Raw genomic sequence first — 72,089 nt, 5'->3', positions numbered from 1 at the left:
ATGTGCCTTTTTCTTATTCTCCTTTTCCTTTAGTCCTATCTCCTTTTTCTTTATAATATGAATCAAACTGTTCATCAATTTATTAATGGATTCCTAAGGAGACAACTAGATATTATGGTCAAGTGAATCATCATAATCTACCAATCTCATGGTCTTCTCCTCTTCATCTACTAGTTCCTCCTAAATGATAATTTTTTGAGCTTTTCGGTTCACTACAAGCATAACAACATCATTTTGCATATAACATAGTGAATGGAGAGAAAGAGTAATAATAATATTTTCACAAACTCATAAGAATTTTCTCTTTCCTCAACCTCCCCCATTTCCATACTCTATTTCCTTTATTCACTTGAAATATCCTTTTTCTCTTCATACTCACTCTCTCCTTCTAACTTCATAAGAATCTCTATGTAATTAATATGACCTTTTTTCCTCTTAGAAGACTCATGGGTGGAAGCATCAAGATCAGTGATAAAAAAAATTATATTCCTTTGTTTCTTTCTGAAATCTCAATTGTATCCTTTGGCATTAAAAAACACAAAGAAATAAGGTTTAGGATATTGTTCATCATGTAGATACAAACCATCCTTATTAGCCCCTCATGGATGATTGGCTAATTGGGTTTATCTCTAAATTTTTTAATTCTATGAGTGAGAGAATAGATAAGGAAGAAAGGGAAAAAAATCCCTCTTTTTATATCTAAAATGGTTAAGAAAAGAAAATTAATAATTATGATCCCTATAATACCTCCCATCAATGGTCACATATTCCATCACAACAATCAAGACCTTGTTTCAAATAATCTTAATGGATGATAAAACATACACCCCACCCTTCTCCTTAACCAATTCTCCATCCTCCTTTTTAGGGAAAACACTAACAACAAAATCAAATACTTTTTTATGATGGGAAAAATGCTTAACTTTTGAGCTTAGACCTATAATTTTGGCCATGATATCAACATTATGCTCCAAATTTTTTCCACCCAAATCACCTATAACTTTGAAACTCGCCCCAATAGATTGGATAAGAAGGAGACGCCATCACTCACTTCTACCTATAATTTTATGGGCATCCATATCCCCCAACATAATCCCCCACTTAACCATCCACCATCAACCATCTTGCATTTAAGGGCCATGGCAACATTCTTGCAGTTGTGTTTTGAGCTTTTTGGGGAATTCTATTACATAGTGTCAATTTCTCTTCTTGATTCAATTTCCTATCTGATTTTACTCTTCTTATCACTACATCTTATTATAAGGTTCTTCTTCATCCCTCAAAAAAAGCAATAGGTAGGTCAAGTTACTATTGCCAATTTAGTAACATTTTGGGTACATATGAAGATGTTGATCTAAAAATTCAAAGATATATGTGGCTTTTGGTATAATGACAACTATACGTGTGATATCGGATCCTAAGGGAGTAATTTATTTTTGTCACTTTTCTTTGAGAGTTCTTTAACTGAGATGTTTTACAACTAAAACAATATGTACAAAAATACTTTGGTGGCATTTGGCAGTATTTAAGAGATAAGCTTTTAATATATACAAGAGTTGCATTGTAACTTCAATCTCTACATTCTTGTCCATTCACTCATTTTAACAAAGGTTAATATTATAACCTTCACTAATAATCATATCTTAATTATATAGCCTTCACTAATAATATAGTGTTATTGAAATTGGGATATTCAAGTGTCAAACATTACAATAAGAACATAAATAAATCCATGGCAATAGCCTAAAGACTTTGATGGTCTCAACTCGATTACCCAATTTGAGGTACAATCATGAAGAAGTAAAACAAAGGATCATTCCTATCTTATTTTTACATTGTACTAAATGTACCTCAATGGTTGAGATTTTTTTTTGTGCTAAATTAATGTATTTGTGAAATATGCTCTACACTCATCCTAGTATCCCAAGAGCCATAGAAACCTCTCATCCCACACAACATCTTCCATAAGCCTTCAATGTAACATACTATTTTTTTCCTTGAATATTACACTAATATCATTATGGAATCTTTGATAATAATAATAAAATATTAGTAGGTTTAGCTTATATAAATTATCATGGCTTGCTAGTCATAACACTCTTCAACTAGTTTAAGTCTTCTCAAGCCCCACATCTTATGTTGTAGTTGATCGTTTGTTTGGCTATACACTTGTCCTGTTGCTTCTCAATCTTGACCATGATATTGTGCAAAGTTTTCTTTCTTCTTACAATTTAGTAGGACATTCATCTCCATGTTCCCAACCCTTACTATGCTTGTGCTCTTAGTTTCAAGAGGAATCCTTACTTAGCCATGAAACCTTATAAGGGTTAGGATGAGGCAACTTCTTCAATCCAAGCTTCTCTACCATTTCTACTGAGGCTATATTATCAGTTGAACTAGAATCTACAATAACTTTGTAAACCTTACCTCTTACCTTGCAGAGAGTTTTGAATATTGTCTTTCTTTGGGGAGGTTCTTGCTCTATGATAGTCTTTAGTAGGGTTCTATTGAATATTAGAGACTCTCGTCTCTTTGGATCAGCATTTCCTCTTGCCCCTTGGTCACTTTGTCCATCCTCCTCTTGAGCCAAATGGACTCTCCTATTCCCTTCTTGGCTGCTGCTGCATATTTTCTCAAGAAGTTCTTGTATGTAGCAAGTGCAATATGTAGAGGTAGAGTTATGGAAGGTCAACTAAGTATTTTTTTCTTTTCATTTATTATATTTCTTTATCTCTTTATCAATCTATCTCTCTATCTATACATCTTTCTATCTGTATCCCTTTAGTATTCATTTTTATATGTGTCTTCCTCTTACTACTCCATTTGCAGGTTGCAAACAAATCATCCTTCTTCCACCAACGAGTCATTCCATTCAAGAAAGATGATGCTTGACGATATCAACACACAAAAAATAGGGAGAAAATTGCTAGAATATGGTCTAACTTAAAAATAAAAGGTGATGGAAAATGTTATTATCCTTGCAAAATTTGTAAGGGCTTAAAGACTCAAAGATATCTAATCAAAACAACTAAGGAACATTGTAGGTGAAATGGTTACATTGAAGGGGGAAATGAATATTGTCAATTGGTATGTATTTTAATAATTTATAAATTACATAAGACATGATTTGGTGATGACATTATGGTCATGGCTATGTAAGGTCATCATTTTCATATAGGTCAATGTCCCTGAGTTTCATGTTATGGACAATGACAAATCAGATAATGTAGATTTCCAAATGAGCAAACACGGAGGTGTGAATATTGAAGTAGAAGGTAATGATACCATGGAAGAAGACCATGATGATGAAGATCATGATGATCAAGATGATGATGATGATGATGATGTTCACACAGAGCTTGATGTACCTATACTTGAGAAGACACACGAATCCCTACATGAAATCTCTGAAAGAACTCTTCTTGCTACTATATTATTGTTGGTGAACTTGAAGGTTATGAATGGTTTATCCAATGTAGCAATGACACATATGTTAAGGTATGTCATCTTCTTTCATTATTTTAGTCGTAGTTCCCTTACAATTAACATTGGGTTCATGTAGCAATTAATATTCTTGAAATTAACAAATTATATTTTTGGTCGTAGGTTGATAGGTGAGTGTTTGTTACCACCATCAAACATTCTACCTCGCTCATATTGAGAATTATCTACCATCATGAAAGATATTGGAATGGAGTATCAAATAATACATGCATGTCTGAATGATCATATTATATATCATAAATAGCATGAATTTTCAACACAATGCCCTATTTGTCATATTAGTAGATATCAATCAGATTGATTAACAAAAAAAGGTGCCTCGCAAGGTTCTTCGGCATATTCTCATTATTCCACATTTGCAACGATTATTTAGGTGCAACAGGTTGGCACAATTTATGAATTACCATGCACCCAATAGAAGTCAAGATGATATTATGTGAATGCCTATAGATGGTTCAACATTTAAGAAAATAGAGGAAAAATGGCCACACTTTTAAAAAGAACCTCATAATCTTAAGCTTTCATTGGTAGCAGATGGTGTCAATCCTTTTGGAGACATGAGATCTACTTACTCAGTGTGGCATGTTTTTGTTATCAACAATAACATACCTCCTTGGTTGTCCATAAAGAGAGAGCACATAATGTTGACACTGATTGCTCCAAGTATTTTTTGATTTAATGGTCATCTAAATTAATTTATTATTACTAATCCATCAAAATGGTCATAATAATTATGAAATGTTTTTGTTCATTCAACTAGGTAAGTACCAAGTTAAAGATATCAATGTATATATTGAACCCCTTATCGATGAGTTGATGGTGTTATGGAATGGGGTTACTATGTATGACATCTATAGACCAATAAGCCAAAGACAAATTCATGCAATGAAATGCTTGTATGGACAATACATGATGCCCCTAGGCTAACACATTTCTGTGGTATGTTCTCTTCTTAACACATCTTTTTTGGTATGTTATAGTGACAACACAAAGTTAACACATTTAATCCAATTATACACGATCTTGTACATCTTTAGACAAAGGGAAAATTTGCATGTCAAGTTTGTGATCCAAAGACAAAATCTCATCATTCAAAAAGTTTAAGAAAGTAGGTGTTTGATGAGAATAGACACTTTCTACACAAAAATCATAAGTACCAAATTACCGAAAAAACATCGTTTCAATGGGAAAGAAGAGAATATGTCAAAGCCATAGAGAATGACACCTTGCCTATGGAAGTTGGCATACAATAAAATAAATCATCGAGGTAATGTCATTCCATCTAATGGTTTTTGTTTTAAATTTATATTTTGATATTGTGTTTTGTTTACTGATGATGTAATTGATGCTTTTGAAGATTGTCAAGGCATCAATGACCAACTTTCAAAAGGACTAAAAATTTATCCTACAAAATTTACTAGGCTGTCATACTATGAGCAACTCCCAATTGTGCATTTTTTTGATCCTATGCATATTGGAAAGAATGTAACAGAGACATTATGGAAAATCTTGGATGGAAGGCGTGCAAAGACCAAATTGTCAAAACTTTAGTGACATTGAAGAATCCAACCATGCAATGAAAAATGGCATTCAATCAAATAATAATGGAGACTAGATTGATCCAAGTGCCCTTAGTTGGTTATTGTCAGAGCAGCAAAGCAATGCTATAAAAGAAGTCATAAAAAAATACGATTTCCCACAGGATTTGCTACAAACATAAACAATCTCATATCAAAGAAAAGTGAATGTGGGCCAGGGTTGAAAACACACAATTGGCATACATTTATTAAGGTAAATCATGTTATTTTTTATTCATTATATATTTGTATACTGCATGTAGTTTTAATTGCATTCTTTTATAAAATATTGACAAGATCATTTTACAAATATTACAATATGTTCTGCCTCTATCTCTCCCACACCACTTCACCAAAAATGTCAAATAGGTTATATATGATCTTGGAAAATACATGAGGTGGTTGTCATCTAAAGAAATAAATAAAGAAGATATAAAATATTGGAAGAGAAAAATTCCTCTTCTTATGTGTGCAATGCAAAAGTGTCTACCTCCAAGTTTTTTCAATGCATAAGAACACTACCTCATACATCAAGTTGAGAAGATTGAACTGTGTGGACTTGTACCAACCTAGTCAATGTGGATGGTTGAGAGGCACTTGAAATTTTTGAAAGGCTTGGTTTGATAGAGAGCACATCCTGAGTGTTCTATGGTGGAGGGATATATGGTATACTAGACCATGGTGTACATTAGTGAATGTCTTCCTAAGTTTGTAGCAAAGATCTATATAGATTGTATTTGGGATCCCAACTCAATTAAGAAATTTGAAGGGAAGTACTTGATGGGCAAAGGTAGATCAAGGAAAATGAGAGGTAAATCTAAGGTGTTATTGTAGTTAATTAATTCTTATAAATCTTCAATATAAGTTATTTATAATTGGTGTTTTTTTTTGATATAGGTGGTCGAGAGTGGGATGCAATACATTTGTATATTGCAAATAATCTTGATTGGATGATGATATGGATTGAACGATGTCAACAAAATGATTTCTCATTAACATGGGAAGGTGATGCTTCATTGGTTATAGAAGCTCATCGTAATGGAGATTCCAATGTTACGTCGATGGTAGTTGATCTAGTAAAGGGTTTTATGTAGACATTTATTAATGATCATAACTTGACATATGTTTCATATCAACTCACGATGCAAATAATTTACACACGCTTCAAAAATTGTAGGTTAAGTGCCACAAAGCTATGTACTATCATGGCCACAAATTTTGCATAAAAAAGTTGGATGACACAAGGAAAAATTGTGATTCTGGGATTACTATAGTTTTTGAGGTCACCAATATATCATCTAGAAATGACATACATCCTCAACAATCTCAAAATCAATACTATGGCATCTTGGATGATATAACTAAGCGTGACTTTAACTCCTTCAAATTAGTTCTATTCATTTTCAAATGGTACAGGTTATGACTAAATTAAAATGATCCAGATAGAATGGTTATTCAACATGATAATGGATTTACAATGATTAATACAAGGTCATTTGAGCCAGTTGAAGATGAGCCCTATGTTCTTCCAAGCCAATGTGAGCAAGTGTTTTACTTAGAGGTTCCACATAAATAGGGTTGGTCATTTTTTGTTAGACATGATCCAAGAGGAAGGCCGATAAAGTATAATGTTATGGAAGAAGAAGATATTCAAGATGATGAAGAAGTGGATGATGAAGATCAAGATGATGGTGATGATTATGATGGTGGTGGTGATGATGATGGTGGTGGTGGTGATGATGGTGATGATGATGGTGATGATGGCGATGATTATGGTGATGATGGTGATGATGATGGTGGTGATGGCAATGATGATGATGATGAGGAGGAGGAGGAGGAGGAGGAGGATGATGAAGAAGAAGATAATCAATGACATAATTGAAATGATCAATGAAATGATTGACATTATTTATTGCTTTCAATTGTAATGATTACATATTTATTGTGTTCAATTCTAATGATTATAACATATGTTATTTATAATTACCATGAATGTTTATATTGTGTCTAATTATCACCCTTTTTGCAAACAAGCAATTGACTACAGACATCATCACCCCTTCTGTTGATGATCTTGCATTCCATATATAAGGTAAATGTGTTCATGTTTATGATGTTGCATATTCTTCATGTTGTGTTCTAAGTTATTTGTAGCACACACGTATCATGTAAATTTTAGCTAACTTAAGATAAATGATTAACATATGCAAGAAATTTGATTACATATTTATTGTGTTCAATTCTAATTATTACAACATACATTATTTATAATTACCAATGTTTATATTGTGTCTAATTATCACCCTTTTTGCAAATAGGCAATTGACTACAGACATCGTCACTCCTTCTATTGACAATCTTGCATTCCATATACAAGGTAAATTTGTTCATGTTTACAATGTTGCATATTGTTCATGTTGTCTTCTAAGTTATTTGTAGCATGCGCATATCATGTAATTTTTAGCTAACTTAAGATAAATGATTAACATATGTAGGAAATTTGACCCCTTTGGCGTGGATCATGCATAGTGACATGGATCAACAGGTATAAGTCAATAAATAGATATAAAAAAATTATATCCTTCTTGTTTATCATTGAGCAAGTATGTTATAAATAGACATATTATATAATCATATAATGTATATATAGACAAAGAAGAACTGCATGTATGAGTCACGACTCGATTATTCTATATATATATATTATTTAAATATTATCAAATTTCTATTTGATGGATTGCAGGACCCACCAAATAGGTACTTGTCAGATCTATCTACATCAAATGAGGGAAATGAGGAAATGGTAGATGAAAGCTCTACATGTAGTATGGCTAAAATAGGGAGATCAACTAGAGGTCAAAAGATTAGAAAAAAAATTTGATAAATGCATGCAATTTTTCTTTGCTAATTGGGGGTCATGTTTGTATGATGATGAGACCAAAGGCAACATCAAGGTGCCCTTTTAGTACACACACATTGAGAAAGAATGGGTACCCAATGAGCTACCTCCAATTAACACTAATTTTTGTGTTAATGAGAGGATATATCGCATTGCTCCATCCTCATTACATGGTTTGGGCCTATTTTCCATGGATAGGAAAAAGGCATGTTACATCAAAGTTGTCAAATTATTCAAGTATGTCAGTCCATGTTACAATTACAATGATTGGATGTGGATTGTTCGATATAAGAAAAGTATGCATAGGTATGCACTATCAGCTAATTATATACAATGGAAAGAAAATGATCAAAGTAAAATATTTTCTATGTACATTGATGGGAGGCCAAAAGCAATAGGTAATATTGTAGGTTTTATAAATAGTATGCGACCTTCCTCAACTAGTAAGCAACCCAACTGCATATTTGAGGCACATAAGGGGAATGAAATTTTTGTTTGTGCAATAAAGTCAATAAGTGCAGGGGAAGAACTGCTAATAGATTACCATTTAAATCACATAGATACAAACAAAGTTACCATTTTGTTAATATTTTTTTTTTGTTGTCTATTGCTTTTAGTTAGCTGAAGTTTTTATGTTTAATCTTTGTGATAGGATGGTATGGATCCCACACATGATAGAGGCCACGAGGATGCTACTCCCACCCATTCTTCAACAAGGTTAAACCTTATTGAAATTGTACAAATTAGATAGTTGAAAAATGTTATATTGTTACATTATTTTATTTACGGTTTTGGAGTTTTTATGATAGTTTTACTAATATTCCTCTCACAATTTGATGTTCAAGATAAGGGAAAAGCACCTGCAATAAGTACAAAGCCAATAGCTACCCCTTCTAATGATGATATTGCAAAAATACCTAATGTAACAATTATGTTGAAGAAAAAAATAAAATAAAATTAATTTAGAAATAATGAGAATTTTGGATAAAGCAAATATTTCATCTGAGGAGATGATGAAGAGGCTATCTGATTTGAGAGCGCAATCTCATCATTATGAAGTAAGCAATAATGAATCTTTAGTTATAAAAAAACTTCAATAAAGATTTATATTTTATAGTCTTTTATGTTGTGAAGTAAAATATGTAATATGTGTTCTTGTTACAGGATTTTTTGGTAACTGATGAAGAACCTAGTCAAGGACAACACGGTGAAGTCGGTACTAGCAGAGCTCCAACTGCCACTGGTAAAATAATCTTTTAGTTGAAAAGTTACAAGGAATTTTTTATTTTGAACATTCAAAAACTTCTTAAGTTAACTCTTAATTTTATTATTTTAGAATGTCTTTGCTAACAATGTATTGTTCAGGTCATCAAGTGCAAGAGACTCCTAAAAGGTTGACAAACATCCATACGAGATTGTCAACTGCAATGTCAGCAACAAGGGGGCATCCAACTGGTAAATCCTTGTTTTTCTATATTTGGTTTTGTGTTAATTATGAGTTGATAATTTTTACTTTTATCTTGGGTGCATCACATAGTGGATTATTTTTTAGTGGTAGGAGATGCACCATCTGCTATGCCAAATATAGATCATAGTGCATGTATTGGTGATAATTCACCATCATTTCCTAGAGCTACCCATGTTTCTAGCATGGGAGCCTTGGATTGATTATCCCATGACATTTTTTGTAGGAAATGATACATTTTATAAGAAGCTTTATGACCTCACACTGCAAACATTTGGGCCCACCATATGTACAAGGTGGAACATCATAAGTGAACTAATTTTATCCCACTTTTTTTTTCATATCATTAATTGGTGCAACATTTTTCCTTTCATTCGGGTCTTTTCTTTTACTAGCTATATCTAACAATTTTGTGTCTTTTCTTAAAAGGTAGAACTTACAAGATAAAAAATTTAAAGATCAACTCATCAAAGATTTAGAGCATGAGTTTAGTATTAATATTTTTGATCATAAGAAAATGTTAAAAAAGGCTTGCAAACATCTTAAGGTTGTGAGGGACTCATATAGAAAGAGTCTCATCCTAAACCCAAAGTATGAGCATCCTCCCTTTGTTAAAGTGAGGGAATGGAATGAGTTCATTTTGGATGCAAAGGAGAAAGGGTGTGGCCAAAAAGAAATTACACCAGCAAATGCGAGAAGGTATGCAATAGTATTAACTAATAGTACATTAATGTAATAATGCACTAATTAGTATTGATCTTTATATCTATATCATATAACATATTTCAAACTTTTCACAAGTTGCAGGAAACATCAAAGGCAACAAAGGCTAGGCTGGAAAAGATTGGGCAGCACAAACTTGGCTCTGGGAGATATTCTAAAATCAAAGCACAAGTTGTAAGTAGTGGTAAATGAATTGCAGAGAAAAATTATTTATAAAATGAAAATGATTTTGTTAATTAATAAAAAAATGTAGGGTGATGATTTTAATCTGGAGGCCACGGAAGAACACAAAAGAATTGCCTTCAAGCAAGGCTATGCAGCCGTGGCTAAATGCCTATGGAAAGTTTCCATTGCCCCAACCGAACAGTCTCCTACATCATGTACACAGGTAAATATGCAAAAAAATATATTAGAAATTGAATACTTGAGCAACAATCTATTTGATAATAATGTGCATGAAATTGCAATGCAGCCTATTAATTGTGACATAGATCATACACTGCATCATGAACCCCCTAATGTGCATTTTACTATCCATGGAGGTGCTCATTTTCTATTTAAAAATAATTATGTAATTATTAATGCAATTTAACATCTTTAATTGAACTTGGTGTAACCTTTTTTTTTGTATATTTTAGAGGATGTAGAATCATGTTGTGTTGAACGGGTGTCGGAGGATGTTCAGACTGATCAACAGCTAGATCATGTCACACATTTAGGTAAAGAAAATCTATGTTTTGTTCTTTTAAATTAATTTTTTGATTTATAGTTCTTTTAATTAAATAAAAACTCATAATTTATTAATGTAAAATGGTGTGAATTTAACTCATGAAGTACTTGTTATTGTAGTGGACCCCCCTTTGGTGCAGCAGCCTCATGTTCCTAAAGAGATTAGGAGACATGCATTGCAATTAGAACTAGTAGAGGAGGGGGATGACAAGGACATTGATATTCCTCTTAGAAATTTCATGAAAAAAAATATATCAAGAAAGCCAAAAAGAAATGATTGTTGTGTGTTTATGAATTTTATGTGTTAATGACTTATTCATGAATGTTGTGTGTTAATGAATTTTGTGTTAATGAATTATTCATGAATGTTGTGTGTTAATGAATGTTAGCATGTGATTATAATGATTGAATGTTATATTTCAAAAATGGATGAATGAATGAATGTTATTATATGTTAATGGGGAATTTAGAGTGATGCTTGGGGGGAGGGGCCAAATGAGCTTCCACCTTCGTGTGTTTGGCCTTGTTTAGTAGAGAATATTAAACTATTCTTGAAACCAAGTGAAGCTCAAACTTTAAAGATAAGCTTATAGTTAATAGTGACAACCAATTAGCAAGTCCAAATGACATTCTTCGTTATAGGTACCTTTTTAATTTTTAAAGCACAATGTCATGTTTTAATATTGTGTAGTTTTTTTCTTAAGTCAAAGTATTCTTTTACTCTAAGAACATAATTTATGACCATTTTAGTAACTATTCTAACATTGCTTTATGACAAATTCTGTTTTGGCAAAGATGGTGATAAGTGGTGTTGTCTATTCCTTAGGAGATTAGATTGCACAAGTATGTATCTCAAAATCATTTGCATGTGGTAGAAATGCATACTTACAACCATTTAATTCTACATTTAAAAACATTTATGACACTCTAGATACAAAATAATGCTCATGCTATTGACTTGATAGTGCTATGACAGAAAACCAATTTTTGAATTTTAATGAACCCAGATGTTCAGATCTGGTCTCCTTGGATTTAGTCTTCATGGTTCTTTGTCTTATTATTACTATCATCCTGGTGAGGTAACACCTTTGCCTTCTTTCTTAGTATCTTATAGTTTATACTTGTTTAATTTGAATAATTTTTGAGTTCCTTGCAAAAAGGGTATGACAAACAAATATGGTTATACAGGCTCTATTTCCTTTACTTGCACTTCATGTTATGATTTATCATTTGATATTTTATTATTTTGATGTTGAACTTGAAGCATATGATGATATGATGGTATGATCATGATGTTATGATTACAAGTTTGTGGTGTTTTTTTGGTTTATATGATATTATGTGACATTCTAATTTGGATTCATGCTTATAGCCTATATCCATTCATAATGTTTTTCCAAATCATCCCTTCGTTGCTGCATCTTTGCTATCAATTTGTCTGCCATCTTCTATTAAGAGTATGGAGATAAGTAAGATCAAGGTTCATGAACTTCTAGAGCTTACTTTCTCCATGTGGACCTTGTGTGAGTAGACATGCAAAATTTGAAGAAGGATTTAGATGAGCTATACTCTAAAACAATGCCAATCTGAAGTAGATATTTGGATATGATATCATGACAACCAAAACTCCTTGGTGCAGGCACTGCTATCACTATACCACTCTGGAATAGGTAGAAATACTACTGACACACCTTTTGGACCATACTTGACATCAATGATGAGTTTGACATTAATGGCAACCCAACATACATATTTGTATCAATACCCCCCTTCATCATTTATGACAACACTTTTAGACTCTTCACAACGTCATATATTCCCCCCCTTGACATCAAGGATAAAGGGTGTCCTCTAAAACACTGTATGGACTTTGTGTTACCATACTTTACTCCCTATAATCTAAAAATTCATGTCTATAACTAGACCCAAATATCCTTCTTTGCAATTCATGACTTCAATATTTACATCAGCTTCCCCTATCCCTATCGATTCCCCCTTAGGGAATGCACCAAAAATGAATGCAATAGAAATCAAAACTATATTCCTCATTTACCAGTGTATATAGAGATCCAAAAATGTCTTACCACCAAAGTTGGGTCTTATACGTCAGGTAATATGCCATTATATTGTATCTTCAACAATCCAAAAGTAGATTCCCATGAGGAAATGGTTAAAGAAAGAATCTTGTTCTAACATTAAATTGCAAGAAAAGATATTTTGCAATATCAACATTATCTATTTTCTACATTTTCTTCTCAATCTATTATGTGCCTTTCGAAACCTAAGATAAAGTCACCATCGTTTGATCAATTTCTTCCCTTAGTAGAAGAAATTCTTTCTTAATTTGATTTTTTTTCTCTTGTAATATATCTAGTAGAGAATGAAGTTGACTAGTCTGCAACAGGAGAGACATCATTTTCTTCCTCTAAATCATGTGTCCATTAGCAAAATATGGGTTTCAATTGAGTCCATTTGTGCTTTGATGTGCTTGGTAGAGTCTTGCTATTTCAAACTATACTTGCATAGATTTATAGTATTCTTGGCACACACTCTAACCTTATTTAGATTTTCTTGTAGCATGGTATGAGCATTAGTGCACTTGTTACATCTCTTAACTTTCCTTTTATCATTCATCTTCATTATGACCTCTTATGCTTTTCATTCAAGGTGTGTAGAGTGATCTTTGAATGAGTCTATCAGTAGTTTCATTTGTTGTTCCAAGGAAAAAGATGCATCAATATGAATGTAAGGCATCATGAATAATCTTCACCACATCATCAATCAGACTTTTTTTCCTCAACAATTCCTTTTCTTACCTCCTGAGTTTGAGGAGCTGGTTTGCATCATTCAAGGTCTGCTTTAGAATCACATTTATTGTTTTAACAAAATTTACAAGGATACCTATAGTAGTTTTTTTTTCCAATCAAAGGCCAATATGGAACTTGTAGAAGAAAGATGGTAGTAAGGCATAAGATGGCTAATTGCACATAAACTTTATCAATTGACTAAAACTAAAAAGAGGGTCATTCCATGGTAGTGTCTTTACTTGGAAAACTAGGCTCTATATTCAACAATGATTTATGAAAAGTTTTATTATAAGAAGATGGATGCATTTTAGATTACTGCTCCACATCATGACATCATTTCTGTGCTAAAATCATTTCTCAATGCCACTTGTTTGGTTAAAATCTTATGGTTCAATATTTGACGAACACAAGTAGGTACCTTTTCCAAAAAAAATAAGTTTTTTAAGTTAATTTTATGGTTGAATTTTTGTGGGCACCACCATCAATTTTTTGCCTTTATTTTTCAAGAGCATGGTGCTTCTTTGTACATAAGTTTGAGCTTTTAGACAAAATCATTCACTTATGAACATTCCATCAAAGATGATGTATACTGAGGATATGGCTTTTCTAGCTATTAAGTGGAAGTTTCACATTTTTTGAACATTCAAATAACTTTACTTTTATTGATGTAGCTGAACTATGAGTGCATGTTGTGTTCTTGACAAATGGTAAGCTCTCAACTTTTGTGAAGCCATTACAGATGCAAATGAACTACAACTAGTAAGGTGTCAATTTTAAGGCAATTTTTGTTTCTATAGTATAGTTCATTTGCTAGAAATATTTCATCTAGAGGTATCAATTGATAGATTGTTAACTTTTCATGTCATTTTCTACTCTGGTTGGGTAGTTCTCCTTGCATTTGTAAATCTTGATGTAGTCTTTAGCCTAATGATAGTTTGGTATTAAATCCAGGGCAATAACATAGTTGAGTTAAAACTTTGCATTCAAGAAAACATCAAGGGATAATATTTGGATTGTGGATATTTGTAAATTATGTTGGTTTTAGACATAGATAGATCCTAAGTAGCTTCCCTCTACAATTTGAAGAACTTTCATACTATTTTGTTTTGTTTTGTAATGAAAGTTATAAATCAAAACACTATTAGTTTTCAGCAAGTTTGTTGAAGACAAGACACAAGAAATTGTGATTCCAAGCAAAACATCTTATCACATTTGAGTTTTGGACTATGATATTATGGACTATGCATAACACTTCTAGTATAGAAGTCTCTAATGACCTGAAATAGTTTCATTCATGAATGAGGTCAAGGTTGAAAAAAATGAGACTAGGCTAGCCAAGATCTTCCATGAATCTGCCTTGAGTTGATCCTTTAAAAATTCCACGTGAGCTTCTAGCTCCTTAGCAATCTTTGTTATCCATATGTATGGCATTTTTTTTCTTTGATTCTATCCACAAAGTCACTATGTTCCAAACTTAGTGGTCGGAAAGAGCTAATAGGCTCAGTGATTGATTGCATTTTAATATTATTTCCTAGATGCTCTTGCCAAGGAATTAATAAAAAAGTAGCCAAATAAGGGGTTATAGTTATATATGCACTCTTATGATGATGTGATTGGGACTGTAAGTTTTTTTGTCACATTTATCTATTTGAAAAATAGAGATTAGTTGTGTTATTGACTTTCATTCCTGATAAATAATTCTTTCCTAATTTTATTTTTCCTTGTAGTCTTCACAAGAAATGGTGTCTCAAGAACCAAAATTTAGATGGGTTTTGCCAATTATTGCAAAGGCTTTGCTCTCATAAGAGCCTTCTAAACTACACAAAATTTGATTCTAAAGCATAATTGCTTAGTGGAGACTCAGGATATCATGCACATTTCTTCCTCCTTCCCATTGTTTTGTATAAAATAAATCATGTGATGAATGAAACAATGGTGTAGAGGTAGAAATGTGCATGATACCCTAAGTCTCATGCACCAAGCAACTAAGCTTTAGAATCAAATTTTGTGCAGTTTACAAGGCTCCTATAAGAGTAAAGCTTTTTCAATAATTGGCACAACCCATATAAATTTCTACCAAGCATTGGTAGAAATTTTGACGAACATGTATTCCCTTTTTCATCGAATGTATGGTACCACCATAGAAAATTAAGGGGTCTTGGTTGCAATTTCAATGACGGTTGGTTGATTTTTTCATCCATGGTATGGCACCAACGTAGAAGATTGAAGGGATCTTGGTCACAATTTCAATGACAGTTGGTCATTTTTTCCATTGAAGGTTTGGCTTCACCATCAAAAAATTCAAGGGGTGGTCATCAAAATTTTGACCAACGATGGACGTAAATGAGGAAATAAGAGTTCAAGCTAGACTAAAGAAATTGATGAACCTCTCATCGGTAAGTTGACCTTTTTAAAGTCAAAATTTTGACGCATAACGATTGTGACAAAAAATTGATGAAAAAAGATGGATGACAGGTTTAGCCATCTATTTGAACAACTCTGGTCAAAATTGTGACCTTTTCTCATCAAAATTTAGGGCTAAACTTACTAGTGATATGCTTCTTCCACATTGTTTACTGTCACAAACTTATATTATCTTGAATTTTAGTTCTCAAACCATTAAAATATATAGCCACTTTCTCTATCTCATAATCATCATATCTAGATCTAATGTCTAATATGTAGAACTCCTTAGTATACTCTTTCACACTCATATCCTTTTGCCTCAAATTTTACACCTTCCCCAACAAATTGACTTGGAAATTAGCAAGGAGAAACTTTTTCTTTAGTTTATCCACCATCTTCACCCCTATCCTAATCTTCTCTTTTCCTTTTCTTTCTCTATCAATTTTCAAATGTTCACACCAAAGAAAATTGTGACCCTTCAGTTTGGTGACTATTATCTTCACTTTCCTATTATTAGGTGTGCCCTCCCATTCAAAGAGCTTATCTATCTCGAAGATCCAATATAATAGAGCATTGGTGTCCAACCTTCCATCACATCTAGTAACCTCAATAATACGATTAGAATGTGCCCTAGATAATACTCTTAATAATTTTCCTACTCAAATTCTACCTCAGGTTCAAGATTAGGGTTTGGTGATCCTAGTGCTCCTTTATCAATACTAACATCATCAAGATGTACTCCTTTCCTTTGGGTTGGATCAACAACATCTAATATAGATTTAATTTGTCTCAACATGTCCATAATGAAATAGTCCAAATTTCCTCTTCCATGAACCATTTTGATAACAAGCTCCTGCAAGATAGTAACCCTCTACATAGCTCTAAGTCAAATCTCAGATCTGCCACCCTATAACCAATTGACTTAGGGTTCTGTATGATCAAATCTCCACATGAAAAAAACCACACTCTGATACCACCTAACACAAGGGGGGATGATATCTAGGTCCAAGGTCTCACCCAATTATCATGAAACCTCACTAATTTAACACAACGAAAGAAAAATTACCAAGAGACGACACTAGAAAAGAGAGAGAACAAGATATCTTGCATTAACTCATCAAATTTCATCATACATGCCTAACTATGAGGCTTTCTAGGTTACAACCAATAAAAATATTCAAATACATAAAATATCCTCCAACATACGAGATCTATGATCTCCTTTCCAACTTCCAACCCTTGCTAAAAAATAACTCCCAAACCTAGATCAAGACCCTCTATGTATACTTGCCAAAATGGCTTACAGGAAATTCTAGATCATCAAAATGGATAAGGATGACCAAACCAGATAATAGTCTACACACATCCCAATAATTGATCCATACATTAAATTATGACCTCAAATTAAATAAAAGGTCGACTCTCAACTAAGAACCAAATAGACAACTCGGGGAAAGAACAACAAGACATCATCAAACAATAGACACAAATAGTCATCAAGGTACTTAGTGAACACTAAAAAAAAATCATTTTGATGGAAAAAGAACCTAAGGCACTCAGTTAATGAAGACATAAACACCTCCACCAAGCCAATAGAAAAGAAGCCACCAAATAGATTCCTAGAAAATATATCTATAGAGAAGGATAATAGTGTAACCATGGATGCTCCTGCATTAAAATGTCATGTAGTCTTAAAGAAGGGTCCTTTGGGGGTGTATTTTCCTTGAGAAAATTACTTTGAGGTTTCACTTCTAGATCAAATTTATATATGGAAATAAATAGCGATATGGATTGACTTTTGGTCTATGTAGTTAACATTGCCTCTAAGAGACTTAATGATCACAACAGTAGTGTTGTTGTAGTAGTTGTCTCTGAGGCTTGATACAAAAATTGATACTCATGATAGCACTAGTGTTGAAATATTTATATCTTAGTAATATTTGATACTAATTTGGCTATATATGACCTCAATGAAAGCTTATTAAGCCTTTGACTTTTATGGTATCTAGGTGATTGCTTAGATATTAGAATTGACTTGATAGTGTAGTGGGCTCTTACCACCACAAAATCAATTCAATTGAAAATCTTGTGCCTTTGCATCAATCTAGCACCATGATAGTATTTTACAAGGAACAAATGTTTCAATCCTATCATAAGGGATACATGAAAGGTTGGTGTGGAATTGCACAATCCAACACTTTCTAGTTCTACTTTTCAATCAGTTTTAGATTATACTGTCAGATATGTGTATGCAAAAATAAGTCTTAGTGAAGAAGATATGATAGTGATTTAGATCTCGTATAGTATACTTGAATGATGGAGACGTATCCATGGGAAGACATGGTATTCTAGTGTTGTAATCCTTTTAAAAACTCAATTTTTTACCACCTAAGAAATCATAGGGGCCCCATTCTAAGATGACAAATTTAGTTTTGGTTATAATGGAAGAATTGCAATTGATAATTGTATCTCTTTTATTCATTATCAAAGTTTTTAGATCCTCCCAAGAATTCAAATATGCATCAATAAAACTAGTAGAAATTTTATTTTCAAAGGTGACCTCACAAAATTTTACGGTTCCATTACGATGAGGATTATTGAAAGATGTATGGCATACTTTTGCCCATATAAAATATAAAATATTGGTAGCTTTTAAAGTTTAATTATTTCTCTGTTGGTCAACTCACATGAGATGGTAATTAAACTTTTAAATGTAGCCTATCATTTTTGAGATACAATCTCTGATTTTAGAGAAGACATACTACTTGAATTATCAAATAACCATGGCCACTATCTACTGATAATGTACATTTTGTATGAATAAGTTGTCTACCTCTTTAGTGAGATTGATAGATTTAAACATATTTGGTGTTTGATAAGAAGGAAAGCCATAATTCAGGTGTGCCTACTTGGACTCAAAATGCCAAGAGTGGTGTTATAATGTTTTTAGATTTCTCCTTTCAAAATAGACATCAAATAAAACATTTTAATCTCTGATTATATGATGGAAAATATGATTTTTTGAAGGAAGAAATTAACCATATTTTCTAGGATGTTCAAGAAAATCAAGGCCATTTGATTCAATTTGTGTTATTGATTTAGAAGAATTTTCTACAAGCTGTCATTATTGATCCTTTGTTGCATTACCTGTCCAAGGCAAAGACTTTGTTGAGAGATGGTTAAGAGGGATTGATATCTCTTTGTGAATAGACACCTCTCTCTCATACATACATGCATACATAAATACATATATAAGGACACATCATCTCATAAAGAATACACATTGACTATACATTGAGTAATAAAATTTAAAATAAATATATTAGGATGATTGAGGAAGATAATTATAAATTATCTATGGTTATGAGAGAAATAAGAGTTATTGTTCATAGTTAAATGAGAAAATAAAAATTCAACACTTAAAACTTTGAATACCTCTATTATAAACATCTATGTTCTATTTTTTAAGTTTAGGAGAACCATAATAACATAAATACATAATACGTAAATCAAACACATAAACACTTAAGATGCATATTTATTTTGGGAGAACTCTCATACTTGAAGGAAAAACCCAGCCATACTCTAGATAGATTATCAAGTGTCTTAACGCAAAGCATGATAAGCTAGATAGAAGAAGGACATTTTTTCACCCAAAAATTGTTATCACATAACATACACTAGAATTCAAATATCCATTTTGATTCACAAAACATATGCACCAAAGTGATCACACAATCAAAATATAGGAAAAATAATCCAATAAATAATATGATTTAGACTATCACTATCCTGTAAATAGAATCAATCTTGATGTTCAATACAATCAATTCTCAAGAGTTGAAGACCACTAGAATTAAGTTTTTTTCAACACCAAAATAGCAATTAATTATAAAACTATTGACTCTTATTGTCGCATGGAAATAGAAGGGAGGATGATGGTATTAAAGGTGATGATTCATGTCCACAAGAATTCGATGCCTCAAATATAAGGATCGCAACAATGAAGTAAAATATCCATAGATCCAAACCAACTTAAAATAAAATATCAAAGAAATCATGAGAATACCCAAAGGAGATCCAAATAAAATCAACAGATCCCAAGAGGGGAATACTAAACTATCAATCCCAAAAAAGATGCTCTTTTAAGCCCAAAGTAAAATTTCCTAGCATGGTTAAACATACATGTCCATTTCCAATTAACAATAACATAATAAAGAATAGTAAGTAGATACCCTCAAATAGTCATACACAAGATGGGGGCTCAACATTACTACCTCTCAAAAATTTGAATCTTAAGTTCTAGAGAGCCAGAACTTATCTTAAATGAATCATCACATATATAAAATATATCTTAAGTATAAGTTAAATGATATATTTTATACATCCCAAATTGAATGGTCAAGGTATAGAGAGAAATAGCTCCCAAAAGGGTATCCAAGTCACCTTTCAAAATACACCAGATAAGTCTAAAAGTACCCATTGTTTGGTCAAACAGGTCTTCAAAAAGGGTCATTACGATAGTTTACATAAGTGCCAAACAATAGTCCTTAAGAGGCAGTACTCTAGACTTCATAATATTGGTATAATACCCATCTAATATCATAATTCTATTAGGATTAACCTCAAATAGAAATAAAAGTTACATGCAAATATAAAAAATACCAAAAAATAATAGATTATATAAAAGAGAACACAAGACACCAAGATTTAACATGGTTCACCCAATCCCTAGGCTACATCCACCAATAGCAAGTCCAATACTATTATTATCCAGTAATTATAATATGCAATCCCTTATAGCTCAATACGGCTACAAGAAGCTATAATATCACCACTACATTATGAAATCCCTAACTCTAAGCTTTTTTATACAAGCTTTTGCTACTTACAAAATTAGGGCTAGAATAAGCCATCCAATAGGAAAAATAGTAGCCAGCACCTTTTACATTATAAGGGCATTTTTGAATTTTGCCCCTGAAAACCCCTGCGAGGGTGTTGCCCCTCAACCCCACCCTATACTGCAACAGTGAGCACACCAGGACCTTGTCTTGGGGGTGTTGCCCCCAAACCCCCGTAGAAATAATATGGGGAGAAAACCACACCAAATAAACCTCTAAATCTAAATAGGCTCCACATCACAATAATCTCCCACTTGGAGACTGATCATACTCCACAACACTAACCTCCCACTTGGAGACTGGTCATAGAACTACTAAACCTATATCTCCCACTGGAATATATTGAAAACCACCTTGGACTCTGCTATTCATTTATTAGGTTTAGCCAAGAAGACAAAATTAGGGCTAGAATAAGTCATCCAATAGGAAAAATAGTAGTTGATGCCTTTTACAATATAAGGGCATTTTTTTCTTCAAGGTCCCTACCCTCAAAAACCCTCACGAGGGCATTGCCCCTCGACCCCACCCTAAACTATGACAAGGAGTGCACCTAAGGAACTACCCCAGGACCTCGCAAGGGTGTTGTCCCTTGACCACATCTTGGGGATGCTACCCCCAAACCCTCATAGAAATAATATGGGAAGAAAACCATGTTGAATAAACCTTTGAGTTTGATTAGGGTCCACATCACAATAAATTCACAAAGTATTAGTACGATACTTGCCTAATATCATATGTTAATCTACAAAAGAGTAGTAGGATATAAGGACAACATCATACAAAACTGACAAATGGTCACCAAAGATACTCACAAGGCCAATCAACTAACTCATAAGGAAAAGTAGGTTAAGAACCTCCACATTGGGGAGTATCCGAACCACTAAGTTTGAGGAGGAATCACTTGAACACATAAAAAAGATCAAATAACACTATCATACTAGAAAGTAGAAACAATATCATTTATCCATCTAAACCACAATATCATAAGAAAAACATAAATATAAGCAACATCACAATGAAAAGGAATCTATCAACAAGAGATATAATTGAATATTTAAAATCAACCTTGCTCATTTCCTCTCAACCTTAATGGCATAATGAGACCTCAAGGATCCTAAACATACCCCTAAGCATGAACTCTCATTTCTCCAATGAGATCATTGTAGTTACCTCATGAGATCTTTCTAACCAATAAATCATCAAATAGCATCACATGAAAAAGGAAACACCTAACATGCAAATCTATCAATAGCATCACTAATCCAAAGAAGTGGTAATTAGAAACATCACTAAGAAATAAGATGTACAACATCATGATAAAGGAATACATCAAGTAACATACTAAATATCATCTAAACATGATATCAAATGCATCCAAAATAAAGCATAAATCACAATCGAATGTACTCTGAATACACCAAAGTACTAAGTGAACATTTAGTACTAGCCTCAAATTGGAAGTAGACCATCTCTATACATTGGTCCCTAGAAGTGGTATAGGTAGTTGCACCTCCCAACCATGTGGTACCCATAGGCCCACTCCTATTGTGTTGATGGATATAGTGATTTGAACATAAACACAAAGAATAATAATCTAAGGCTAACACTTGCACCAAATAGAATAAAGGATTGAAACCAAGATCATGAGATAATATAGTACAATAAGTTTGCAAGGACTCTAGTGGAGTGTAATTCACATGGAATGAGGAAGCCCAAGCTATACTGGTATGGTAAATCAACTCCCTTAGGAGACCACATACCCAATGTGATAAATCAACTCCAACATGAGGCCACACACTATGCCCTCGTATAATATGGTAAATTAACTCCCTCAAGAGGCCATATACAATACAAGTATTCTCTTATCTTATCATTAAGTTGTATTACCCCTTTAATTGACTTGGTTATCACTTATTAGAACCTCTTCATGCTACCTTATCAACCATCTCTGGGTTGGGGTCTATGAGAGAAGTCAGTCCACATGTATACCCTACATACCCATGCTTATGACATGATGAGTGTCTAAAGGAAAGGCAAGTTCCCAACCCAGTCTCAAATGAACAATACCTCAACTGGCCTATATCTAGGAGTTTAGGTCTTGCAAGATCCCATTATGCACACGTACTCATATGTGGTCATAACCATCCACACTAAATCAATGCTAAACAATAACAAAACAATAAACACCAAGAGTAAAAATACACTCAACTAAACAAAGTGTCAAGAGTACGAATTTGACATGAATTCTAATGAAGACAAGGTAAAAATATGGTCAAATTGGAAACCTAACAAACATTCCAAATCCACGACTAAAATTGGTGCCAAGAAATACCTAAGAAAATTGGGTGACACACAAAATGAGGCGATACAAAAATCATACAAAAATGAAGGTTGTAAAAAATCAACAAAATTAAAACTCTTTTCCCGAATGGGGGTAAAACATCCAAAAATCCAATAAAAAATATATTCCAAATTCGTAGGCAAAAATAGTTAGCACAACAATAATAACCTCCAAATTAAAAAATACATAAAAACCCTAATTACTCATTCACAGCTAACTAAGCCAAATTAACCTATGAAAATAAAGGGGAACACTAATTTTCATCCTCCAACTATAAAGAAATTGAAAATGGAAACAAAAACAAGCCAAATTTATTAAAATGGGAAGGCCCTACCTCACATCCAAATGGGCTAAATCAGAAACAAGCCCCACAAAATAAGAGAGATGTCAGTAGTGGTGAAACTCTTGACAAAGGAGGAGTTTCCCATTCTAATTCCAATGAGCCTACTCTTGCATTATTCCCACAAGAATAGATCTCACAATGAACAAATCTCTGAATTGCTCACAAAGGGTTTGGAGGATTTTGTTGCAAAAATCTCAATTCAAAATTTGAGAAGTGAGGATAATCCCACTTTTTGGGCCATGTATGCACTTTTAAACAAAGTGACATATAAAAAGAAAAAGAAAGACATAAATAAGCTAAATCCCTTTCAACCTAGATAAATTAGGTAATTCTAATTAAATTGAATTCAACTACAACAAATTTGTTGGTAATATAAACATAAATTTTAAATCAAATATAAAATTCCCTTAAGCATGAAAATGCAATAACTTAATAATTTGTGTGACCACTCTGAGACTCCTAAATGCACAAACACTTCATTGGTCTAGTCACAAATGCATAATAAAAATGGATTTACCAAATCACTAGAGGGTTTAATTATTTGATTAAATAGGATACATCATCCATATAGGGATGGCATTGACTATGTATGAATGACCAAACCACTAACTCCATGTGTCACTGCCTGGGATATAATTCCTACATAATAAACAACATGATCAAGCATAGATACATAATAATAATATAGTCGAAGCAATAATGCAAGAACTTGTATATATAATCATTTAATTAATTTCATTAAAATAATCTATTTAAACCATTTGTTTGCATCATAATAAAAGTTTACTGCAAGAACAATATAAATATCTGTAGCACGAACACATCAACCATAATCCAATCAAGTCTATCATATATCCAAAAATAAGGTTTATATCTGAATACAAAACAACCAAATATCATCATAAAGCATCATGTCACATCACTAGCATCATCATGCAAATATGATCAAATTGAACAATGTAGCAACTAACATCTATCAGCTATGATAGTGACAATTAAAACAATGTCTAAACATCAAAGCATCTCAAATACACATAAACATGAATGTCACAAACTATCACCAAACAAAATAGGTCATGGTACATAATGCAAACATGGGAGGCACTATAGAATAAAACCATCTTAACAATAAAAGGATCCTTCAAAAATAGGGAATCAACCCTCAAGATAGTGGACATTCATCTCTACCTAGTTTGCCTCTACATTTGTGTCAATAGCTTATGAATCTTATAATAATTTTTTCTTTGTTATATTAAATTTGTGGTTAAAAATAGATTGAACTGATGTTTCAACTTTTCCTAATAGAAGAGTATTTGTTAAGTTTCTATTAATATAATAAGAATAAAGATCATCAATATCAGATGATTTAGATGAAAGTCAAATTGAAATATTATTGGGTAAATTAGCTAAAGCGTAAAAATATTAACAATACTTTTCCAAATATACTCAATGTTTCTGTGAATTTATATTACTATTACAAGTTGTAAGAAGATTATTTTCTTAATAAAGTATGATCTTTATTCAATGTTAATTACTATATAAATGTGTGACTTAATATTTATTAGGCTCTTGGGTTTTGAATTATATATGTAGAAGTGATTTTTTTTTTTAATTATATATGTAAGAATTTGTTTACTATGATTTTTTATTTGAAATTATATATGTAAGACACTTTTTTGTATGAGGTTGAAGTGAAATCAAATGTGTCGTTAGGATTTGATGATTTAATTTGAAATGACATAAATTTAATATGTGATGCATAGAATTTTTTTTAAAATATAGTATTGTAAAATTTATTCTTGTTATAGTTATCGAATGTGATACTTGAATTAAAAGAGCCCCTATATTTTATAATATCTAGGTAGAATTTATAACATTTTTTGAGTGAGCTACTTATACATTAATTATTTATTTATTGTTGGACTACATTGGGTCGATTGCACATGGAATACCATTATATACCAAAATGTAGCAATAAACTATATCAAGGGTACTTTTTGAAAACTATAACAACTAAAATAAAAAATAGTAAAAACAATCATAAATGTTTTTTGTTGTTGGATTAGACCATTGATTATCACTCTACATATTATTTACCATAATGCATCTATCTAAATCCTTCAAAGAACTATGTTCTTGTACAAGATGAGATGTGAAACAATCATAAAAGGGCTCAACTCCTCCACATTTTGGGATTAACTTTATACCTCAAAGTGAAGTTAAGGAGATCAATCCTTTCAATTCCAACTCTATGGTAATTAGATCTAATAAGACTAGTGCAAACCAAATGATGAAGGAGCATTAATACAAACAAAGATCTAGTGATTATAAAATTAGAGAAAGAATACAAGATATTTAAAATCCTTATTTAGCAAGAGCTATGAAACACAATAATGATTATAGTTGTAATACCCTATTATGCTAACATTAGTAGAGTTTTTAAGATAATGTAAGTACATTTGGACTAGGTTGGGAGATAAGGTTACTTATGATACTCCTTGATTTAACAACTTGACAAATTCATTAATATGTAAAACTATAAGATAACATCCAGTGTTCTTAACACAAAATAATGTTACTTATATACTCCATAGTTGATAGTCAACTAGGTACTTATGTTATCATATATTTAGAAACATTTCTATACTTATCATATACATCTGTATTGGAATTCTTTAGAATAACTGAGAGGGGGATGAATCAATTATCCAAGGTCCAAATATACAATTAAAACTTTTCACAGCTTAGTGAACCCATATCCATAAAACATTTTCATCATGCATGCATCCATTAGATTATGCAATCACTTCAACTTGTAGGTTACTGTCAAATCAATTTGCAGAAATGTTGTCATGCCCAAAATACGAGGACAAAAAACACAAAATAAAATAAAATTGAAAGATAAAAATAACTAGGTTCACTAGGGTTTAAGAGTTGATTCGCAAAAATAGATTTACTACGTTCATCTTAAGTTTATCATCATGAGAAGAAATCCATTTCTATAGTTAAATACTCATTATTATATTGGTATTAACTTTTGATTTCGTTATTTCATTTAACCAAAAAATTTACCAAACATTAATTAAGAGTGTAACATGTATCGATTTGCAAAAAGGATATCACTAACTACATTTTACTAATCTAATCAAAACTAATTAATCTTTATAAACTAAAAACTAAACTACGTAACTTGCATAACTTTTAAACTAATTAACTTTCTATTGATTAAATTTACTAAGTATTTTAAATTTATAATAATTACTAACTAATATTAAGGAAGACATATAAATTTATTTACTTACAAAACTCTTAACTATAATTAAAAACTTTATTACTAACATACCAGCACTTAACATATTTAAATTAACATCACTAAAAACTAAAACTACGAATTTCCTAATTATAACTAAATAACATAATACTAATATGTAGGATGGCAACTAAATTAAATTAAAAACCTTAACTAATTTAAATCCTAATAGCACAACTAACTTAAATATTCATCTACTATAATTAATGACTAAACTTTTAACTAACTCTACTTGATCTAATTTAAAGATAAATACTCATTAAAACAATATAATTATTTACTCATAAAACATTTAAACTAGCTAATGCTACTATTTCCTAAAACATACTAACTACAAAACTTAACACTAAAACTAAACTAATAATACAACTCACTAACTAAAATTAAAAAAACTTAATAAAACAAATAAACTAACATTAACTAAATCCTAAACTATCCTAATAACTACACCACCCCCCCCCCCCCCCCCCCACACGTCACATCATCCCACAAATCTCATGCGCTTTCCAAGCACTTCCTAAGCGCTTCCCCAAAGGCACTCTACCCCACCACATGCGCTGACCAATATTGTGTGTGGATGTGCCCAAGGACGGGGGGGGGGGGGGGGGGGGGGGGCAATCTAATAAATCATTCAATGCAGTTTACAAAAATAAAGACTTAGAACCTCAAGCGCATACTCCCATGAGATTCACTACAACAAACAAGGATTGGGAAGTACAGGGTGATGTCACCCTAAGTCATGTGCTTGACTTTGTTTACAACTTCTTCCATGCCCTTCCAAGAGCTAGCGCCAACTAAGGAGGAGTAAATGCAAAAGTTTAATTGGTAAGATAAGATATTAGTTGAGGTTTTTATATAGATTTTTTTATTTTTATTTTTACTTAGATATTGATGGTAAGTTTATTTATTTCTTTTAAGGTTAATAAAGATTCTTCTAAGATCCTCTATTATCAAAAGGGGAATAAATTTGTTTCCCATACAAAAACTATAGAGTTTTTGCTCTCTTGGGACAATTTTTTTTTGTCTTTATTTTTCTAAGTGTTGAAAATTTTAAGAACAAAAGGCATAAAGATAAATATTTGTCTAAGTATGAATACCAATTTTATCCATTATTTAAAGGAGGGTATATATATATATATATATATATATATATATATATATATATATATATATATATATAATGCTATTGAATTTTTGCTAAAACATAGTTAAGCCAAGAAATGAATAACTTCTTTAAACAACATTGCAAGATTTATTTTTGATTTCAATAACTATGAAAATGAATCCACGTTCACCACATAATTTTCGTCTCAACATATATGAAAATTGAATTTTGCCTATAACATCATCAACATTTCATCTTATTTCTAATATGCACCCATATAATCAAAAAATAAAAAAATATTATGAGAAGCAATAATACTCAATCACTATTTTATTGGCAACCTGATTCAAAAGCTCTACCGGGAAAGAACCAGGAAGGAAACTCGACGTCGTTGCCATTACCACAAAGTTTTTAAATACAATTTTCATAGGATTCCAATCCCAAAATTACAACAATCAAATAAATTTCCTTCATGAGCCTTATCAAGGGATCCATATCATTTTTTGTAATACATTGCTAAGATCGTGGAGGGAATAGAATCTGACCACGTAACAAACAAACATAACAAGGAGACCAAATCAAACATTCATATCCATACTAGGTTTTCACAATAGGATTCAACATTGAATCAAAACTAGGAAAAAGTGAATTTTTCCAACATGAGATGTTGGACACAACACCAAAATAGATGCCCAATCAGGGCTATAACTCAATAACTTTCGTTCTTCCATTCTTACATGCCAAAACTCATATGAGGTTTGTGCTGACAGGTAGGGGCCCATAACACCCTACCGTCTCTCCCTCTTCTTGTCCTGAGAAGAGACTCTACACTGTTGGAGTCCAACTGAATACTTTTCTTGAAATTGACCACTTCTGCCCTATCCAAGGGTGAGTAATGCCAAAACACCCATACAAAAAAATTTCAAAATTCAAGCAAAACATGAAAGAAAAGCATTCAAGAAAACATGGTTTCAATCCTTCCCAAACATACCCAACATACATACAAGCATACCAATAAACAATCACAATAGCATCAGCATGAACCAAGCATGAATAATCTGAACAAAGGAGATGAAGAACTCCTACCTTCACAAAGAGGTTATGATAAAATGAACAATTTGAGAAGAGCTTTTCCTTCCTTCCTTCAATCTTCCAAGACTTCTCTCTAAAAGTAGAGATTAGGTAACAAACAAAACTACTCCAAAAAGGGCCTCTAAATAAGATCCAAACTCAACCACCAAAAAGGGCAATAACTTTCCCCACTCACCTAAAAATCTAGAAGTTTCTAACCCAACCAAACCTAAGGTTAACCTCTAAGTGGAGTTGAGGTTATTCAACTTATGGTAACAACTTTCAATTTTCGCACAAAGGCAAAAATAAACTTTTTGAGTGACCTCAAAAGTCAACAAAAGGGGCTTAGGGGGTGGAAAATGCCCCCAACCCATACCCATACCCCTTGGGTATAAAAATTTCATGTTTTAAGGCTTTAGGAATTGATTAGGGACCCAAAAAATACTAGGAATAAATAGGACCATCTAACAACTCCAAAATGCAGTTTAAGCACTAATCCAGATTAGGGGTGACTAAAATCAATTAAGAAAAAAATTAGCAAAAAGGTCACTAACTTAGTCTGACTTAGGTCCAAAGGTTACACAATTAATCCTAGCTAGCATGCTGAAAAGCATAAACAATTCACGAGTGTCAAGTGACACTATAAGAACACAGTTACGAACATCAACATTTACTGATCACGGAAAGATACATTCATACATCTCACAATATAATTAAGTTATGAACAACAAGGTTTCCACAAATAGCACATAGGGATCAGCTCTGTTCCTTCATTGGGTTTCTCGGCTAAAATATCCTGCACACTTATTGCACACATGAGTAGTCCCATAAAATCACATGCACATATGTATATACATATCAGGGAATCACATAAATTAAAACATACATCTTTCAATCAATTAGGGTTTCTTTCATCCTACTCCTATTCTTAATCATTACAATTTCATAATCAAAGTTTTAATCCTTCATTTACTTACTTTACCAACATACATGTTCATACAGTATTAATGATGAGCTCAAATATCTGAAAGTAAGCATCATACAACATGAAATAATATAATATGTTGAAAGCATCAGATAATGTCTCGACATCTTGAGTCATGAGTATCAAAATAATAATGTATCACTATGCTACGATGGGTCAGGGTGAGGCCTCACAAATGTAAACATGAAACATAACAAATTCAATAACACATTTGACACAATGATTTAACATTGAAACCCAGTTTGGAAAAAACCACCAGTAACATGCTACTCATTCTCACTCTTTTGAAGTGATGCCATGTGAAAGGCCAACCCGGTTAAATGTGACCCAGTTAAAGGATTCTAATCACCCTGTTAGGAGTGAGCCTTGTTAGAGGACTTTAGATCATTTACTTGGAATGTCACCCAATTAAAGGATTTACAAATGATTTTTATGTCAACCTTAATCCAAGAAATCAAACTTGTTGACTTATATCCATTGAATTCTTGATCTTTCTCATTATGCTAACACTCAGCATTAACTGGCTTCTAATGCTTGACATATATTGTGTTGCTCAGCATCCATTGTAAAAACACTTGGCATGAACTAAAGTTTACTAGTGCCCAGCATCAACTAAACTTTACTTGGCTTACATAGTTTCACTCAGCTTATACTAAAATTGACTTTGCTTGGCTCCAACTGATTTTCTATTGAGCTTGCACTAACTTTTCTTGGCATCTATTGTCCACTCAGTCAAGCTTGATAGACAAACTTCATTTAATTTGTTCTTCTAAACTTACTCAATGTAACCAACCTTTGCAACCTTAAGTAGATTATCAATGCACTATAATATCATTGTCTTAACTGATTCTTGTACTCCTTTTCATATGATAACTCGACATTTTCTCTAAGTTCTATTGTTATCTCATTTGATCAAATCCTCTTCATCAATTAAACAAATGATAGTACTTAAATCGTATAAGCAATTGTCTTACCAGCAAGTAGCAGGTTTGACATTAGTGATAAAACAATGATTGAAACAAATTTATTATACTTGTACCAATCTATTTTCAACAATCCCTTCTTTCTTATGATGTTAGATATTTATTTGCATACTCTATAATATTTTAAAGGGATTAGGTAAATAATTGATTTCTATAATGCTTTGTATACTATTCTAAATTCATTATTATGCTTTTACTACCTTGTTTATAATATACTAATTATTTGGTTTCATGCTAACCTAGCTAACCCATTCTGCCTAATATATATGTGTGTTTACTTTGCTTGGTGTGTCTTTAGGATGAGGGGAGGCAATCATAGTCAATTCTTAGGGAGATCTACACGATATCACACTCCTCCTTGGACTTTCTTGTCACTCTGTGTGTGTGTGTGTGTGTGTGTGTGTGTGTGCATATATATATATATATATATATATATATATATATATATATATATATATATATATATATATATAGATATGTATATGTACATATGTACATATGTATATGTACATATGTACATATGTATATGTACATATGTACATATGTATATGTACATATGTATGTACACATGTACATGTATATATATATATATACATGTACATGTGTACATATATATATATACATGTACATGTGTACATATATATATATATACATGTACATGTGTACATATATGTACATGTGTACATATATATATATAGATATATACATATATATATATATATATATATATATGTATGTATGTATATGTATATGTATATATATGTATGTATATATGTATGTACATATATATATATATATATATATATATATGTACATATATATGTACATACATATATATATACATATATACATATATGTACATATATGTACATACATACATACATATATATATACACACACACACACACATATGTATATATGTTTATATGTATGCATGCATGTGTCTTATATCTTGGTGGTTGGTGATGCAAGTGTGTGCAAGTACTAGGTATCGACTCCACCTAGCCATACAAGTCTAAGTGTGCCTCAAAATCTTCGAACCAGATTTTGTTAAAAAGAAGATGGAACCATGATCCATATAGGATTCCTTATATACTTATAAATTTAATAGGAAGTCATTCACCTAGTCCAAGGTTTATGTTTTTATCATTTCTTTTGATGGTTTAATTGGTGAATTCTAGTGTCTAGAATTATGTGTTCATGAGTTGGATATTTGTATGTTCATGTAAATTGTCTATGATATTTGTCTGGTATATTTATATAATCATATATGGGTGCACACCTATATACCTATATAAATATGCATGGCTACATAGTTAATGTATTTAATTGTTTTTGTATGTTATAAATTATATGGGAGTGGTTTATTAATATACTTAAATATAAAGATATATTTAATAGAATGTAAAAATAAAGAAATAAAAAGGGGTACAATAACAAAGCATAAATATTTAAAAGAGGAGTAAAATCCCTAATATACAAATGATGGTTATAACATGCATTCGAGAGAAAAAGGTAATATATGTTACCCATGGAATAATATGAGACCATTTAAATGATGGGCATACAAAATGGGTTATAAAGCACCAAAGGGGGCATATACATCATTTTTGGACCATATATTCATTATATACCCCTATAATAGCCTTAGTTTACCCCTAATATGCCTAGACAACTTGTAAAATGGTAGTTAATTACATAAACCAAGGCAATTTCAGATTTTGGAATTACTTTTATTTAAAAGGGGTATGAAAGCTATTCAAGAACATATATATGTAGTGTAAAATACAAATATAAAGGGGGCAAGGCAGGGGGGGGGGGGGGGTGGGGATGATTGAAAGGTAGAAGAGAGATTTGTTGTACTTTCATGAATATTTATATGGAGAGAAATTAATGATATGTGAGGGAGAGTTTATGAGTATAATTCTTTAAGTAGATGTAAATTTATTTCCTTTTGGAGAGAGAGTTATATGTAAGAGTTTAAGGAGCTGAGAGAGGAACTTATTCTGTGGAATTGATTCTTCTTCAACCATGGAGGTTTGTGAAATCAGAGTAGGTTTGAATAATGCATCTCAATTTGGATTTATTTTCTCTTTGCTCTTGCTTCCATTAAATCTCCATAGGAATTGAGGTATGGGTTGAACTTATTAATTGTATTATTTATGTAATTAACTATAGATCTGTTTATATGTTATCTTGATCTACTATAGTTGTATATTTAATTTCTAAATTTATTTAGATGGTTTGAGTTTCTATTTGTGAAAATTTCTATGTATTTTCCTATGATATTTAGCCACTAGTTTTTGGAGATATATTATTTTCTGTTAGAAGTTTCTTAGTAACTCAAGTCATGTAATATTGTCTTGTGATATCTTTCATGTGTTCTTATCCATGGTTTCTTGTGTCTGCTACATGTTTCTATTATATATTTTGGAATTATATATGCTTGAGTTAGGGGTTTTTATCCAACTAGACCTCCTACTTGAGTTTCTATGCTCCCAATTATTGTTTAAGATACTAGAGGCATGTCAAATTGTTATTTGATGTATAAAATTTATACTTAGCATTAATAATGCTTGTAAAGAAATATCCTTAGAGTCTTTTTACTTTATGATTGTTTACATATTATGATTCTTATGTGGTTAATTAAGGTCTTATTTAAACTAGGGTTATGAGTACCTAGGAATGTTGTTAATTAAACTCTTCTATGATTTTGGTTTTGATTTTTGAGTTGGGTATAATTCCTAGGTGAGTGAATTGCCATAGGTGTTGGGGTCCAAAACTAGTTTCTAGGGATCCTAGGTTTGGAAGTTAGAGCCTCATGTAGGCTAGTTCTATTTGTGAGTTAGTTAATAAGTGATAACATAATAATAAATGAACTTATGGGTTGGGTTTTGGGAATCCACAATAATCAAGATAATTTTGGAAGTATTGTTGGAGTAATCATGGAAGGGACATTTTGCATAACTTATAGGTCTCTAACCTGAGAGGTTGATCCCAACATTACTTGGTCGAACCTATCCTTGTTGGATTACTCATGGAAAAGGCATTATGTGCAGCAGGATGGCATTAAGCTCAAGAAGTTGATCCCAACACCTTAGGAAGGTACAATGACACTCACCTAGATGTGGTCAAACCCCTCACTCTTATTTTGTCTATGGTTGTCCATTTTCTTTGTGATTTCATTTTGGGTATTATGCTTTATGTGGCTTTATTGTTACCTTGTACTTTAATTTTGGTATATAAGCATTAGATTACCTTAGAGCCTATGTGGACCATGGTCTTATCTCCTAGCTCAGGAGAGTGGACCATTTATGGCTCCACATGGTTGGGTGATAAATTATTTTTGAGGTATTGTTTGAGTTTTAATCGATGGATTTATATGGGTCATTGTTGAGCAACTCTTGAAGATTGATTATTGAAGTCTATTTGTGGCATTGGATTGAAAGAATTCTATGTAATATTGTAATGTAAAATCTTGAAGAAAGTACAAGTCATTTGCATATGTATCATGAAATAAAAAGCTATGTTTGAAGCTACAACAAGTGTTTGAGAGTGTGAAATATTTAATGTAAAATATAACTTTGTATATATAAGCATAATAATCTTTAAGTCTTTTATTTGTTATGTATTTGGTTACTTATTTTCTCTTAATCTACGTGGTTGCAACCCATTTGTTGATATTCTAACTAGATGCATTTGACAAGCTAATATGAAGAGCAAGTAGATAGAGAAATTTGAATTCAGAAATTATTTAGTGAATTCCTATTACACATCTAAGATTAATTTGTAGAAGTGGTGTCATTCTAATTTGAAAGGTGTTGTACTTATATTTGAATGGAGATGTAAATAGAATTAATAGTAGAAATGATTTTGAAATAGAATAGCATGCACCATTGTAGACAACTAAATTTGATCAATAAAGAACTAATTAATTTATTTCTCTCCTAAGTATTATTAATTAAATAATTATTATTTAATTAACTTATATCTCCCTTTCTAATTAATTAACTGTAGATCAATTAATATAATGATAACCCATAACCATTGAATAACTAAAATATCCCTTCCTTTGTTAATTTAAATAAATTGACTTATCTATTTAAAATTTATTCATTTTATCCAATTATCTCACTTGAAATTAAATAATATATTAAATCTATTTTTACCACATGGCTCCTAACTTTAATCCCTACCTAACCATCCTCCAACCACCTAACCCCATAAATTCTATCACATACAATGCATATCACTTTTCCACTAATTCAAGCCTCAACCTAATCGCACTCTAATCATTTCCACAATCCTAATCAAATAGATTAAGAACTCCAAAGTCAACCTTTTGTCTCATCAACTCCAATCACAATCCTTCTCCCACTTGTCAACCTTGAATGTCCCTTACACCCTCTTGCACATTTGTCCCATCTAAAGAATATTATTTTCTTTGCCTCTCCGAATAATATTATATTCTTTGTCCCTTCAAATGGTCACATTCTTCAATTAATGACCTTAGGAATTTGAGACAAGATATATTTTTATTACTTTTTTTTTAAACCTTTAATTTCCTCTCAAGCCCTCGTCATGTTATGGATTTTAGAAAGCACAATCAATGTGTTTCCCTTCAAATGCATCTTATTAGCCCTTCAAAAGCTTTCAATCTCAACCCTTCATTTTCCCTTCCTCAATCCTATAAATTGATAGCTCATTTAATTTATTTTCATCCACCATCTATTCAAAGTTATAATGCCACATTGAGACCAAAATTAGAGCAAAAGCAACACCCTTATACCAAAATTATCCCAAACAACCATATTTGAAGCTTGAGAAAAACATTTGAGCACACAACTATCATGTTGTACAAAAACTACATATCAAAGAGGTTCTTTGGGTGTTTGTGGTTGGCATTTTTTCTTCTTCTTCCATTTAATCTTAAGTTTTGATTGGTTTAGTTGTTTGAATGTTCTGATTAAGTTATTTCCATTCCTCTTAACACAATGTCACCTCATATAACCATAATAACTTCAAAGGTGATGTTTACAATGTTTTTTATTGCTATTTCATTGTTTTGTATTTGATAATGGTGAATAGTTAGTTTTAGCAATTCTAGGGTTTTGAAGTGAATAGTGATTGTAGGGTTTGAAGCAAACTAAGTACATGTAGGCATTATGGAACATGGATTTGTTGAAGCTATGTTGACAAGTGAAACAAATATATTTGTAATCTTGTCATATGTATTTACAAGTTGGACAAATATCATGTCAATATAGGTGAATAAAAATTCCAATTGTTCATGACATTTTTATAAACCTAGTTGTATGTTAGAATTTTAAATATTTAGTGACAATCACCTATATTTGAGAAAATAAAAATTTACTAATAACTTTGATTAAGGCTCTAGATTAGTTAATAGGCACTTTTTTTTACATTTCCCAATAATAATAAAATTTTAATTTATTTTTTTTTTCGATTAGCTTATTCACAATTTGAACCGACACCACAATTGGGCCCTCTCAACTAATGAATGAATGAATGAATGATTTTAATAACATCTATGAGGCCAGAGTAGCCTATGGGACCCACAAGCATGCCAAAAATATTATTATTATTATTATTATTATAACATTATGTCTTTTAGAGTTGCTTCCCTAAGTCTTCCCTTCAACAATGAATATTAACCACTAAATTTGTTGTCATGGCCAACTACTCTTCCTCAAAAAGAGTATCTAACTTTCCATTTGCTAGAATATCCCAATAGCTACAGTGGATGCCATTGTATGTTGGACATTTCATGAGAAAGTGTCACTCGGTCTCAACCTCTCCCATGTTACAAAACTGACATATTCTCTCCTCCCATTCTTCCTTGGGTATTGTTTATCTTTCTGCTTCACATCTCAAATGATGTGAGCCCGTCCTAAATTGTACAATGAGCATTTTAGCTCTCCATTTGATATTTGTTCCTATGTATGCTTTCTCCTCATGGGCCCTTATTGGGTTAAATTATGTAATATGGTAGTCTTTTTTGTGCCCATTTTGGTTGACCATATGTAACTCCTAAATTTTTCCTTCACAAATTTCTTTATCTCAATTTTGTTAGTTGGACATTCATGTATACTATTATTCCATTTTTCCATCCACTTAACATTTTGTTTCATCCACGTGTTCTTTCTTCTATCCAACCTCTCTTCCATTATTAGCTTAGGCTAGTGATGGTTTTCCATATTTTGAGCTTTCTGTAAATAGCATAATAACCGAGTCATTGTTGATGCCTCTAGTAGGAAGATGCTCGTTCAGCCAATAGGATCTCATAGGGAACCGTGGTTTTAATTTTGAGACTATTGATGATTAAATGCTTTTGGATTCTTTCTACCAATCTCCATTTCAAATCCAAGATGTTGTTGCCCCAAATCTCACATCCATAAAGGATCACTAGGGTAACTAATACACCAAAGAGCATTTTTTTGGTTTTCCAATCCCATGATCTTGCACCTATTCTATGAGTATAGCACTCTCCACCCTCCTAGTATTCTTTTTTCTCTACAAGTTTCCCAACTTAGCTGCTTGTTGAAATTGACCCCAAGGTACTTGTACTCGTCCATCATCTCTAAAAGTTTGTCATTAAAAAAAAGAGTGTTTTATTGCCTCTTGTTTCTTTTCAAAGAGAAAATCATCACCTTGGTTTTGCTAGTGTTCACCTACATCTTGACCACCTAATAGAAGACCTCAAGTGCCTTCAAGTGTTCCCTCAGCCCATCCATAGTTTTAGCAATCAAAATGAGGCCATCTACATAAAGAAGCAACTTATATCACATACTTAGCCAATTGGACCCCATCGTCATTGTTCTTGTGTAGATATCATTCTAACTTGTCAATATATAACTCAAACAAAGTAGGTGAAAGGGGGCACCCTTGTTTGACCCCTATATTGTTCCCAAAGCTATATAGCATCCCTTCCATAGTTCTAATTTTAGCAATGACCTGCCCATATAATCTATGTGTCGTAGTCCTAAGCTGAGTGGGAATTTTCAGCTCTTCCATTCTAAGCCAAAGCCTTTCTTGTGGCACTGTGTCAAAAATCTTTTTAAAGACTACAAAGTAGCAAAAGACCTCTTTGTCTAATGTGTTCCATATCTTTCCAACCAAGAATCTTAGCATTACCCAATGATCAACAGTGGAGTGTTTTGGTCTGAAATGTGCCTACCCCTTAGCTCTTTTATCTTCTGATTCAACCCACTTGTTGATCTTGTGTTCTACCATGCTACCAAAGAGCTTGCTCAAGTGGGGGTTAATCATAATACTCTAATTGTTTGACAGATTATTTATGTCCTCACTTTTATGGAGAGGGATAACTATGCTATTAGTCTAGTTTTTAGGATACCCCTTCTTAATGATATCATTAAAGATGTGGTAAATATGAGGAACCAAGATATCAATGCCCCATTTTAGATATTCAGCTTGCAGCCATCAATGTCTTGGACCTTTCCCATTGCTAACTTCTTTATGCCATGGAAGATGTCCTCCATAGTATAAAGCTCATTTTTAGCCTTTATTGTCAAAGGCTTATGCTTGTCTTTTTTGTGTTCATATAATGTCCTTGTGTATTCAAGCCATTGGGTCCCTGTGATATTGTTAACTATCTGTTTTCTCTTTTGTTGTGTAACGGCCCGCCATGGAACCCAAAAAAAATTAACTTAAAGTTTCACTAAGTTTGCCTAATTCTTTTTTAAGATCATAATAAACAACAAGAGATAACATAGTGGAAGCAATAACTCACAAACATACAACCATCCATAAACATATTACATCTCTTAAGGGTTCCATGACATTGAATCACATGTATAAGTTTATTAATATTAAATCTAACACATAACAAATCCACATCATAGATAAACCACAAGTACAAATCCAATAATATACAATTACATAAGATGCCACATGGCATAACCAAAATGCATGATCATCCACTGTACAAGTCATAGGATATGAAAAGCTCAAATAATATACATCATGAATAAATACATCATCTCATAAGATCTTTGAGAATCAAATACAATATAACAGAATATAATCATCCATCAGAAACACAAGATCGGAATGAAATGAACAACTGCATAAGTACATCCAACAACGACATCTAATTGTCGGATCTCAATGATATAAAAAACACTACCACCCAACTTTGTGGAACCTAAATGGCCCACTCCCACCATGCTAAGGAGATAATCTCAAGTCCCAAACATATATCAATCTACAAGTCATAACCAATAGGTACCAAGACACAAGTACATCTAAACCCAAAGGCAACAAAGACACATAGAAAATATACTAAGTAAGTGGGCAAGTGTCATTGCATGAGCCAACTCTAAGGTTACTTTGGCAGCCTCTATGGACTGCGGCCCCCTAATGTCTCTATGCGGCATTAGTATCCTTTCGTACAAACAAGGCATACTAATGAGGCAAGGTCATAACCAAGCATCCTCTATACCCCCATCCTAGTCTATGCTAGCACTCAAGGCATGGGCAAAGAAAAACACTGACTCTTATTAATCCATTTTACTCTCATTTAATGATAAGTTATCACTTATTTTAAAAACTTACAATGGGTTACCCAGGCAGCCTCTTTAGGGCTTCGACCTCTGTTGCAAGCTAGTTCCCAATGTACATATAGATTACCTACCCTATGCTCATAAAAAGAACAACTCACAAAATCACAATTTTCACTTCAGTCTTTTACAAGCAACTGGAAAGCACCAAAGATAACCAATTGAAAACTTAAGGGTTCAGCAAGAAAGCCACAATAATCACCTCAATCCTATACAAGCAATTGGAAAGCATAAAAAAATAACTGATCAAAAACTCAAAGGTTATACTAGAAAAAACACACCATTCACCTTAGTTCTATACAAGCAACTGGAAAGCACTAACAAATATCTAATCAAAACTCATCATAGAAATACGTGAATACATCACACTGGTCAAGTATAAAAGATCGTGACCCAAATATACATAACATCATCATAGAACAAAAATTCCCCAAGCCTATGGTAGACATCTTGATTGGTCAATGTATTAAGTCAAACCCGAAACCAACCCTAGTAAATCATACATCACATCAAGTATATAACAAATGTAGTTTTGATAATTCATTAGGTTTAAAAAACATAAAAGTTCAATTTCCACTATTGATTTTCAAGTTTTCATTTTCGTTTCTCAAGCATTACAATGGATCTAGTTGTCAAATTTACTAAAGTTTCTAAGTTCACAAGAATCTCAAAAGATTCAAAAATCCATTAAAAGTCATTTAAATATAAAACCTCGTATGTACATAGAAATGAATTACCATTTAACAATTTCGGACTTTATTAAAATTTCTCAAATTTCAATTTAAAATTCAATGCTAATCATATAACTATAACTTTAATAAATTATTATTAAAATTTAATAATAATTATTACATTATTATAATAATAACTATTGAATTATTAATAAAATTATATTAATTTATTTATTAATAACAATAATTACTAAAACTAATAATATAATAATAATTAATAATATTTATTATTATTATTATTATTATATATAATAAAATTTAATTTATTTAAAATTAAATAAAACAATAATAATAAAGCCAATCCTTTGGGTGGGGCCTGTGATCACAACCCTCGGGATCATGTGGCCCTTCTCCCAAAGGGTGACACTGTACCAGCTAAGGTCTTCTTGCAGCAACCGCCCACTGCTTGGCAGTAAGAAGAGATGGGGTGCGGGTAATGACCCACTTCCCCATTTTCAATATTAATTTATTTTTTTAATAATAGATTTCGTTTTTCTTTAAACAACCAAGAACCCCAATTTTGTTTAATATTATTACCACAATAATAATTTATTACTGTGGTAATTAATATATATTTTTTTTAATAAACATTTCTAACTTAGATCTAATAGGGTAAATAATTACAAACAATTGAATTTGTTAAATAAAATCCTAATTTTCTTTTTGAAACCCCCATCCCAATTTTAATCAATCAAATTACAAACTCCCAAATATATCAAACACGAGTTTCTAATCTGAAATTCTTTCACAGATGTTTTCAAAAATGTTAAATTTCAACACAAGGGTTTCAATCCAAATTAAGTTATGAAAATAGATCCATTCAAACATGGAGAAGACAGAGAGATTTAAAAAAAGAAAATACTGCGTAAAACTCATGAGAGCCTACCTTGATCTGATACTAACTGATCGGATGCTCAGAACTTGCAAAAATATTTCCTTCCTTTTGAAAACCCTCTTTCTCGAAAATTGGCTCCTCCAAACTTTTGTGTGGAGAAATGAGCTCTAATTTCTTAATAAAGAGTCTCCTCTAATTAGGGTTTTGGTTTTGCAATCACGCAAACCATTTTTTTTTTTTTTTTAATTTTAATTTCATGTTCAAACTTTTTGCATTTTAATTAAAATAAACTTTATTAAATTTATTCTCTCTTTTATTAAATCACAAGACGTCCTTAATAAATTATTTATTAATTTAACTAATAATAATATTTAGAATTTATTTTTAAAATGGAACTCCTAAATAAAATATTATTAAATTAAATGAATATAATTATGTCAAAATTAAAACTTTAATTAAATCTTTACATTTAATTCTTTTATTTAATTAATTTTTCAATTAATTAAATATAATCAAATATTGATTTTTCTTTTTAAAATTTATATTGAATTAAATCATTTAATTCTCTTTTATTTGATTTAATTATAACTAAAAATCACAATATACCCACAAATCTAAATAAGAAAGCTCAACTGAAAGACCAAGTACTAAATCAAACTCGAGGGTCAAAATCATGAATTCATGTAACTTAACGTATTCAAAAAGGTAAATAACTTAGATACTTGTCCTACTTTGTAAAACAATTGGCTTACGTTTAAGATTTGGACTCAAAAATTCTCTCCTCTTTTACCAGAGATATTGCAATAGGTCACACTTATCTTGACAATTCAACGAAGTCGATGCTTTCTAGGACAATTGGCTTAGGGTTAAGATTTGGACTCAAGAATTATCTCCCCCCTTTTACCATTAAGATACTGCAACAGGGCACGCTCATTCTAACAATTCAATGAATAGGGTACTTACAATCTACATAAAATTTGAGCATGTACATATACATATAATCTAAACTAAACATGCAATGGCAAAAAGTGGTGCATCATGTAGATCTCGACTAGTAGGTGACTATGACTCCCTCCCTCAACCACATTAGAAACATGAATCATAAAGCAAAACATACAAGTACACCATACACATGCAAGTATGGGGTAAGTAATCATAGAAACTATATATAAATCATCTATCTAACTATCATCATGAAATAATTGTAAACACTATATGAACATACATGTATCATCGTCGAAATAATCATGAGCACATGAAATAACTAACTCGTCACATATATAAACTGAGTGAAAAATAACATCTAATCAAATCTGGTAACCAACTATCGCTAATCATAAAACATGATCATAACACTAGCCTAAAAGAATCTGGCAATCCCATATGAAAAGTAAACTAGAGGTATGCATTACATGTTGCAATTCCTTCCAAAATTTCTTGAAGTTTTGCTTGCCTAAGGTGATCAGCTCCAATCTTCTCATTCTAACATAAGCCTCTTTTTTATCTTTTAATAGCTCCACATGTTCCTTTTTGTTCTCTTTCTCCATGCTTTTTTAAAACTTTCTCTTAGCCAACTTGTATTCTTCATCAAACCACAGATTTGTTTGAAAATTATTTTCTGCCTCTTTCTTGGGCTTGGTTCTTTTACACTTCTCTAATGCCTTAAGAATTATGGGAACTAAGGCATCTTTGCTAACCTTTTGCTGATCCGTAATCGTACCTCTTCTTTTGGGGTTCCAAATCATGCCTCTAAGGGCATCATTAAATAATTTCTGATTTTACTAATTCATTACAATTTCTAATGAGAACACATTCTATTAATGAATCAAATAGCTTCACAATTATTGATACTACTTGAATCTACTGCCTTCGTACCTTTCCCATCACGCCTTCATAAGAAGTCTGGGGTAATGGCTCTAGGAGGAAAAGTCTGCAAGCGCTTCGGGAGAAAAACCAAACAAGAACGGAATTTGTGCATCATTAATATTTGAGAAACCAGACTACCTCATCTTTGTTTGGAGTTCTCAGTAGAAGTAACTTTTTGACATCGTTGGCTAGTCCAAGTGGTTTTATTAGGGATTGTTTGCTATTTATTTTGGTTCGTTAATCTTATCACTATCTTCTTAAGTGTCTTTAGTAAGGCCTCCAGTCTCTTATGCTACTACTGTAGCTTTATTGGGCCATCTCCTAGTTACCATTCAAAGATTTATTCAGGTATAAACTATAAAGGAACATTTCACTTTATTGAAAGAAAAATGAATCTGTTTCCTCCCTTCTTTACCACAAGCAACACAGTGTTAGACAAAAAAAAATAGTTGAAAACTTCCACAGAAGTTTCTTGATACACCATATTAATGTCCATATTGCATTTGAACATCCATGGGCTTCTAAATGTATATCACGTTCTTCTCATCTGTAATCTTAAACGCCTGAGCAATATTAAAAAAAAAAGATTTTGACCGAACCAAGACCAAAAGTGTAAACTCAAGAAAAAAGCCAATCTATAAAATATTGATCCTATCTTAGTGGTGGTAAGTCAAAATGCGTGCAAAACTGCAAAAGTGTCCCGCATCATTTGGTAAGATATATTTTCACGTTCTCACTTCGGCGTGATCCATATCTTGAAGGCAGATGGCAAGTTTATTCATGACACAGCTAAACAATTGTATTAGCATTGATACTCCATAGTTTCAGTAAATTATTACTGCCAAATAACATGAACGTTATTAAATAAACAAGCTTCTAACTTTGCACCTTTCAGAGATTACTAGAGTGCATTTATGATGAAAACAAAAGTGCTCTAGTTTAACATTTAACTTCGAAAAGCCCACTAACATCCTTACTTGCCATGTAAAAGAAAGAACGAAATAAAATACAGTGAAACCAAATCTGTGTGTTGCATACAACTGGTTACAATTTGCTTTGTGGTAATCTTGGAATACCATTGAGCCCAAAAATTTATGACGTGGAAACTACCTGGCATGTAACTAATCTTTGAAAAGGGTCAATCTGCAATAATTTGCAACTCCCCACCATTAAATTGCTAAAACCTATGGATGAGAGAGAAGCTTGTCCATATTTGCCCATAATAAGAATCGACGGGGACGACCTAGAAACCTTGCTCTCCAGGCAGGCTCACCACTCTCATATATAAAGCCATTCTTCTCGTACAGGCATCTTGCACCAGCATTACCTACCTCTACATGAACATAAAGATCGGTCATACCTGCATACAGGCACACATTTTAAACTGAACAAGGAGTCAAAGGCTGTGGTTGTGTCAAATTATTTGGCCATAAAATAGAAATGCAACTGGATGCTTGAATTTAAGCATTTAAATACCAAATTAATCGTTGCAAATGTGCATTCATTCCACACAACAGAGATTAAACAGAACTTGCAGGGATTACATGAAAAAATTACAGTGCAAGAAATTTTTATATTGCAGATGTTGAATGCTTCAGATACTTCATAGATGAGTTTATCTGCAAAAAGTGAAGAAATATTCTTGGTTTGCCTTCTATTTTGTCAGAGCAATATTTTTAACAAGTCATATCAATTAATTTGGCGAGAATGATAAATAACAAGGCAACATTTTTGTTAATTTACAAATATATAGACGGTTCAAGGGACTACAATCATAAAAAGTTTCATACTAAAGACTACAAGGACCAATTTAATGTTTCTCTAGTTAGTTTTTAAGTTTTATATATTTTGATGCCATAAATGCAACACGTTTAAATGGAAAGTGCACAAGTTAAAGAAACTGAACTACTAGATGTAACATGTTAAGCCATGACTAAAACATTATGCACACAGTAAAGAATAATGCAACCACCTAAATTCACATTCTACAATTCAAAAATTTATGGGAATGAGCTAGAGTCTCTATCTCAGAGGTGCATATGCTTCCTCACTTGAATCCATCTACAAACATATCTAACTCAGTGCTCACATATATAGATTGTTCTAAAAAGATGCCTCCTCTTAGAGAAGGAGAACTGAAGCTTACAGCTCTTTTACTGAATATATATTAAGGTTTGTTTTCCAGGTTATTTCCAAAGAAACTGACAAGTTAGCAGTTAAACCCCTGGTGGAGACCCACAATGGAATTTATTTCCAAACACCTTACTGCATTGTTTAAGTTGCAGAACCTAAAGTTTTCAACTCATGACCAACATCCAAAGTAAACCATATCTTGCCAATCCACCTACATTAAGGGTACAAGGGTACTTTTGAAACCCTTATCTATTAGTGTACATATACATAAAAAAGCTATCATAACCACTGCAGAGCACACTGATGACAATCAAATAAAGTATATGGAAACATAAAAATCATATAAAACATGAGGCTATGTGGAAAAGACTATCCACTTGACATCCACTAACAACTTCAGAAACCATCAACTAAAAAAATTACATATATTCAATCCCTCCTAACAGAGAAAATGAATAAAACATTCATTTGGAAAAGATCAGTATGGTGAGACCCATACAAGGATTTTTGGAGATCAACTATGACAGAGCATCTAAAGGAAATTCAAATCTGATGAAGGTGTGGTGCTTAGAGTTAAGCAGGCTATTTTTGTTCACAATTATCCTAGTTTATTCGGCTGTCAAAACAAACAATGAAGCAGAAACACTGGGATGTCATCAGCCTCTTACCTTGGTGTCAAGGAAATTGCGGTTAGATTTGATACTCTAAATCATCAATGGTATTTGTAAAGGAATTTGTCCTGATTGGGAACTGACATTATTAGCAGGATGCACAAATTTTTTCCTATAACTTTGATGAGGTTTTCTTGCATTACTTAGAGGAGGTGAATTTCGCAGTGAATTTTAACCAACATGGATGTGGAAAGAGCATTTCCTAGTATTATATAACATGTATCTGGAATCTCAGTTGGGACTTGGGGAACAGTTGACTTTTATGCCCCAGTAGTCCCCTTTTCTTCCTGCTTAGGTGGCATGGTAGCTCTTGACTTGTACCATTTGTTCTCATTTCACTTCACAGGCAGCTTGTGTGAGTGATGTGTGTAAAGGGTTGATTTGATGGAGGATGACATTCTAATGAGTCATAGCCTGATTTTTCATTGTTGGAGCATGCCAAGGAGATTTATATTAGTTGGAGGTTGCCAGGTCCTTTCCTTCACCATGTTCCTCTCCCCCTACAACAAGCATTAAGGATGGTGCAGCAGGTGGCAGTGAGGGTCGACCTTAATGGTATTCTATTTTACAATTTTGTCTTTTGATAGCACAACATGGTTGTCTTTGTGGCCTTGTGACCTTTACTTGCATAGCAAGATATTCAATCGTTGTCTGGAAGCAATTTTCCATTGCAAGGATGTAGTTGTGCCTGGGATCATTAGAGGTATGATAGGGGATGATGGGGTGGGTGAGTCTGGTCCCTTGAGATTGGAGGTGTCCATTAGGATGGATTTTGTGCAGAAACTTGCTTCTTCTGTACTATCAGCAGAGGCAACAATGTGGTTGTTGTGGCTTCTTCTCCCAAAGCATTTATAGTTTTTGAGATAGTTGTGGAGGAGGGCAAGGACAATGAGGAGGATCCTTTGATGGCAATTTTGGTGGATGTCAAATTAGCCTATAAGTAAATACTTACTGTTTAAAAGAAGCTTTAGGACTTCAACACATTCCACTCTAACATAAGCAGTGACGAAGGGCCTTATGGTGATGTATTCTCAAGGGAAACTGCAGGTGTCTAGTGCTTTCACCATGCCAACTTTTGTTTATGGGACACTAATGAAAGCCAAACCATGGGAGGAGGTCCTTCATAGAGTAATGTTCTCCACAGTTGATGTGCCTTGTAAGGGTAATGGGGTTGGGTTCTATTCAATTGGGAAAGACGAGGTGGCGGTGCAGTGACTGGCTGGGTTGGTCCTTTTGGGTTTGGAGTTGGTGGTTGAGGCCTTGTCAGTGATTTTTATTTGGCTAATGGTTGGTTCTTTTGGATGCTAGTCTCCCTTTTCTTGTGTTTTTTTCTTTGAATGGTTGGTTTCTCATTTTCCAGGCTACAGGTTGTAACTTCCATTATGTTTATATTTTGTTTTGGGTGAGGACCCTAATAGATCTCACTATGCAAAAAAAAAGGAACTTGTGCTTTTCCAAAGCATATTTATAGAAACTATAGAAGGGGTACCAAATTTTTATTTGCATTAACAACCATTTTCCAGTGAAGAATGGCATATTATTCTCCATTTGAGTATTGGAAGCTTCATAAGCACGTAGGCTATCCAGACAATATTAAAAGTACAGAAGACAAAACCATTACAGTGCAAATTTTACAAAATGTTTCACTTTGAGCCATGTGCATTATACAATGTGCATAAAAACATGATCTATTATAAGCATCATTACATTATTGTTTTCTGCATAAAATTATCAAAGGACACTTGCTGAAACACCACAAAATGACATGGTACACAACTTGAAAGCAAATATAGAAATAAGAAGCCAGGTTGATGGCAGATGTATGAAGATGATGATGTTCTCTGAAACCCACATCTCCTCTAGTTGATAGAAAAGAATATAACTACTCACGAAGAAAGGAGAAAATAAGCCACGTATAGCATGGGCGGCTAAGAACTGCCCCCTGTAGATATATTCAAATACTTTGATATGATCTTCCAAGTAGATTATATTGCACAAGGAAAAAAATACATCAGTATTGGACTGCAAAAATTTGAAAAGGAACACTCGATCTTCAAGTGGCTGTTTCAAAGCATTTCCCACTGAAAAGGTGCGTATGATTTTGTATTCCATACTCTTTTCACTCATTTATATGCTTGTTAAGTATAATATGCACGATCTACTCTTAATAGTCACAGTTGAAACTACATCTGCGTAAAAATCATTGACAAAGATTTAATTGCATAAGTCGTTGACAAAGATTTAATTGTGATTGGGTGTTAGGTTTGTTGTCATGGATCTAATAGTTTGTAGGCCTGATTAAGGCAATCGTCTAGTAACAGATTGTGTTTACAAGATGGTGTGTAAAAGAGCACATGCGATCACCAAATAAGGAATACATTGTGTTGTATACACTTCCTTCGTAGGATTATCTTGGCTCATTCACAAGTTTCAAGCTCTGTAGTCCTGAATATTATTGGTATTGACAACTCCTTTTAGAATGCAGAGATGTTAGTCAAAGACTCCTCACTATTAAACTTCAAAGCCACCAACATACATCCAGCACAGCATTTCATCCTCTTTTTTGATTAATATAGGCTTTGTATATATCATTTTCAATGCATATTATAGGCACTTAAACATCAACTTGGAGCAGTTAAGTGCATCGTATATACATGGCCACTTATAGTTTTCTAAGATTACTATACAGATCAAATCAGTTGTAATTTTGATTCAAAATCTAAATCCTTAATTTTTCCTCAGATCGAAAGTAAAGAAAGTTTGTCTAATCCCAGATCAAAAAGTAACTAGTGCAAGGCTTGCCTTGAGCACCCTAAGGTGATCTTAAGGCTGTACAATTGCTGGCCACTAGAGTAGAGCCATAATTTATTGGCAAAATTCTTGCTTGTATTTATCAGTCTTAGAGATAGGAAAGGATTTTTTCTCCTAAATCTGGAAGACTTGAAATTCTTCTACCCTTTTTCTTTGTCTGAAAATTATGAGAAATTTCTTTTATTATATAACATGATAGGATATGCAGGATGAAAGTGTCTTTAGCAGCCAAATGAGAAGTTTTGATGTTTAATAATGTTGAAAAATGAGTATAATAAAACTTGCTCAAAGTTCAAACAACAGAATATAGTGGTTTGAGATTCTAGATGATTAAAAATGAGGAGACGAATTTTAATAAAAATGAAAGATGCTATCACCTGATATTTTAAAATACTTGAGAACAATAACACTCGACTCTGATACTGAAATAATGCATCTGTCAGAGTATTTGAAGTACAGAGCTAAACTGAAAGAAAAACTATTAATGAGTTTTGCAACTGAATCATCCCAGAGACAAAAAAATGAAAATAAGAAACTGGAAGAAAGAACGAACTAATGCGGAGAGGCGTTCTACAATGGCAAAAAGGGTGGAATCCATAAGTGTGTTAATGTTAACATTTACCTTTTTAGATTAAATTTGACAACCATCCGCATGTTGAAATATTAATATTTATTATAAACACAATATACTTTTAAAAACAATTTAATACATACAATAAAAATATTTGCTAAACTTACAACCTTTGGAGATATAAATAATCAATTTAAAAAATAAAACACTTTAGTGCAAAAAAAACCAATGGAGATACAAGGAAATATAAATATTTTTAGACATAGTAAATTAAATTTTAATCATTTTATAATAGATATATCTCAACATTTCTTTAGATAGATTTACTTAAGATATTTACACTAGTATAAAATCAAACGGCAGAAAAAATTCTGGTAAATGAACTAATATGGAAATTACCCCATTGTTCAGAAATTTTCACAGCTTGTCTAATCAAAGCAGTACCAATGCCTTTTCTACGTAGCTCTTGTGATACACATACATTAGTCAAGTAAGCTCTTGTAAACTGTGCATCAGTTCCCTGGAGAAGAAAACCCACAGTTCAGCGATGAATATAAGATGCTTGTTGCAACTCATAATATCTAACATCACTCTTCAATCAAACACAATAAGATAGCTACATAATATAGATGGAAAAAACAATGAAGTTAAATGCATAATTCCTGTATTTTAGATCAACATTTAACATAAGAACACATTTACAATTGGAGGATAAACCCAAATGAACAACCCTATAGAAACATGATGAAACCATTTATCCAACTGTTTAGAGCATCTTTGGAACAAATAATGCTGCACCATCGCCTAGTTTGGCCATCCTATAGAGCTGGCAAGATAAAAGTTCATGACAAGAAAAATATATTGATAGTAACATCTTCATTGAAGGAACAGGACGAGTTTCTCTATTAGTACAAATCAAAATTGCTGATGTAAATCATTCTTGAGGAGATCCCAACAGCACTAGTTACCATTTGTTTGCTAAAGTAGCTATCCAGAAGAATTGTAATTTTTATTATAACCCCCTCAAGGATTCTCTAGAAATCAAGCAAATTCGGGTAAATTTATTCTGATTTTGCACAGATTCTGGTTTTGAGATCTGTTAAAGCTAAAGTCATTTGTGAGCATAAATAAAAAAGGATTAGCCAAATCTCGGAGTAGCTTGCTATCTTATTTAAGAAAAAATATTTTCAACTACCATTATCTATTATTTACAAATTGTTTTAATGTAGTCTGCCTCACATCAGTAAATGCAAAACACAAGCATCATCATGTGCAAAAATATTTCAAGTCAGATTATGATTTGATTCTAATCATAAAGACATTAATGGAAAACATATTTTAGACATTTTTGTTTCAAATTTCGACCTCTAAATGGTCCAACAGGGAAAAAGTATTCAACAATCATTTGGCATCACAACAATTCTCCTCTTTTGTTACTAACATCCTCCAATCATTTGACATCACAATAATTCTACTCTTGTGATATTAAAAGTCTTGAGAAACTTACTTGTGGACGAGTCCCTGATATTTCATCTGGAAGTTGACTGGATTGAATGAGATCCAGCGTTCCAACCGCAATTTGTTCTTCTCCATTTATTATTGCCTATTAAGATAAAATGTCTCAAATCAAATAAGTTGAACCTTTTCTGATCACAAGAAACTTAGTCAACAATTTTCCAAATCATCTTTTGCAGTAAGCATTTAGAAAAAGCACAAAAGCACGCCTTAAATTTGGTTTCTTGACATAAAAACATTTAAACACATTACCATAATATCAAATAGCTTTTGCATGATAATTGAGCTGGCTATAAACCTTTTCTCTGTCCAGCTAGAATTTTTATGAAGATCTAATTGTCAGTATACTTTACCTGGTAGTTTATCTTGGAATCCACTTGGCACAAAGCACATTAAAATCAGGAGATTCAGATTTTCAACTACAAACCTTATTATGTTCAAGAAACAAGATTGTAAAATCAAAGGCATTTGTCTCAAGGAAAATTGGTCAACACGTAAAGCACGGTTAATCACAAGTGAATCAAATATCCAAGTTCCAACTAATATTTTAAGACTCGTGTCTAGTTTGCTTGCTTGTGTTCTCTAAACTGATTCAATCTTTAATGAGAATTTAATAGACAATTATCAAATACTTAATACTCTTGAACACATGTGGAACCCCACTCCAGCAATGATAGCTTGGAAGATACAGCTAGAGAAATAGTAGACTTTAAGATTGAAGTAAAAAACCGAGATTAATTATGAAAGGGAATTTCCATTGCTTGATCTAATAGTATTATGATCTTGAAAATGGTTAAATCCAAGGAAGCAAGTCACAATGAGCTGTCCACTTTAAGAAAAGTGATCCAATAGTAGAAATAACTGTGATGATATCCTCCTTAAAACAATGGCTAATAGGGGACCTATACCCATGTGCCCTCCTCTTATAGGATAAACTAGATGGCATGAGTTTTTCAGAGCCCGTAAAGTAGATGTAAATGCAAACTTTTGGTTTTAATTTTATGTGCTTTTTAATCTTAAATGCAAGGTTTCTCTCATGAAGGATGGATTAAGCTTAATTCTGATGAGGCTGCCAAGAACAACCAAAGTCTCCTTTAATGCAGGAGCTCTTCTCAAAATCAATGGGTACATGTTTTTATCTTTTGGAACATGCTTCATGGGAAATAGTTCCAATACTATTGTGGAAGAAAAAGGTTTAAAGTTTGGTTTCAAATTAGCGGCCAAACTCCAAATTTGTATTCTAGTTATTCAAGGAGGTTCCAATGTCACCGTCAATAGTATGAAAAACAAATACATTTTTACTCAGTGGCTTCGACTATGTTATGTCCCCTTCTTCAAATTGGATTAAATTATAAACAATTAGAATTAAATAAAAGTACGAGAGAATAAAATAAAAATGTAGTTAAATTTTAGTTCAATTAAACAGATAAGAAAAGGCATGAATGGAAAAGTTGTGTCTACCTCAAACATAAGGTATAAAAGCAAGAGAAGAGAAGTTCATTTGAGGGGGAAATGGAGGGAGGAAGAACGAAGAAGCATATTACAGAGGAACTAAGGGAAGAAGGGAGGGGAGGGAAGGGAAGGAAAGAAAATAAGGAAGTGACTCTTTTAAAAGGTGAAGAATTGTGACCCTTTCAAAAGGTGGTAATTATGCAAGGGTGTAACCATTGAAGAGAGAAAACATGGTAAAGAGGTGTGACCCTTCCTCACTAAAATAAAAGAGAAGTGGGATCAAATGGAATTGAGGAAAGGGAGTAGAGGATCTAGAGCAGAGTTATAAGGAGGGATCTGGAATAAAAATTGAGAAAGAAAGACGACAATATGATATGTAGATTTGAAGAGGATATGCAAAACATAAATGGGATATGTGCAGATTTGAAAAGCAGTAAGGATAGATTTGAGAAGTGGGAGATACGTGAAGATTAGATAAGAAGTGAAAGGGAGGGATGGTATGTCCACTCTTGGGCCTAGGGTAGGGGATCACTAGGGCACTTTATCAAGTCACCCTACCTTATCACTTCTATGGTTGAGAAATATGAAAATTAATTCAAGCAATCTATTGACAATGTACATTTCCAATATATGTTTATTTCTTATGTAAAAGGTCTAATTATGAATTACCATTATAAATGATTCTCAACTTGTTTGCAGTGCCATCAAAGTGAAAAAATATCTCTAAACCCTACTCACATCTAAGTTCTCTACACACCTTATAACATAGGCATTGTACAAAACTGTTCAACTTGTAGATATCACAATGCATTATACAAGTTCAACATCACATCAATAAGCATGCCGAACATAGAAAATAAAGATCAGCTTATAGATTTTTCAAAATCAAACACCAATTCATCTATAAATTTGATTTGTTGCAAATCCATACAGTAACCAAAACTAGGGATCCAAACAAATAGCTCTAAAAGAAATTTAAAAAAAAATCACATATCAACATTATCAAACTTGATCCACTACAAACTACTTGTAGGCACAAGATGACTGTCAAATCAAAGAAAGAGAAACTAGCAAAAAGAGCAAGATATTTTATCTCACACTCACAAATAACAAAATAAGGAAAACACAGTGGTACCACTATGCAAAACTTGGAGGGAGCTTTCCATCAACTGTAAGAATGCAAAAATCCAATTGTCTAGATAAAATTTGTCTACCAAAAATAACTACTCTATTTAGCAAAATAATAAAACACATCTGCACTATATCATTGGCAACAAGGTGGTTGGGGGCGGTCAGCGGTGTATGGCTCAATAATTGCACTAGGCGATGCTGAATTGTTGCTTTGAAGGTAATTCATTGGCCAAGACTTAGGCATCATTGACTAGGTGTGATCAACAGCCCAAACCCCTCATGGTCATGAACTTTATCCTAAACACAAGCCTGAACACCCATATGACTCAAGGTCAAACCTCCCCCTTTTGCATCCTTGTGTTAACATTATCCATATGTAGGAGGCAAACCAAATAATTCTTTTATTTATTAATTTCTACTAACTGCACCTTGCATTGATGCAAGGGGATCTACAAAGAATATGTTGAGTATTTGTTTGTCCATTGTCAAAGTAAATGTTACATCCCAATTTTTGCTTATTTTTTAAACTACTCATATAGCCGTTGTGTCTTTCATGTGAAGCCAATTGACAGTTAAATTGATTATGAATCATGTGAAATAGTAAGATGGTTAATCGTTAGGATTTCATGTGAAGATGGTATTAAGATAATATCTTATACTTTCTATAATAGTCAACTACTTGTCTGTAGTCCGTCTTTCAGTCTAGATAGGAATGTTTCCTATCCCGTCTCTTTTTTCTTCAGTCCAGATAGGAATGTTTCCTATCCTGTCTCTAGTTTTGTTTCTAATTCCGTCTTCAGTCTACGTTGTTTCTTTTAGAAACAACGTCCTTGTAATTCTTTATAAGGAACACATTTGTTCCTCTGTTAATGAATGAATCATCCGGAAATCCGTTAATCTGCCAACTCTTCTTGAATCTTGTAACATGGTATCAGAGCCATGATAAGCAATTTTTCGAAAAATTTATAATTTCTTTTGAAATTATCTGCTCACGACTGCCTCCTGGTCTGCAAAATCCGTGCCTGTATCCTTGGGAAAGCTCGCAATTTTTTTTTTGCAACTTGCGTCCATATATTTTCAAGCTCATTTGACAGCAAAATCGCGATTGTAGGGTCAAGGATAAGTTCGTTTTGTTTGCATTCTTCATCATTTGCGCTCTCCCTGGAAAAAAAATCTGCCATTTTTATCAAGAAATCTGAAGTTTTTTCAAGCTTTTTTCAGCCTGGGCCGTTTTTTTTCGAAACCCTAATTTTTGGGGTCGAAAAAATATTTTGTTTGCATATTCTTGGTGGGTTTTTCGAGAGCTCAACTGGGTTGTCGTCCGTTTTTCCTAGGTGCCTCTATTTTTGTGCCTCGATTTTCGAGCCAACGGATCCAAAAAACGACAGTAGATTCCTTTTGGGTTTTTCGAGCTCTCTTCTGGGTCATTCTTTGATTCTTTTGAGTCTTTCATATTTTTGCCTCGAAGAACGCACCTTCACAGATTTTCACAATTTTTCATTGAAAAACGTGCCATGGCATCTCTGACAAATATTCTGCTCGAGAATAATTCCAAATTCAATGGTCGCAATTATGGAACCTGGAAGCAGCGCATCATCGCAATCTTCGAATATCGAAACACCGATCAACTTGTTCTGGGTGCTACGCAGCGTCCAACTTCTCCAGGTCCTGATCAAGGCGAAGTTGCATTTTTTGCCTTCTGAATCTGTTTCTATTTTTTATGGGTTTGTTGATTTTCTCCTCAAAAATCATTTCAAGTTGTTTGTAATACGCAAGGTTGCGTGAGATTCTGGGTTTGTTGATTTTCTCCTCAAAAATCATTTCAAGTTGTCTGTAATACGCAAGGTTGCGTGAGATTCTGGGTTTGTTGATTTTCTCCTCAAAAATCATTTCAAGTTGTCTGTAATACGCAAGGTTGCATGAGATTCTGAGTTTGTTGATTTTCTCCTCAAAAATCATTTCAAGTTGTCTATAATACGCAAGGTTGCGTGAGATTCTGGGTTTTACCGTTTTTTCCACAAAAACGAAGTTTTGTAAATGCAACTTATTTTGAGTCATAGCACTCTTCTGGCAAAGCTTCTTGGTTTCAGCATTCTGTAGATCCAGGGAGGGTCTCAATTATCACAGAATGTTCCGACATCCGTATGTTGACCATTAAGGGAGGGTATTAAGATAATATCTTATACTTTCTATAATAGTCAACTACTTGTCTGTAGTCCGTCTTTCAATCTAGATAGGAATGTTTCCTATCCCGTCTCTTTTTTCTTCAGTCCAGATAGGAATGTTTCCTATCTTGTCTCTAGTTTTGTTTCTAATTCCGTCTTCAGTCTACGTTGTTTCTTTTAGAAACAACGTCCTTGTAATTCTTTATAGGAACACATTTGTTCCTCTGTTAATGAATGAATCATCCGGAAATCCGTTAATCTGCCAACTCTTCTTGAATCTTGTAACAGATGGCATGTTAGTTATTATGTAAGATATTGTTATATTGCTATTTTTGAAATATTGGTAAGTCGGTTATCCTTTCATGAGAAGTGAAATGGTAGTTAGCCGTTATAATTTATGATTAAAAGTTTGTTAAAATAATTTTAAATATTTTGAAGAATATGATATTATTGTGGAGGATTGTCTTCTTGCAGAAGTACATCGAAGGGGGGAAGCATTGAAAAGAAAGGAGTTGGACAAGGGGCACCACTTTGTCTAGGAGTCAATGGGTATGAAACCTAACCACCAAAGCTAAGGGAAAAACAACTAGGCAAGCAAGAGTATGTTAAGGACTACCATGAGCTACCCAGTTAATAATTGTGCACTAATAAGAAAACACTATGCATTTAATTAAATTGTAATACCTTTTGTTATGTGTAATATTAGAACTTCTTGTGATGATTGCCACGCTTAGTACATTAGTGTCATATCATTTACCTATGCTTGTGTGTGTGTGTGTGTGTGTGTGTGTGTGTGTGTGTGTGTGTGTATTTGTATGTGTGTGTATGTATGTATGCGTAGATTAGACGTATGTATGCATACATATATGTGCACATATGTACACAAGTATAGATAGGTGGTGGATGACACTAATGTACTAAGTAATATTTCTTGGCAATAATTTATTTTCTCTTTGAGTGGCCACAAATTCTATATTGCTCTCATTGACCTTTAATTACTTTTTTATTTTTGGGTCAGCCATTTAATCAATTTTACTATTACTACATGAGCTGATGACTGAAGGATCTTGTAATGCATTCCACCTTGTATCTTACTTGTAACTGAGATACATTTCAGATAATGGCTCTTGCTTGATTATATCATTTTCATCTTTGCAGGTCGGGACATTATTACTGCCTTATTTCCAAACTCTGATCTGCTCCTGATTTTCTTCTGCAATTGATTCATCATTTTCGGTGTCGCTCCCTTTTTAAAAGTTCTTATTCCAGTATATAGCCATTCATTGCAACTTGAAGCCTTTTGGAGAAGGCCTTCCGCACACTCAGTCGAAGCTACACATATTTGCAATCCGACCAACACCAGCTCATATTGTTAACTTTTGCATATGTATCAATATATATTCTGCACATAGAATCGAAATGCTTGACTGAAGCAAATAAAGATTTTTCTGTGCCATTTTTATTGAATGAAAATGAATCGATGATCTTTTTGTATAAATGGAAAGGCTGAGCCGAAATGCATGATTTCTATTTGTGAAAGCAATATTGAAATATAAGCCTGTACAGAGAAGACTTATACAGGAACATCATGCCATATGTTTCCTGCGATGAGCATTCTGTATCTTGGAGAAATTGGAGAAATTGATTTGTCAGAGCCTACTTCTATACCATTGTATTTTAGCAAGCCAAAATGGATAATCACTGAATAAGTTAAAGGAGCTGTCATTTGTGTTATCAACGCCAGATTGGCGGATATACTGGCTCTTGTATATGTATGCATAAACATTTCAAGATGTCTTTTAATTGTGCCAAAGCCAGAAAGGCAAAAGAATTGGCCATGCATAGTAAAATATGAATTCACATTTTCTTTAATAAGCCAAGGCCAGTTAGGCAGATTTCTTCAATGTGATTACTATTACCCATCCCATATAATCACCCAATGAATCATCCAGAAAGACTGGTAAGGTTGAGATGAAGGGTGTGGAACAAAGAATACTCCTACATGATAAAAGAAGGAATTATCAGTAACTCAAACAAGAAAGTGATATTAATAAAAGAAACCATGTCAGCTCATGATTGTCCTTGATGTAGCCTTGTTGTCAAGTTGAGCAGTGAATGATCGGATACATAGTGCCCTCACAAATCCTTGGCCAAGGTAGGTTAATGGCATGCTGCTTGTTGTGATCACTAGAGTTCGGAGTGCTTGAGAGTGCATGCAGCAGAATAACAACAACCATTTTCAACAGAATAATGGATGGCTATTCAAGAAAAATAAAAATCAAAAGTAGCGTAAGCAAAAATGAACAACTTTCTTGGGGACCTAAATAATGTCCCACACCAAAGCCACATAATTCTGCCAGACCAATGAAAAGAATGAAGAAATGTTTGGATGCTATAGCCAATAAGTTCGATCAATGGTTTGCATAAATGGAACAACTAATTTCAACTCCAAAACAACCTCCAGAATATAGCATTAATGAAAGAAAGATAAGTATTTAGGTACACATCTCTGATGTAAGTGAGCCGTAGAATACTTGATGCAGTTAGTGATGTTCTATCTCAAGTTAAATGGCATCTCAATTCCTAACTGTGGAATGAGCAATAAGTTACAAAATCTTGGAATGACTGGTGGTCTTTTAATTGAATTGAAGCAATTTTGCATCATTTTCAGTTCTATAAATCTCTTGAAATAGTTTAGCCACATCTAATAAAATATACAATTTACTTTATCAAACAAATTGAAGAGAAAAAGTGCATAGTTTGGCCTTTTTCCTCCATGCATTACACCTGTTTTGGCATCAATCGCCAATAGGCTGTCTTCGACCCATTTTGACAGTTCTCAAGCACAAAACACCTTATTTAACCAAAGAATGATCTGTTTTGCACTTAACACCTTGTTCCACCCTCATTTCACCAGTGTGTTGATAAAACCTACATGCCGGTGTCCTTCTGTCCTCTGGCAATTTGAATTTAGTTTTTTACAGTAACAGTCATCCCTCCTGTGCCCAACAGATCTTTTTATGGAATTTTTCTATTTCAGGAAATAAAACTTCTCCATTTTCCATCCATCACTGCACACCTTGACACAACTATTGTTGAAATCCACTACTGAAACTCTTGCACATGCCGCCATTGTTACAACACCTGCACATCTAGGATTACATACTTCAAAAATTATCTGCCGTGTGCTGAAAAACACCCAAGAGGGACTCAACTCAGACAAGTCCCTAAATATGCACTAGGCACAAGCAAGTTAATTCCTCATAACTTTGTCTATCTCTCTGACACTTATGCAAATAGCTCTGCGAGATACAGGGATAATTTTGATTGGAACAGGGAAATGCAGACAACAAGTGTAGAGGACACCAGCATCTGCACACCAAAAACAAAAGCATCAAGGAGGTCACGAACATGAGAATATGGACATAACTGCACACTTTCCAGAAAAGCACTGCACATGTCTGTGGCTTCATGTTGCCAGTTCCTACAGCATTCTTCCACCTTCAGAGTTTTGTGACTTTTATAGACACACTTTTCTTAAACCTTCCTCCTTCATTATTTGTTCTTGTACAACCTCAGATCAAGTTATTAATTTAGTTAGATCTGCAGTTATCTTATTACCTTTAGTTAAAAGTTTAAAACCAAATTTACAAGTAGATTAAAAATGCTTTGTAGGGGAAATAAACTCTCAAGTCTAAAGTTGTTTTTTCTAGTCTACACAGACCCATGAAGTAGATTTGTATGAAATCTTATAAGCATTAAAAATAATACCATATTGACTTATACCTTCTCCCACAAACCAAAAGGCCTAAACATATAAAACAAATATTCAATTTAGTTTTGTAGCAAAGAGTTTCAAAGAAATACTCAAGTTCAAATGGGAAGAGGTCAAACAAAATGTGAGGAACTAATACATGTGCTTTCAACTCTTATTCAATAAATTAAAATAAATGGCCTCTCTTAACATATGCATGTAATGCTAGCACCATGAACAAGACAATGGAAATTGAATCATCAGTTACTTTCATCATATGTGATACTGCACAGATAATTAAAACTCGATTAACTATTCTCCTAAATTCGTTGCATCGTTATAACAAATAGATAAAAAAAAATTAACTGTGATTTGCTGATAAGGGTGAGAGATAACAACCTATCATAACCTAAAAAGTAGCAGATATTAAAAAATGCAAAACACTTGATAGAAATTAATAAGTGCTAACCTTGCATAAAGAGCAGAGATCATATGTAAGGTTCAAGGACTCGGAAAAGGGTATTGTAGCAATCACACATGTGACCTTCTCAAATCCTACTAGCTCCCCTGCAATCCTAGCTTTTAGAGCTTGAAACTCCAATTGAGACCTATACTTCTTGTGTGCCTAAGGAAACTTGAAACACATACAGAAATATATCAGTATCAACATTATCAAGCTAAAAATAGATTTTTTTATTTCGACAAATAAAAAATTTACATCTTGGGAGAGAAAACTCAGAAAATATTTTGTGTATCGCAAGAGAAATTGATTGACATATTGATATAAAGGAAATTTGATGATAGAAAATTTTGCATTTGCAATTTATAATATATTACAATCAAATTATTAATCAACTTAATAAATCGAAAAACTACATTCAGTCCCTAGTCAAAGCAATAATTAGAAAGTCCAATAAAAATGTTTGTATGAAATCAACACCACTTATCAATTGGAAACTTAAAAAGTTTGTAAAAATAAATGGTGAACTATAGAAAGTAACAAGCTTTCTAATAACCAACTTTCACTATTTGGAATGCCTGCTAAGAAGATCAAGCACCTACAGACTACAGTGGTGCATAGTTCAGAGGAAAAAATTAGATATGCACTTTCAAGCCTGCTCTTGCTGATTACTGAACTCCCAATACTGACGAAAACTAGCAAAGGGTGAAATTCAACGTGGATCATATACAAAATAATGCAGTATGTATTCCTGATATTATCATGACTGTACCAGTGAACAACATTTGCAAAAGAGGTACCCCGAAACATCAAAATAAATAACAAGTGAAGCTTGCTCTAATATTTTCCCAAAATAGAAAGATACTATAGTAGAGAGGGATAAAAAGGGCGTTCAGCAGGAAGCAAAGAGATCTTAGTTGATCCAAGGTGCAGCTCAACTCAAAGGCCTCTTTGGCATGTATTTACCCCAATCAAGTGAAAAGTAGACAAGGTTTTAAAATTGACTGAACCAATCATTCAATTTCGGACAGGCAACAATTACTCTTTGAGTGCAGGAACCAGAAGTAACTGAGAGCAACAACTGGGGCATCCCGTCAATGACATAAGAATACAGGATGCCCCTCAGTGTTGCAACAGCAAGGGGGAAAAGGAGGTCTATTGTTTTTGTAATTGTCCTCCATTATGAATTAAGAAACTAAAATAAAATCAAACTTAAATCATCTTCTGAGGTAATCTTGAAATGAAAGGGAAAGCAGTCAGAAATTGAGGACGCTTTCGCAGTATTGATTTTCGAAATATTGAAAAATAATACCATAATTGAGGCCAAATCCACCAAAGATCATCTCGCTACGGCGAATCAAAGTCGGCAATCGATATGGTATTTACACAATTTAAATACTTGATATTTGTACATATTCACATAATTCACCCAAAAAACCCTGTTGACGAGTGCCTTATCCTGAATTCAATAGTATTTAATTGAACTTGAAATAATTCACCCGAGACTTACACATGGCCACCCCAATGGAATGCACAATACCTAAAATCGGGAGAATTAATTATACATTCTTCTAACAAGATCAATTATTTTAACATCTAGTTCGGTTGAGTTCATCAGACATTCTGCTTCCAGCAACATACAAACAGCTGTAAGATCAACTCACCTCGACACCATAGCTCTGCTTAAAGTCGTAAAAAGTTCTTACGCGCAGATTAGAGGCAGCCATGAGCGCATCATCCGAAACCGCTTCCAGAACTGCTAGCGACAATAATCTGTCCTTGTCTTCTTCTTTCAGAACGGAATTGCAAAAGAGCCCAGGATTCTTCTTTCGATTGAGCGACAAATCTGAATCAAGAGACGGCGTTGAATTGCAGCGGTTCGAGAGGTAAAGTGGTTTTGGATTTATCAGCGGAAGGCGCTGTTCCTGAACGGGTTTTCTGAAGGCCAAGTTGAAGGCAGTTTTGGTTGATTTAAACGGGTTTAGCAGGGGCGAATTTACGAGAGGCGGCACGTAGGACGCCATAGTTGAGCAATGACTGCTGACACAACCTTCGCCATCTCGTTATCTTTAGAGCAATTATTTTTATTTCTTTAATATTATTTCATGTCTTTCTTCTTCTTCTTGTCGTTGTTTTTATAATGTAAATGTATATAATGTATGTCTTTACGTGAAGAAGTAAAAGTAAGTTTCACAAAAGTTCTCAAAATTTGGGCTCAATTAGCGGCCAATATGGAGGAATAAACAAAAATAGGGGTGATAGAATGCAAGGTAGAGAGTTCAATGAAAGGTAAGATAGAGATAGGTAAATGGATATTTTGTGATGTCTATGAGGTTAAATATACATAGTGGAGCAAACATAATTATCAAAGATGTAAACATTTTGTTGTTCAAGTAATTTCTTAAGAGATATATTGTTTTGGCAAAGATAAGTTGTGAAACATGGAGGGTGGGTAGGTTTTGTGATAAGAGAGTCAAACTTATTAAAGTCATCATGCCAAGTGTTTCTGACAAGCAAAAGTTTTTAAGCAATGAGATTCTTGCTTCATTTCCTATGAATATTTAATTGTTTAGTAGAAAGAGGAGAGAAGGAAGTGACAAAGGTTATAGCAGTAAGAGATGAAGCAAAAATGACAAGGTTGTTCAAGGGTAAAGTCATTATTGCCTTTTTGGCCCTTATATTAAGATAGAGCAACAAGTGGAATGAAAGAAGTGGTAGTGAATTCTTTTATAGGAAGTAAAGCATGAAGGTTAATTTGGTCTAATAGGGATGAAGACTCAACTTTGAGTCTTGTGTGCCAAAACAAATAGCAATTGGTTCTTACTTAGGCCTCACTAATTGTACTTTGTTGGAATTGTATAGGTTACCCTTAGATGTAGGATCTTGGATTAGGGCCTATTGCATAAGGTAGAGATATAATGTCTCATAAGAATGCATGAGAATGAAAGGTGTAAGACTCTTTTGTTTATACGATATTTGAAGATGGTAATGTGGAACAAGGAAGTAGGAAATGGTAAAGGACATAGGGGTATTATGGTTTAAGTGAGAGAAAGGAATGTTGTTTCTTTAGCTTGAAAGAGAATACTCAAATAAAAAGTTTACATGGTTCAAAATCTCATAAAGTGGTGCTCTTACTAGTTTCAATCTAATATATTGTAACCTTATTTGTTTTATTATATAATTTTTAAAAATTATCCCAAGCTTCCTAAGATTGTATGCATCTTTTAATATGAAATAGAAAATCAAAATAGATTAATAAACATATGTATCAAAGTATTTTCTCACAATTGATCTTTGGCCTTGTCAATTCATCGAGATGGCTAGGTTGAGAAGTTACTTCCCCTAGATACCTTAGATAACCATTTCTTATGAGATAGTTCCTCAATGTTATTATTCATTATGCATAATTGTATATAATTATGAGTTTAATTTAATGTTTCCTCATTACATTAACATACAATAAGCAACGATAATGCAATCAACCCCCAAAAGATTGCACCTAACCCAAATTGCTCAATCAAGAATCCCTACAAAAAATGTGTTTCAACACTTTATCCTTAATGTGACTACAAGTGCTAGATGTCAAAAATACAAACTAGATTTGATCATGGTCCACACAAATACCAAATTTGGAGACAAACTCAACATATATTTTTTACGTAAATGAGATCCATTTAATCAAATACCAATTTAACATAGAGGAAAAAATGTAACACAAGAATATGTTTTATATGAACAAGAATGAAGCCCTAAAAGTTCCCAAAATGAGAACTACTTAGCAACACTTGTGCGAATATACAATTTCCAAAAATATTAGGCACTAAAATTAAAAAAGAAATCCTACCACTACAAATATTATGAAAATCCACTCCATATTTTTAAAAAAATGTCACAAAACATAATGTTGACTAATTTATTTATGAGCCCATGAAGTTGGACTTTCTAATTGTAAATATAAATGGTAAGGGGAGTCAAAATTGAAAAGTGCATACCTACATCAGTAAGGGATATTCTCTTGCACTAAAATATTTCTATGAAATATCTTCTAGAATATTCTTTCTAAAATTACAAGTTTTAAAATTAGTGGATTATGAGCTTTCATTTTGACAAACTAGTTGGAATATGACACATGTTACACTTAAATTAGGGGATTGTACAACCATATCTGGTGGCCTTGTGTAGGATTTTTTTTTTTTTTACGAAATGATTTTTTATTTTGTTTTTTCTTTTCTAAAATTAATAAAATAGACTAAAAATCTTATTTTACTATCGATAATTTTTTTCTTGTTATGACCTAGAGATACCACTAACATTGATAGTTTTTAGGATGTTGACACGAGCTTTTAAAAAATGAGTCCTTAAAGTAGATTTCTCTAATTTTAAAAAATCAAAAATAAATCTTGAGGATTTTGGGTCTTTTGAATGCAATGGAAAGGTCATAGTTGATCCAAAATGCTCTAAATTATAGCTAGCTTATAAATGTGGCAACCACTTCCTAGCTTCAAATCGTCATTTATATATCTTCAAATGTCTAATTTTGACAACAAAAAAATGGAAAATTTATCTTTATAGAACCCTCTCCAAACTCTATGGTGACCTTAGAATCACACTAACAAACTCCAAGTTTTAGCTACAATACAAAGTCACAAAGAGGAAACCCTCAAGTTTGGTATTTATTCCAATTTCTTTTATTTTCCAAATCATCATCTCATGAAAGAGAAGATTATCTTCAACCTTTCAATAACTACCTAGTACCAAGATGAGTAACCTAGATCTCTCAAATAAGATTAACAATAACTAATCCCACAAGTTTTGATACCATGTAAGAGTTAGTGTAGAATTCATATAGTGCAAGATTTGGTTCAATATTGTAGACAAATCTAGGAACTTTATTAAAACACATGAGAGATTAGCAATGAAGAATAATATTATTCTAAATCAAAGGATGCATATTATAGATTGATACAATATAATGAGTTTCAAAGGAGATCCCTTGGTTGTAAAGGCCAAGGTGCACATGGGAAATCGCATAACATTATGATACGTATCTCAATCTTATGACTTGAGACACAACATCATAACTATCATATTTGTACCTAAGTGAACTAAAGTAACATGTGTGAAGAAGAGCTAGGTGATGAACTAGCTAGGTAAACACCCCTATTACAATGAAATAAAGGATGAAAATTTTTGAATTAATCATATTTTATTGCATAATCATTGTCTTCTAAGCCAAGAGCTATAGTAAAAATATGGTTCTTTTATAACATTTCTACTTTCATCAATGTATCTTTTATAATAGCATATCTAGGTAATATAGACTTGTTGATACAATTTGCATGTTTAATACTTGACTCTCCATCAATATCTATGTGAGAGATAAACTTCAAGGCTTAGGATGAATCAAAATTTAAAATGAAGATCATCATGACCTCCATTAAAGAAATACTTTCAAGGTTCTCAACCAAATTTATTAGTTAATGATATGAGCTCTTGCCTTACATTAAAGGGTTTTCCATTGCTTACTTTACTTCTTCAGAGAATAAAGATTTTGTATTGCATAGAAGTTTACTCTCTCTCTCTCTCTCTCTCTCTCTCTCTCTCTCTCTCTCTCTCTCTCTCTCTCTCTCTCTCTCTCTCCCACATATAGATGTCACCTTTTCTATCACAAGTTATATGATTATTTTGATACCGTATATTCCCTTGGTCGTGTACGCTAACCAAGACTTGAAAGGGACTTAGAGGTCATTTGACCTTGGCAATCTCAATTACACTTCATCTTGTAGTGTTCTAAGGTAGTTTGGGGTACACTTACTATTTATAGTATATCATAATGGCATATATGGACATCCATTGCTAGAGGCATTGATAATAAATTATTTGATAGTGAAAAGTTCATCTATTTATCATTGATACATTTTATTATGCATTAATAAATTTATTTAATAGAGTTAAATTTAATTATTTAACTTTATTAATGTGTAGTCTATAGATTGTGAAAAAATATTTAATTAAATGGTCCCCTTTATTCTATAATACACTAGAATCATAAATAAAATTAGTTGGGACTTAAGTGAAAGAATATCTTGTTATATGGCATGGAAATATTAATGAGAAAGCAATCATGATAAAATAAGGGCAAAATAAGAAAGATCCCAATTATAAGAAAGGACAAGAAAAATGATTCTATTCTTCCCAAATTGTCAAGGCATGTGAAAAAAGCTCTTAGAAAATGTTATAAAAGAGATGGAAATTTCCTCTTTCAACATACTTGGTTTATGTCGTATTTGCCAATTTCTCTCAGAGAGCTTGAGATCTTTTTGGCTTTAAGTTGAACACAACCCAGGAAAGAAACCCTTGGGTTTGGTGAGGGATAAGATGAAAACCCAATTTTGTCTTAGATTCATTTCAGAATTTATATTGTATTTCATTGATCAATGTCCTAGTTTTTTGGGGTGAAGTTTCAAGTAACTTGGATTAAGATTTAATATTATTTTTGGAAGCATGCTACAATGCTCATACTTTCTGTAGTGACATAGTTGCTACAATATTTGTACTTGCTATAGTGATATGACTGCTACAGAATTCACACTTGCTATAGTGATATGATTGCTACAATAACAACTATTGTAGTGCATAGTTGCTATAATACATGTATTTTCTATAGTTGTCATATTTGTGGGAGGTTATGAATCTTCTTTTATGGCACCTATGAGATACAATACTTGGAAAAGGAATATTTGTTGGATGTGATTGATCTAAACATAGGTTTGGACTTGAGGGAATGTTCTAAGTAAAGGTATGGGATATACATCTTAAATGTTGTTGCTACTATATAGATTAGGTGATGCCACATCCATATAAATTGTTGTTCTTAGAATGTTCAATGTTGCTCATCAAGCTAAATATCTATGAATGAGTTCAAGTGTATTCATTGCTATAGCTTCATTCTCATCTTGATATTTGTATTTTGAGTAATAAGACCTTTCCAAGATATGTTTTGTTTAAAGTTCTTTACTATATTGTTGTTTGAAGAACATAACCTTTTAAAAGAGTATAAGCATTGAAGGAGTTGACTTATATCTATTTCAAATAAGACATGCACATATTATTGGGTGAGATTTTATGCTAGTAGGATTAGATCATGGATTTGTATCACCTTTGATGATGCTATTATTTTTCCTATATGATCACTTCTACTCTTACAATAGCTTTCTAGATAGGATATTAGTGGGTGAGACATTCTTTATTGAGGCCTCTTGCACTAGTTGATTTAGAGTTTATTTTAATACCAATCCCTTTTGTCTCGTGTATTCTATTTTCATGCTTTGTGCATGAATGTGGAGTTAGGATGCTTAGTTTGGGGGCTTATGTCCTTAGACTTGGTGATGTCATATCACTTTGCAACTTGTCGCCTCATTCATCATCTATCATCTTCTCTCTCTTCCTTTATCATGAGCATGACTTGCTTCATACCCCCACTAAAGTGGGGGCTAAATGTATCATCTTCAAATGGAAACATTTCTATTTGAGATATTTTATCCCTCCTACATGTAGTTTGGTATATCATGACCTCCTTTTGCATTTAATTACTTAAATCAAGGTCATTTCTTCTTCCAACCTTCTTCAAAACTCTATGTTGGCACCAATCTCTATGCATGGGTTCCCATTTATTCCCTTAATCACATAAATCATGCTTTAAATGCATTTCCAACCATTTTCCGCACATACATCACCATTTTTTCCCGATTTCGCAATATTTCTTGGGTTTAGAGATGAGGTTTGGGCCCTATCACCTCCAAGTCCTAAATGAGGTCATCTCTTACATGGGTGGTCAGGGATGAGGTCATCCCTTACCTAGGTATTTTTCCTACAAAATTTTGGACCCCGATGTCAAATATTATTTTTTCCCTTTCTCTTGAGTCATCCATGCTTGAGGGTTGCTTTAAAATTGCTATAAAAGGAGGATGTCTCTCCTCATTTTTCCATCCATTAGAATCCATGATCTTCCATTGGTTTCCATACTATAGGCAAGCTATTCATATGTTCAAGAAATCAAGCAAGTTCATTCAAGGAGGTTCAAGCAAGCAAGACATTCTTCTTCCAAACATTCAAGTTCTTCCATCTATCATTGAGGCATATTGCAAGAATTCACACGCATGAGGTCTTTTATTACATGATTTTCTATTAGTTTTTATGTTGATTTGAGATCATTATATCAACATATTTGATCACATATCAAACATAATTACATTTATGATATTCTCCATTGATATATTTACTTCTACTATATGTTAACATTCATTCATTTTCTTTTATTTCAATTTACTGACTCAACAAAACCCATTTTCCTTGTGTGTAGGTGTAGATCATTTTTAGAGCATTCAAATTTTAAATTGACTTCCAGCTTGGTATTGAACTGCATCTTAGTTCTGACTAAGAACTTTTGACACATTTTTAGGACTTATTGCATATAAACAACAATGCTTATTAAGACACCAAGGAGGGATTTCTTCGAATAAGGAAGCGTAACAACTTCACATGGACATGGCAAGGAATCATTGAACACTCAACACTTATGAGAGTACAGATTGGAAATACACGCACTTTTCTAAAAGTAGTGTTATACATGTTGTCTCTGTATACTGCACTTATATTGGAGTTCAAATACTTCTCAAATAGTTAGCAATGGTTATAAGCAACATGATCTTATGCATTAATCAATGGTAGCAATTAATGTATGATGTGGATTACTAAAGATATATGTGCATCTAGGGCTCGTTTGGTTGATGGAATAGGAATAGAAAAATTTGGAATACAGTTTTTGTATTCCCATTTTGCCTCTAAAATGAGCTTATACCCATTCCAAAAAATAGTTGTTATTGGAATAGCCATTCCTATTCCTAATATTACATGCCTATTGAATCATTAGGAAGATATAATAGGTGTTGAAGGAATTGAAGAGAATACAAAAAAAATTTAAATTAAGATTTCCTTGGGAATTGTTAATTGATAAATCAAGTCACAATTCTTAATATAAAGAGGGGTTGAAACGTTGGGCTTATTCTTATGAGCGGCTTTGTTTAAGATGTCTGAAAAATGCATTTTTGTAGTTCATGATTTCATCCATAAAAAGAGGGGTTGAGTATGTTTGATTTAAAAATAACTAAATAATTGATATGCAATCTTGACTCAATGTTGTAAGCTAGAATCAATGGTTTGATCAAATTAAAGGGGTTTGGCATACAAACTTGATGGGAAACAATTTTCTTAATTGAAAAATCTTTGAGAGTTCAAAAACCGCATAAATGTGTCATGATCAAACCAAGAGACACCAAAATTTAGAGAGTTGGGATTTTTTTTGACCTTGCAACATCTCTAGCATATAGTGAGTGAGATTGGATTCTCTTTAATGGTTGGTTGTGTATATTGTAAGTGATATTATGCTTTGATTAAAATAATTGCATGAAAGTATTGGAGAAGATTGGTGATAATGGTGATCACTGAATAGGGATATAAATTTATAATCAAGAATGAGATGTGCAACAAGGACATCTACAAGTAACAATTTATAGGAAGAATACAATAAGGAAAAGATAATTAGAAAATAGAACATGGTATCAGGAAGTCTCTTCAAGGTGTCAATATCAAAGAAACTTTTATTACTATCAATGAAATGTATGTGATTTAAATTCTATTCAAGAGGGCTAAATCTTATCTAATATGTTGTTTATCCCAACAAGCTAGGCAAGAATGGTGTGATCTTATATGAAATGGATTTCTTCTTTCAAAACCAAGTTTAAAAGTTAAAACTAGTGACTGGTAGCTACATAGGGGCACAAGTTATTTCAGCTCAAGATAGTCGAGGCTTTCTTTAACCTTCATACAAATTGTTAAAGTTTATCAATCCTTAAATCAAAAATTTCCATTGCATGTTTCAACATATGTACAAGAGAGAAAATAAGTTGAATAAAACATCTAGATTTGTTAAAGGTAGTTAATATTCTCTGCCTAGGTTCTTTAGTAGTACAAATGAGAAGAGCAATACCTCCAAATTCCACTTCTAAGTTATCAGAAGGTATGACTCAACCGATCAAGGCATAAATACATCTAAGTGTTCCTACCAATAAGTCTCCAAGAACTAAAGGATGTTTTCTACTTAATCTTGAAAGAACTTTCATTATTTTTCTTGAAATGGAAGAAGTCCAATGGCCAAGCATTTTACTAATGGCTCCTAAGTTGTGAGGAATTTTAGAAAGTATCCTCCATGGAGGAATACTAGAAGCTCCGCTTTGTTTAGCTCTAGCCATTATGACAACATTTTCAAAAGCATCTTATGTCATAATTAAGAAAGAAATTGGAAAAGTGACATATTATGGCACATTATGTCAAGATGTAATAAAAGTGTAAGAATTTTCCTTAGGGTAAAATTCACCCATGATCAAAGAATTCAAGCACAAGCACAATAGTAGACCAAAAAAGGTATGATCAAAATAGCAATATGTATTCGATTCAATGTGAAAGTACAATAGGAGTGCCTATATATAAAGGCCTCTGGAATGCTTCTAGAATGCATAGGAATCAACAACATGATAAGTCATACAACTAGGCACATGTCCACCAAATATGGGTTATCCTCCATTAAGCACAGGAGTAAGTGTGATGATGAGAGGATAAGCCTACAAAGGTGTAGCACACAAAATAATGTTGTAGACACCATGTGCTAAATTAGAAGTGAGAATAGTTGTGTTGTCTACATGACAACTCAGCTAATTATGCAAACTCTAGTGTTGTAGACACCATGTGTTGAATTAGAATCACTTACTTTTGTGTTGTCAACATGACAACTCATAAAAGTACACAAACTCCTAAGTGTCTCACCAAATAAATAATATTATAATGCATAATAATAAAATAATTTATTAACCTAAGTAAACTTAAGTAAAGTGTAAATAGTAAATACATATTTACACGAATAAAAATATCTGAAGAAAAGAAAAGGTTAACTATTAGTTAGGGATGTATATGTGGATGACAAGATAAGTCTCAGCAATACGACTAGCTCAAGACTATAAGACTTATTGATAAGAGATAATTATTTCATATTTTTGAATGATGTTCATAAATTAGTTATTAATTCATATTAAATAGTGTATGCTTCTATCTTTGGTATTTTCCTTTGGGGTCATTTAATTTTATGAACTATTTATAATCTCTCTCTAAAATTCTTTCAAGAAAAATCAAGAAGCATAAGAGATTTTAATCAAGGAAGGAAAAACTTGATAATTTCTATTATGCAATAGAGTTGGTGGTTGGGGATGCTTCTTCAATAGAGGGAGTTTGAGAAGCCATTATAGGTAAGCTTGGATGAAGAGTTCAGAAGGTTGATGTAAGAACTTGAGCTTCAAAGGGAGCAACTAGAGGATCTACTTCATTTGGGTTTTGAGGACCTTGTTCATATTAATTCAGAGGTAAAATGAAGTCCTGTAGCTAGAACACCTTTATGCATATACCTAGCTCATAATATTCTCGGATGGATATTTGGTGAGCTTGGGATTTACCAAGAATGATGTAGAACTTAGCCTTATGTTCATCGGGAAAAAAAGCATGTATCACTATAATAGAGATATGGTGGAAGAAATTATATCCATTTAAGTCCACGATTATTGAGGACCAAATAATTGATATTCTCACCAAGTCTCTTACCAAAGTGAAATTTGTGCATTTTTTAGATAGGCTTGATATTATGTAGAATGAAGCCATGACTAAGAGGGGGTCATATTATCAGTGATTCTTTGAGATGTACAATCATGAGTCCTCTGTGAGGGAGTAGCTCAAGGAGAAATCTCTAATTAATGTATTCTTTTTTTGTGGGAGAATTTTGAGGGATAAGCACTAATTACCCTCATTTTATATGGTTCATCCTAGCTATCATGACAACATCGCATGAGAGAATCCGTGGTGATTTCCTTTGTGCTTGTAAAATGAATATCTTTATGAGGTGACAATCTTACAAAGATATGAAACTTGTACATTGCGACCTTCATTGTGAGGTGACAATATCATAATGATGGTAGGTATTTTAAATCCATTATGTTGGGTAGCACCTGTGGTGATACTTGATGACTTGCCATAGAAGTAGATATATTAATTTCCATTATGGTTGGTATTACATGCGGTGGTACCTAATGACATGCCATAGTGGTAGATATCTTAAATTCATTGTGGTGGGTAACACATGTGGT

The 72,089-nt window shown here is 32.8% G+C and overlaps 1 protein-coding gene across 2 annotated transcripts; it reads right to left on the bottom strand.

Moving 5' to 3' along the window:
* Positions 1-44,166: 44,166 nt before the first annotated feature.
* Positions 44,167-61,933, bottom strand: LOC149555934 (Acyl-CoA N-acyltransferases (NAT) superfamily protein). 2 transcript variants are annotated; one of them, XM_089830043.1, is made up of 5 exons: positions 61,509-61,927; positions 59,854-60,009; positions 50,875-50,970; positions 49,767-49,887; positions 44,167-44,541 (listed from the first exon to the last, which is right to left on the bottom strand). In XM_089830043.1, the coding sequence occupies exons 1-5, from the start codon at positions 61,866-61,868 to the stop codon at positions 44,366-44,368; spliced, it is 909 nt and encodes a 302-aa protein (XP_089686169.1). In that variant the 5' UTR covers positions 61,869-61,927; the 3' UTR covers positions 44,167-44,365. The 2 variants fall into 2 exon arrangements, with proteins under 2 accessions (XP_089686169.1, XP_089686170.1); XM_089830044.1 differs by having other exon boundaries at positions 44,394-44,565; positions 61,509-61,933.
* Positions 61,934-72,089: the final 10,156 nt, after the last annotated feature.

The sequence above is a fragment of the Cupressus sempervirens genome, chromosome 5 (genome assembly GCF_028749045.1).
Source record: "Cupressus sempervirens isolate cs-2001-9-10 chromosome 5, ASM2874904v1, whole genome shotgun sequence".
Lineage (NCBI taxonomy): Eukaryota > Viridiplantae > Streptophyta > Pinopsida > Cupressales > Cupressaceae > Cupressus > Cupressus sempervirens.
Note: the sequence above shows the minus strand (reverse complement) of the source record. Positions and strands in the feature narration are given on the sequence as shown.

Excerpts from the sequence above, each read along its gene's own strand:
- LOC149555934 (XM_089830043.1), bottom strand. The coding sequence starts at position 61,868 with ATGGCGTCCTACGTGCCGCCTCTCGTAAATTCGCCCCTGCTAAACCCG. Across the intron at positions 50,971-59,853 it reads ATCTCTGCTCTTTATGCAAG|GCAATAATAAATGGAGAAGA; the intron begins GTTAGCACTTAT and ends TTATCTTAATAG. Across the intron at positions 49,888-50,874 it reads TATCAGGGACTCGTCCACAA|GGAACTGATGCACAGTTTAC; the intron begins GTAAGTTTCTCA and ends TTTCTTCTCCAG.